Source organism: Clinocottus analis, unplaced genomic scaffold, assembly GCF_023055335.1.
Source record: "Clinocottus analis isolate CAN_PGR_092001 unplaced genomic scaffold, fCliAna1.0.p SCAF_11, whole genome shotgun sequence".
In the NCBI taxonomy this organism is placed as follows: Eukaryota; Metazoa; Chordata; class Actinopteri; order Perciformes; family Cottidae; genus Clinocottus; species Clinocottus analis.
In genome coordinates, this window is record NW_027175832.1 from 20,962,972 (window position 1) to 21,032,056 (window position 69,085).

Consider the following 69,085-nt stretch of genomic DNA (forward strand, 5'->3'; position numbering starts at 1 on the left):
GGTACGACAACTCACAGGTACATGTAGTACTTCATACTGTACTGCATCTCACAGGTACATGTAGTACTTGATACTGTACTACATCCATGAGGTACATGTAGTACTTCATACTGTACTACATCTCACAGGTACATGTAGTACTTCATACTGTACTGCATCTCACAGGTACATGTAGTACTTCATACTGTACTACAACTCACAGGTACATGTAGTACTTCATACTGTACTACATCTCACAGGTACATGTAGTACTTCATACTGTACTACAACTCACAGGTACATGTAGTACTTCATACTGTACTACAACTCACAGGTACATGTAGTACTTCATACTGTACTACAACTCACAGGTACATGTAGTACTTCATACTGTACTACAACTCACAGGTACATGTAGTACTTCATACTGTACTACATCTCACAGGTACATGTAGTACTTCATACTGTACTACATCTCACAGGTACATGTAGTACTTCATACTGTACTACATCCATGAGGTACATGTAGTACTTTATACTGCATCTCACAGGTACATGTAGTACTTCATACTGTACTACATCCATGAGGTACATGTAGTACTTTATACTGCATCTCAGAGGTACATGTAGTACTTCATACTGTACTGCATCTCACAGGTATATGTAGTACTTCATACTGTACTGCATCTCACAGGTATATGTAGTACTTCATACTGTACTGCATCTCACAGGTATATGTAGTACTTCATACCGTACTACATCTCACAGGTACATGTAGTACTTTATACTGTACTACATCTCACAGGTACATGTTGTACTTGATACTGTACTACATCCATGAGGTACATGTAGTACTTTATACTGCATCTCAGAGGTACATGTAGTACTGAAGTCATGTGTCCTCACTGGTCCTCGTGGTTCCTTACTGGTCCTCGTGGTTCCTTACTGGTCCTCATGTGTCCTCACTGGTCCTCGTGGTTCCTTACTGGTCCTCGTGGTTCCTTACTGGTCCTCGTGGTTCCTTACTGGTCCTCGTGGTTCCTTACTGGTCCTCATGTGTCCTCACTGGTCCTCGTGGTTCCTTACTGGTCCTCATGTGTCCTCACTGGTCCTCGTGGTTCCTTACTGGTCCTCGTGGTTCCTTACTGGTCCTCATGAAACCTTAGAAAGGGAATAAAATGTGACTGATGTTGAAAGATGAGGAGGAAAAGCAATAAGTCAAAGTGTTTGTTATTATTGCAGCTGCCATGTGTTTCATCCATGAAGACGTGCCGGTGAGGCTCCGCCTCCTGGAGACGCATCATGAACTTCTTCATCGTCTCTCTCTGAGGTTGATTCAGTCCATCAAGTCAGGTTATGAATGTGAAGTAAAAGATGAGGTCGTGGAGGGTTGACCTGAGGGAAGGTCATGGAGAGGTCATGTGAAGGTCGTGGAAAGTCATGAAAAAGCACATGTGAGAATGTGTGTGAACCCTGCGTTAACGCAGGGTTCACACACATTCTCACATGTGCTTTTTCATGACTTCTCACAATTTAAAAGTCCTGGAAATTTGATAAAATAAGCGGTGGAGGAACGAGGGAAGAAGTGAGGATTAGAGAGAAGGAGAGAAGGAGATAGTAACAAATAACAGAAGGTGGATTTCTTTGGCTCTACTTAGGACTTTAAGCTATTTTAAGCTATTTATTTTCACTGCCCCCCCGACAGGAGATCCATCCAGACTCAGACAAAGTCTTCTCCTGCTTTCATTATTGGATTTGGGTTTTATTCCTTTTGTTCGTGCAGGAACGTGAGTATTAATGAAGTTTAATGATCCGTTAATTCAAGCAGGAAGATCCAGGAAAGACGGTTCTGTTGCATTTGTAGGTTATGACAAATCAGAGATTAAAGACACAAGTTGTGACATTTTACGCAAAACAAGACTGAAAAAAGTCATTTTAACACAAAAAAGATCTGCGTTATATTAATGCAGTTATATTAATATATATATATATATATATATATATATATATATATATATATATATATATATATATATATTGTTGCATGAGTATTAATGATGGAGGAATATAATCTAATGATAGCTGCAGCGTTTCTTTCTTTGTTTAGTTTGTAGTAAGGTGTCGCCACCTGGTGGACATTCAAAGTAATGCTCCACTTAATACCACTGTTGCAAGTACACCCTCAGGATATACATATACTGTGTGTATGAATATATATATATATATATATATATATATATATATATATATATATATATATATATATATATATATATATATATCAAGTCATTTTAAAATCATTTCAGCAGTTTTTTATATTTAAACTTCTTCTCCACGACGCCTCAGAGCAAACGTTGTACTTTTTACACTGTTAAAGTTCTGTTCTGTGTACAAATACATAAAAAACACATGACAATCCTTTAAATTGTTCACTGCAGCATCTCATTAACTACTTTATATATATATATATATATATATATATATATATATATATATATATATATATATATATATATATATATATATATATATATATATATAAACACACACACACACACACACACACACACACACACACACACACACACACACACACACACACACACACACACACACAGTGTGGGAAGTTGGAGTGGAGCTGCCTGGCGTTCTGCACACTAACACAAAGTTGTGTTGTTGCTCTTGTGGGTCACAGCAGCTCATGTGATGGAGGGGGCGCGTCTCCGGCCGCTCGTTGACACAGAGGTGCTGCAGCAGCAGCTGGAGGGCGTTTCCTCTGAGAGGAAGAAACAACAGCGCAGGTTGGGTTCAGTTGTTCAGGATTTAGATGTTCTACTTAAAGTTGTGTATTTGTGTGTTTAAGGGCTCATTCTCATGACGTGGACTTCACTGTGAAAACACTAAAAACACGCAACGTGGATTCATCCGCCACTGAAAATAGTCCCCAATGAATTAGTTGATTAAGAACAAGTTAGTAGAGATTATATTGTATATAATGATGATACTATACTTATATATCACCATATAGAGATATATCTGTATATACATAGATATATCTCTATATTGTCACTGTAACATTATAACATATAAACACACAACACGTAAAGATTCCCGTAGCTTCTGTTAGATAAAGAAAACAAACAGGAGCTTCACTCTGTTGGTTTAGCAGGAGATTAAATGACTGAAGAGCCGCTGCTGGAGGAACCGTGTTCACACAGGAAACAGACATATAACACAGCTCCATATGTGAAGAGTATCTGAGTGAAGTTTGGCTTTGATTGAAGTCTTTAAAGTATTTTTAACAATTAATAAAAGTACGTTAGTTAAATCTGGAAAGATGTGATGAAAGATCTGGTGGTGCAGTCAAAGTACACCGAGACGCAGTAGAAGTACAACGTCATGTGAAGGGGGAAGTACACGTACTTCTAAACTAATGTTGGGAGTTTCCACATTTTTGCTCACTAATCCTCTTCACCCTCATCTTCCTCGCGGTCACACGGTCACATGACCCAGAGCATCACATGTCCTGGTCCTGCTTCACAGGGCTCCTGCCGCGATGCCTTCAGGTTCTCCTGGAAAAGTACGTTCAAGAGGTCTGTAGAGGACCAGGACTACACTGAGACTAGAGAGGACCAGGACTACACTGAGACTAGAGAGGACCAGGACTACACTTAGACTATAGAGGACCAGGACTACACTGAGACTATAGAGGACCAGGACTACACTGAAACTATAGAGGACCAGGACTACACTGAGACTATAGAGGACCAGGACTACACTGAAACTATAGAGGACCAGGACTACACTGAGACTATAGAGGACCAGGACTACACTGAGACTAGAGAGGACCAGGACTACACTGAGACTAGAGAGGACCAGGACTACACTGAGACTAGAGAGGACCAGGACTACACTGAGACTATGAAGGACCAGGACTACACTGAGACTATGAAGGACCAGGACTACACTGAGACTATGAAGGACCAGGTAAAGGTTCCCGGTCTCCCTCTTTGAGAGCCTGGTGCAGGTTAACATATGTACATGTAGAAAATCCTCCTAAATACAGGACAGGATGCGTGTTCATAAACACCACACAACTCTGAACGTTACAGCAGGAAACACAAGGCACAACATACACAACGAACACATTAGAATAATATTAACTGAACTAACAAAGTAAAAAAAATGAATGCATCCTCCGCCTCTTTGAAGATCGTTCCAGGTGACACCTCTGAGTTATGCAAATCCCCCTACCCCTCCGCCCCCTGCCTTTTCTCTGTCTCGCACTCTGGGTACAACTCAGATATCCGACAGCCCCTGAAGGAGGCACACGCTCCTTGTCCTCCATTTATCATTAACCGGACCGGAGAGCGTTCACACGTCAACCGAAGAAGAGTAAAACACACATAAACACCGTAAGTCACTTCCACGCCTTTAGAAAAGCGTTTTTAATTGTTTAGTTATTTATTAAACCCGGTCGCAGCATGGCGGCTCCTCTGTTTCCGGGTTGTGCCGTCCCTTTTTTATGTTGTGCACACGGCACTCGGCTGGTGCGGGGCGCAAAACCCCAACGTGTTACTGTTTACCTCCAGTGAGCGCGCGAGCGAGCCAGCGAGTGGCTGGTTGAATTTTTTAAACGTTGTATATTATATACATATATATATATATATATATTGTCATGACGCGATAATAGTTGGATCTAAACGTCAGGCGGAAGCGTAGGCCGCAGCACGAGGCCCGAGGCCTACGCGCCACATGGCAGACGCGTTCGTCAGCATCCTCCGAGACGTTTAACGAACTACCCGCCGGTGTTGTGGCAGAACGGGCGACCGTGTTCACTGGAGACTCTCAGCCGACCGCGTCCGTCGATGTTTAGCTGTCTTCGTGAGTGGCGGATCTTTTTTTAATGCTCTAAACACGGCTTTGATCCGTGTGTCTTGAGGTCAAAACCGGAAGAGTTTTTGGAGGAAAGTTGGCAAATGGCCCCTCTTTTCGAAATAAACTTGGTTAATAAAAAATACGTACGCTATACTATATCATTTTTAAATTATTTTTATGTTTGACTGTGTTACATAATAGGCTCCAGAGTGGAGTATGTGTTTAGTTATTTCTGACGCCGTTGACGCGGTAAAACAATCCGGCATTCACGAGGACAGCTACAAAGGCGTTCGCGTGCGACTAAAAGTCGCCAGTGAACGCGGTCGCTGGTCGCGCCGTAACACCGGCTAGCAGAGAGAAGCTAACCGAGCCGGACACAAGGAGGTGAGGAGAAGCGCCTGCGCCACCTGTGCTGCTGGTTCCACCTGGACGCCAGAACACCGAACGTGCACGTTGATTGACGTGACTCATTATGAGCTTTGTTTGATTGTTGCGTCAAGTTAAACAAATAAAAAAAAGAACATCCATGAGCCTGACGCGGTCTGCGACCAGACCCCGTTCATAGAAGCTATAAGTTTAACATCTGTTCCCATCAGGAGGACGGATGTCCTCTCTTCTCGGCTGGACTCTGTGAACATGAATGATTTAGGAGCTTCTCTTCAGTTCGGCTTCACGTCCAACACACCTGGCGACATCGTTCACTGAGCTTTCCCCCTCCAACCTCTGAACAGCACTGATGGTAGTGTTGGGGAAACTTACTTTGGAGATGTTATAGATCTTATGTAATGTGGCTATTTTAATTACTTCATCACAAATCACAATTGATTATTCATTGATCACATTTCTATAAACAATACTGTTTCTAAACGCTTTCATGTAGTTTTTAACCACACAACATATGTCATATGCACATTAGAGCTTTAATCTGCAGAATAACAACTGACAGCTGTCACACACGTGTAGTAGTGTAAACAAAGACATCATGTATGTGCATGATACTAACGTGTATGTACATGTTGGTATCTTCAATACTCAATGTACTACATTTACTTTTAATGGAGTATTGTTGCATCGCATAACTTCTATTTAACTTGTGTTTCCCGGCAGACGCCATGTTGACGTTGATGTTGTTCGTCGTCGTGAGTTTGTCCGGCGCCGGGACGTCCGGGCCGGACTGCGTCCCGTCCACCGCGGAGCCGGTCGGCGCGGTGCGTTCACTGTCGGCCGTGATCGACCCGCAGAGGGCGGAGCAGAGCCGGAGGCAACACCTGGAGGCTCTGTTCAACAGGTGAGCTCACGCTCTGCACAGAGACTGACGCCATCTCAGGTTAAGACCTTAAAAACAACCATTGTAAAGGAAGCTCAGAAGCTTTTCTTGGGATTTAGATGTTGTTGTAGATTACAGTGTACAGGTTTTACAGTATCAGTAAATGATCCAACGGCAGAACAAAATGCACGTTTATTGACATTTATGAGCAAAATATTCTCATTTCACTCAAGACAATGAAACCCAACAGGTATGGAGAGAACGGCACCATCTCTCTGGCCGGGTTGAAGCGCCTCTTGCAGAACGTGGGGTTGGATCGCATCAGGACCGTTACGGTGAAGCACCACGAGCAACCGGGCCACCACCACCACCAGGGAGGCCACGGTCATGGCCACGGTCATGGCCACGGTCATGGCCACAGCCACGCCCACCATATCCAGAAACGCGCTGAACCTGCTCCACAGGGGAAGACCTCTGAAGTCTCCAAAGATCAGACCGGCCCGCAGCACCAGAAGGCCGCGGCGGCGCAGGAAGCCGGCACCACGGCGCTCTATAGCGCGCAGCTAGTGGCGAGCCTGGGAGACGCTACTGAGGGACGAGAGCAGCCCAAACCTGCAGGGGACGAGACCGCCGGACGGGACGCTGAGAGCCCGACACGAGCAGCTGCAGTCAGCCGGGGCGGCTACGGCCACGGGCACGGGCACGGCCACGGGCACGGCCACGGGCACGGCCACGGGCACGGCCACGGGCACGACCACGGGCACGACCACGGGCACGGGCACGGGCACGACCACGGGCACGGGCACGGCCACGGGCACGACCACGGGCACGACCACGGGCACGACCACGGGCACGGCCACGGGCACGACCACGGGCACGGCCACGGGGACGACCACGAGCACGACCACGAGCACGACCACGATCATGACCACGTGAACCAAAACTTTCCTCAAAACCGAAGTGTGGACAGTGTGGAGGTACGACATTATATTTTACACACACACACACACGCACACACACACACACATCCCTCTATTAACCTGTCAACATGCTGCTGCTGTGTTTTCCTGCAGTGCCTGAACGCCTCTAGCATCCTGTTGTCGCACGGCATGTCACACGAGGCCACGGTGACGATCGCCGACTTCAGCTTCCTGTGCCCCGCCCTGCTCAGCCAGATCGACGACGGAGCCTGCATCCAGCACCGCAACCACCAGGAGACGGGTACACGCGCACGCGCACACGCGCACGCGCACACGCACACACGCACACACAGATGCTTTACATGAATATGAAATAGACGTTAGAGATGAATCCTGATGTTTAACTTTATCAACCTGAGATATAAAATAATATCTGATATTTACACATCACTTTAATGTTCTGTCTTGATGATGATGATGATGATGATGATGATGTATTTGCCTCTGGTCTCTTCCAGACCACGAACACCACCACAACCACTCGGACCACGAGGATCGCATCGGTGGGCAAAGTTCCAGGAACGTGGCGATCGGTGAGAGCGTGCAGAGTTCATACGCTCATGGAAAACCTGGAATGTTAAAATGGTTCATTCCAGGCCTGAAAAAGTCCTGGAAATGTGGTTAAAAGTCCTGTAAACTGATGTGTGACGTGCTGCGTGTCCCTGCTGCAGCGTGGGTCGGCGGCTTCGTCTCCATCACCGTCATCAGCCTCATGTCGCTGCTCGGCGTGGTGCTCATCCCGCTCATGAACAAAGTCTTCTTCAAGTTCCTGCTCAGCTTCCTGGTGGCGCTGGCGGTCGGCACGCTGAGCGGCGACGCCTTCCTGCACCTCATCCCCCACGTAAGTCTGAACAAACGCCTCAACCGCCAGGTTGCCGTCTCTCCCACTGTCCCTGAACACACCGCGAGGGACGACCGCTTCAGTCAGGAGAAGAAGCAAAACTGAGGGTCAGATTGTGAGGAGGAATCTGAGCTTTGTGTGTCAGAGAGGTGACGATGCATTCAGGGTCTCCCGTGTGTTGCAGTCTCTGGGCGGCCACCACCACCACCACCACCACGGGGACGCGGAGCACGAGGAAGAGGAGGAGAGCCTGGACGGCGTGTGGAAGGGCCTGGCGGCGCTGAGCGGCGTCTACGTCATGTTCCTGATCGAGCACTTCCTCACGCTGGGCAAGATGTACAAGGACAAGCAGAAGGTCGCGCATTTACTCCCTCAAGGTCGAACGCGTGAAGCGCTGAAACTAAACGAGCGGCAGGTTCACGCGTCACGGCATTGAAACGTTCTTTAGGCCTGAAAGTTAATGAGGTTTAAAGTCCTCTGGTCACAATGTGAACTCAACAGGTCCAGAAGAAGTGGGACCAGAAGGATAAAGCCGACCCGGAGAAGCAGCCGGCGCTGGAGGAGAACGACCTGAAGCCGGCTGACGGTGAGGCACAAACTCCACCACAACAACAATAACAACAACAGCAACATAAAGATCCAATCTACCATTAAGTTGAATCACGTTGAAATATCAAAGTTGGAATTCTTTTAATTTTCAAAGTTTTATAAAAAAATTAAGTTTTGTATTTTTTTCAATATTACTTCAGTACGTCTGAGGTTACACTTTTTTTTAATAAAATGTTGTAAAAAATAAAATATCTTTTTGTAAAAAATAAAATAAAAATTTGTAAAAAATAAAATTTTAAATTAAAAAACATAAATAAAAATTGGTAAAACAAATAACATTTTGTAAAAAATAAATAAATTGGAAAATACAATTTAGTAAAAAAAAGTAGTTAAAAAAAGTAACATTTTGTAAAATCAATTCTTAAGAAATTCAAAAAAACTTAGAAACTTGATTTTTTTTAAATACCGGGCCGCGACCCGGCGGTCGGAGACGGCTGTTTTGACTTAAATCACCGTGTCATTCGGCACTAGAGACGCTCGCGCTCGCGTCACCATCAAAACCCCTGAAGCTGCTGTCGGGGTCGTTGGTGCCGGCGGTCGCGGTAACGTTCCCTCCTCCTGCAGATGCCGAGCCCAACGGCTCCGGCATGTTCGGCGTGTCGGAGGAGGAGCAGGTGATGCTGCAGGCGGGGGCCGCCGCCGCCTACACCGCCGAGGACTGCGAGAACAAGTGCCACTCCCACTTCCACGACACGGTGGGCCCGGCCGACAGCACGCACCACCACCACCACGACTACCACCACATCCTGCACCACCACCACTCCCAGAACCACCACCCGCACAGCCACGCCCACTCCTACTCAGAGGAGCACTTCCAGCAGGCCGGCGTGGCCACGCTGGCCTGGATGGTCATCATGGGCGACGGGCTGCACAACTTCAGCGACGGCCTCGCCATCGGTGAGTGAAGCTCTGAGCCCGGTGGCCCGAGACCCGTTTCAAATGGATGCCTTTTTGTTCTCGTGGTCACCATCATTTCCCTCAAAACACTCATTTTAGGCCTCTGTTACGATAGCATCATAGCTTTGTAGCATCATAGAGCTGTAGCATCATAGAGCTGTAGCATCATAGAGCTGTAGCATCATAGAGCTGTATCATTGTAGCATCATAGAGCTGTAGCTTTGTAGCATCATAGAGCTGTAGCATCATAGAGCTGTAGCTTTGTAGCATCATAGAGCTGTAGCATCATAGAGCTGTAGCATCATAGAGCTGTAGCATCATAGAGCTGTAGCATCATAGAGCTGTATCATTGTAGCATCATAGAGCTGTAGCTTTGTAGCATCATAGAGCTGTAGCATCATAGAGCTGTAGCATCATAGAGCTGTAGCTTTGTAGCATCATAGAGCTGTAGCATCATAGAGCTGTAGCTTTGTAGCATCATAGAGCTGTAGCATCATAGAGCTGTAGCTTTGTAGCATCGTAGCTACTCGTGCTGAGCTGGTCCTCTCCCTGCAGGCGCGGCCTTCACTGAGGGTCTGTCCAGCGGCCTCAGCACGGCGGTGGCCGTCTTCTGTCACGAGCTTCCTCACGAGCTGGGTGAGGATCCTCTGAGCGCTTTGTGGTCTCTTTTGTCCAAGACGTGCTGCTGGACGCAGTCCGGTTGGTTGGTTGGTTGACTGATTGATTGGTTGGTGACATTTCCCAGGAGACTTTGCGGTGCTGCTGAAGGCCGGCATGACGGTGCGACAGGCCATGCTGTACAACATGCTGTCGGCCATGACGGCCTATCTGGGCGTGGTCATCGGCATCCTGATCGGTCACTACGCCGAGAACATCTGCATCTGGATCTTCGCCCTCACGGCCGGGCTCTTCATGTACGTGGCCCTGGTGGACATGGTGAGTGTACTGGGTCTACTGGGTCTACTGGGACTGCTCTGTGTTGAACCGGTCTAGCTCTGGGAGTGGAGTTTAACGAGGGGAGCCTGAAGGCATCACTGCCGGTAATAACGGGACGTGTGGAAAAATCCACAGATTGCACAAGAAGAAACAAACCAGTTGCATCAGTGTTTGTAAAGATAAAGACAACACGTCCATGGAAACATGTCGATAGTTCACACACTGAGAGCAGAGAGAACGTCAACAAACTAAAAGCAAATATTACAATAATTTAATCTGTCTGCGCTGCCGAGCCCTCACCCAGTCACCAGCGTCTGTTCTGTGGACGGAGAGCAGCCTTCAGCAGCAGATGGCCTCTTCTCACACACACACACACACACACACACACACACACACACACACACACACACACACTCACACTCACACTCTCTTCTCTGTTTGGGAAACATGGTGTGAAGGCTGACCTCTAGTGGCCACCGCCCTGCATCGCGCTTGTTACCGGTCCAGCCAGCAGTCAACTGGTTTTATCCGGTTTGTGGGCGCAGGAAGTGCCCGCAAAGCATGGGGGCGGTACTACCATGTGATCGACAGGTCCCTGCCGCTCACTTCCTGTTCACTGGTTGCAAGAGAAACAAGATGGCGGCGGCCAAAATCGCCGAATTCCGAGGCTTCAGACTCTGCCGCACACGTTTACGTCCACTTCTCACGAACCGTCCGCCTGCAAGAAGACTAATAAAGTTATTTAATCACCGTTTTGTCCTCGCAGGTTCCCGAGATGTTGCACAACGACGCCGGGGACCACGGCTTTAGCCACTGCGGCTTCTTCCTGCTGCAGAACACCGGCATCCTGCTGGGCTTCGGCATCATGCTGCTGATCGCCATCTTTGAGCACAAAATCCAGCTGGACCTGGAATTCTGAAGGAGAGGCTCCTCCCCCTCCAGAGGAGAGGCTCCGCCCCTCCTGAGCAGCGTGCGTTCACTTTGTTTGGTTTCTCCGTGTTTGTAGTTCTTTAGTTTGTATGTTCACACGAGTGTAAGTTAGGAAGTCGTCACGGTGGCGATCGGTTAGCTGACTAACAGAAGTTATGTTCTTTATTTTCTTTCTTTAACGAGTTTTGAGTGTTAGTGTTTAGGCCCATCTGACCACAGATGTTCATGTTTACGGTAAATCCAGAAGGACCTGAAGGCAGCATGAGAAAGAGCTGGTTTTCCATCATATTTGAGAACTGGTATTTTTTTCTTTAGAATAATGAATATTAGTTTTCTTTTGATGGATCAACAGGTTCAGTTTGTTGCGTTGGCGGCGCCCCCTTGTGTCGATAGTGGCTTACTGCGACGATGACGATGGTTATTTAAAAAACGCAAATGTTACAAATAAATACATTTTTTAAATATCACATGAAATACTAAAAGGGTAGTCGGGGCCCGTGAGTTGTAAAATGTTCCTCCTGCAGCGTTTTGGCAAAGAGCTGCTGGAACAAAAGTCCCTGAACGCACCGCTCGGGTCGTTGATTGTTGTTTCTGGAGCGTGACTCCGGAGGAAGCAGGAAGGTGCACGCGGAACGTCGCAAAATCAGTTTCAATCGATATTTTCCCGCCAAAAGAGAAAGAGCTTGATGCCGTTAAACATTCCCGTTTCCTCATTTTCAGACTTTTTGCTTTTTCTGAATTGAAAACAAACACAAAAAACGCATCAAAGGGTATTTCCCCGCTGACCTTTGACATCTCGGTGACCTTTAACCTCTCGGTGACCTTTGCACCGGTCTGGACGAGAGGAAATCCAAAGACGATGCTGCCAAATTTAAAGATGAAAATTGACGGTGACAAAAGGGGAACTCTGCTGTCTTTGCGTTGGCATGTTTTTTATTTTCTAACATTTATATTTTGTCGTTATGTTACGTTGGAGGTGGAGTGGCAGCTCGGTGACGGCGGCCTAAGAAACGTTGTGTTCCTCGTTCAAAACGCTTTTCTTCCTCACGACGTTTCTTCGATCGGAGGTTTAGGTCAAAAACAAACAAGTTTCCCTCGCCAGTCATTTTTTTCAGTTCTTTTAAAAAGAAAAGTTATTTACGAGTGAAGTCGCTGTGTATTACGTGTACAATATACTGTCTGTACATATTAATGTACATGACTGAGAGGTTCAGGCGCTCGAACCAAGAGAATCTTACCGTAAAAGTTGTTATAAGCCGCTACGACCTTCAGTGGCTGTCCCCGCTACCTCCCCGCTGTAGCCAGCTAGCACTGCTGCTAGCGCACCTCTGTAGCCAGCTAGCACTGCTGCTAGCGCACCGCTGTAGCCAGCTAGCACTGCTGCTAGCGCACCGCTGTAGCCAGCTGGCACTGCTGCTAGCGCACCGCTGTAGCCAGCTAGCACTGCTGCTAGCTCCCGACAACCACCGACGGTAGCGGGACCAGTTCGGCAGCGCTAGCTGGCACAGCGAGGACAACCACCGGCGGTCGTTGCGACTTCTAACACAACTTTTACGGTGTTCAAGTTACACTTTGTATTTACACGAGAAAGAAAGGACTTTTTTTTGTTTGTCCAAAAAAAAACAACTTCTGGAGCAAACGCGTCAAGAGTTCAAAGCCGTTTTTTTACTTTTATTTGTTACAATGTTTGCAGATTTATTTTTGTCGTATTCACCGCAAAAAACGTTATTTACTGAATATTTTCTTGAGATGGCACTTTTGTCTTTTACGGCCAAACATGTTAAACTGACGTGAAAAAATATTATTAATTATTATTATTATTTTTATTTTGACAGCTTACAAGAAGCTGAAATCATCATTTTTTTCCATTAGAAACTTATTTTCTACCTGAATGATTTTCTAGATGCTAAATGTAAAAAATAAAAAGTACTTTTTGTCAAATTATGGAAAATATATGAAATATGTAGAAGTCCAACATTCAGCGACTTCCCGTTAACGGATGATGATCGCTGCGACTTTCTGTGGCCTCAAAACTCAAAGTCCAAATTTGGCGAAATGTTGATTTGCTGCTGGTGTTTCTGTTATTTTGTCCACCCCTGTACTGCGTCACAGCGCCCCCATCAGGCCGGCCGACGCACTGCACGCTCACATTCCTGCACTCGAATAAACCTGGAGACCTTCTGTGTGTTTCATCGTTATTGTTGAAGTACACCAGTATTACCAGCTTTATGGGGTAAAAGTACACCAGTATTACCAGCTTTATGGGGTAAAAGTACACCAGTGTTACCAGCTTTATGGGGTAAAAGTACACCAGTATTACCAGCTTTATGGGGTAAAAGTACACCAGTATTACCAGCTTTATGGGGTAAAAGTACACCAGTGTTACCAGCTTTATGGGGTAAAAGTACACCAGTATTACCAGCTTTATGGGGTAAAAGTACACCAGTGTTACTAGCTTTATGGGGTAAAAGTACACCAGTGTTACCAGCTTTATGGAGTAAAAGTACACCAGTGTTACCAGCTTTATGGAGTAAAAGTACACCAGTGTTACCAGCTTTATGGAGTAAAAGTACACCAGTGTTACCAGCTTTATGGAGTAAAAGTACACCAGTGTTACCAGCTTTATGGAGTAAAAGTACACCAGTATTACCAGCTTTATGGGGTAAAAGTACACCAGTGTTACCAGCTTTATGGGGTAAAAGTACACCAGTGTTACCAGCTTTATGGAGTAAAAGTACACCAGTGTTACCAGCTTTATGGAGTAAAAGTACACCAGTGTTACCAGCTTTATGGAGTAAAAGTACACCAGTGTTACCAGCTTTATGGAGTAAAAGTACACCAGTGTTACCAGCTTTATGGAGTAAAAGTACACCAGTGTTACCAGCTTTATGGGGTAAAAGTACACCAGTGTTACCAGCTTTATGGAGTAAAAGTACACCAGTGTTACCAGCTTTATGGGGTAAAAGTACACCAGTGTTACCAGCTTTATGGGGTAAAAGTACACCAGTGTTACCAGCTTTATGGAGTAAAAGTACACCAGTGTTACCAGCTTTATGGAGTAAAAGTACACCAGTGTTACCAGCTTTATGGAGTAAAAGTACACCAGTGTTACCAGCTTTATGGGGTAAAAGTACACCAGTGTTACCAGCTTTATGGAGTAAAAGTACACCAGTGTTACCAGCTTTATGGAGTAAAAGTACACCAGTGTTACCAGCTTTATGGAGTAAAAGTACACCAGTGTTACCAGCTTTATGGAGTAAAAGTACACTAGTATTAAATACATATACATTATTATTAGATAATTGATAGTATTCATAGACCAGTAAAGTGTCTCCTGAGATATAGGATATCTATGTTTGTGTGTGTACATATATATATATATATATATGTGTGTGCGTGTATATATATGTATATATACATATGTATATATGTATATATACATATATATGTATATATATGTATATATGTATATATACATATATATGTATATATACATATGTATATATACATATATATGTATATATACATATATATGTATATATACGCAATAGTTAATGAGATGCTGCAGTGAACAATTTAAAGGATTGTCACGTGTTTTTTATGTATTTGTACACCAACAGAACTTTAACAGTGTAAAAAGTACAACGTTTGCCTCTGAGGCGTCGTGGAGAAGAAGTTTAAATATAAAAAACTGCTGAAATGATTTTAATATGACTTTTAGAATAAAAAAGGATTCTAAAGTTAAACTGAACGTTGACAAATAAGCACATAAAGAAAAGTAAAATTCACATTGTTTACTGATGAAGTTTGAAGTTTAACTGATCAGTAACATTTACTTGAGCTGGAACTATAAATATTAATATTAACATTACCTGAGCTATAAATATAAAACATGAGCGAAAAAGAAAGACATAATCAACTAAATCAGTTTATTATCATATCTTAATCACATTAAAATAAGACCAGCATATTTACTCCCACATCTGGTGTTGTCGTGTTCACACATTAACATATGATTATTTATGTCTTTTCTAGTATTTCACGTACAATTGAGCCACAAAAAGCATGAAAGAAAACAAAAAACCCAAAATATATCGCGGGTTAAAACACAGGGAAAGTGTATTAATGCTATATTCATAAGTCTGGTGCGTTCACCATGAAGCTCACCTTCAACCAACTAACGCTAAAAAACAGAATTTAATTATGTTAAAAAACAAATTGTGGTTTCTGTCTTTGACATTTTCACACAAGTACGAACAAAAGGTTTCAGTAAACACTTAAACTATGACTTCAATCTTGAATATTGAGCGTGAAAATAAAGCTTAAGAGTTTGTTACCGAGCAGATCATGACCACAAAGTTCTTCGCCAACTAAAAAAAATAACATTTCGCCATGAAATGTGGAGCGTTCAATGATTTTGTTGTTTTCATTTAACCGAATGGCCTCTAGCGCCATCAGCTGGTGAAGCGTTAAGTGATAACATGTCATGCTAACTGTCTGCATGCTAACTTGCAAAAAAAGCTACACAAAAATACACATTTCAGCTGTGATCACGTCGACACACAAGCGGCAAAACGGTGGCTCCTCTGGACAGTTTGAGTTTACATCAACACAACAGCATCACGGTGGTGCTACATTCCCACCCAATTCATGAATTTCTTGATATAACCCTTCTTTGCTTTCCGCTCCTGTTTCTCTTGTAGCAACTCCTCCTCCGTTCTCGTAAGTTTATCTCGTCTGGCTACTTTGGAGATGATTTTTGCTTTCTCCTTCATTGCCGTCAGCGACTGAATCCGAGCCGTGTAGCCCGGTTTGGCCTCCGACCGCTCTCCTTCGATCATCATGTCGATGTACTCCGGGGTGGTCAGCGGGTTGGGCCTCAGGGCGATCTCCTGCAGGCGAGTTATGGAGTGAGCCGACTGATCCATGAGGGCGACGACCATCTCCTGAAGCTGAACGATCTCTTCCTCCTGCCTCTCGATCAGTTCCTGAACCGTTATCTTTCCCTCTGTGGCCTTTTTGTACTTGTCTTTGAGCTCCTGCAGCGTTTGCTTCTCTTTGACCGGGACGTACTCCCACTTGTACGTCTGGTTGGAATGCAGATTCCACATGCATTTGCCGGGGCAGACGGTGCACATCCCGAACCGATCCATTGACGCGCAGCCCTTTTTGTCGCAGTCGTCTGGAATCCCGCATGGGTAGTGGCATGTTATTGAACATTTCTGACAGTTGGTGATGTACTCTCCTTTCTTCGTGAGCAGTTGTTGGATTGGCTTAATCACCTCCACCTCGATCTCAAAGTTCTCGTTTGAAGTCATGACCGTTTCGTGCTCTTTAATCTTTTCTTTCGTTGACTTGATTTCTTCAAGTTTCGCCAATCCGGCTTTAACCTGCGGTTGCAAACCCTCAATGGCAGTTTCGAGGTGCTTCCGTTCTTTGAGAACCTCCCTGGTCATCAGCAGGCTTTTGGTTGCCATTTTATCCAAAGCAGTGAAGAACCTCCCCATGCTCTTGGCACCCATATTCCAAAACATTTCGTCAAAGTCGTCGTCATCATCATCGTCGTCATCATCGTCGCAGACCCCGTCGCTGCTGCTCCTCTTCTTTGCAAACAATGCCGAGTTGTTGAACTTGAAGTGAACCGGAAGCCCGATGTCGTTTTTGGGACATGGAACTGCAGAGGCGTTAATTGCCTCAAGAACCGGTGGCTGCTTGCCGTCTGCAAAAGTCACCAGCATCTCAATGTTCTCTGTCACATCTTTGCCAAAGATGGAGAGCACCGAATCAAACACATACCGTTGTGTTGCGGTGAGTCGTGCAAGAGAAGCCTGAGTCACAAAACACAATGCATCAATCTCACTGACTCCAGAAACGGAGGTGAAAAGCCTCCGGATTTGCTCTGTGATCTCCCGGTCTCTCCCTATTCCCCTTGTGTCCCCGAAGCCTGGTGTGTCCACAACAGTCAGAGTGAAAGGGATCTGAAATCCCTCCTGGTGGTTGATCTTGTACACAGTGACTTCAGAGGTCTGGCTTTCAGTCTGCGATCTCGACTGATCCTCATGAACTAACTGGAATCTGAAAGGGTCCTTCCACTCCACACCAACAATGTAGTTGATCATTCCATTGATCAGAGTAGACTTTCCTGATCCGGTCGCTCCAAGAAGCATTATTGTGCGATTTTGTCTCATAGTTTCTTTGCCAAAGTCGTATTTCCGGCATCCATCGATCTCCATATCTTCTTCTGTCAGAGGCAGTTTGTAAACTGTGGGAGATTCAGAATTTATCCTCTTGCTAATATGTTTCAGGTACTCTGCAAGACGTGCAAATTCACGTTTAGTTGTGCAGACATGAACAGTGATGCTTTCTTTGCTTCTGCCGGCTAAACCACAATCACACCTGACCCTGACCACATATTCTGTCTCTGGGTGAAGTCCTGAGATGATCGCCTTCTCAGCCGTTGACATGGTTTGTTTCCATTGGAGATCTTCCTCTTTGCCCCCGTGGTCCGTCTTGGCGTACTCCACGATGGAGCTCATAATGAGGACATCTTGTCCGAGCTCAGCAGGTTTCTCCCAGCTGACTGAGATCTCTCCTGAGTGTGGTTCAACTTGAGGCTGTCCAGGAGGGCTGCAAGGTAAGGTTTTAGTGGAACCACTGACGTCGTTGGCTGGCCCGACACCTGCTGAGGTCACTGCTCTGCATTTGAACTCGTACTCTGTGTTAGGACTCAGGTCGCTCACTGTGACCTCTTCACCTTTTGATGCTGTCTTCTGTTTCCATCCTTCCTCTCCACTGACACAGTACTCAACAGAGTAGGAGGTGGTGTTCTCTGCTCCATATTTGGGTGGAGAAATCTTCAGCGTCACACTGTTGTGGTTGATGTCCCTTACGGTTCCTGTTTCAGGCTTTGAAGGTGGCTCAAAGTTCTCGCTGACAGAAAAGCCGTCTTTATAAAGGTAGATGGTTGAACCTTTCTGTGCCTCATTTGTTGATCCCAAAGTCAAGAACTTAATGTTCTGGTTCTCCTTGTTGGCCTCTGCAAAGTCACTGAAGAGCTTTGCTTTCTGTCTCAATGTATCTGTGACTTTGTGGGAAAGGAACCATTGTTCCTTCTCTAAATCTTGACTGTGTGCATCTTGAGGGTTGTCTGCTGTTTGTCTTAAGTAGTCTGATAAGGTTGAGAGGTACGATTCATCACTTCCCAGTGAGGTGAAGACAAAACACACCACATGTTCTGCACTGAGAATTTCATCATGGAGATCATGTAGCGATGGAATGATCTTGGTGTTTTTCATCATCTTGGTGAAAGACTTTAAAATAGAGACTTCCTTGTCTTTACAGTCCATCCACTCGTTCAGGTTGTTGCTGTTGAAAGGAGAAGAACGTCTTTTCTTCAGGATCTCAGCGAGCACAGCTTCCTCTTCTCCTCCTCCTCGGATTGATGGAAGTTTCTTTGCCAAAGTTCGTTGGAGTTCCAGTCTGAACTCAGAGCACATCTCTTTAAAGGTTTTAATCTTTTTGCCAATCTGTGGGAACTGCTGTGCAGTGGTGGTTCTCAGTGCATCATTGCACCTCATTTCCAGCTCGCTGAAGTCCTCCAGGACACTCTGGGATTCTTGAACTAATCTTATACTTATCTGACGTACGAGTTTAGCAGCAGAAGAATCTAAACTGGTCAATGGCAGCAGCCAGACCTTCATTGGTACAGCGTTCTCTCCGTTGGTTCCCAGCAGTCTTGGCAGACTTTGGTAGACTTCTACTGCGTCCTGAAAGGACACAGGATTCTTTTCAAGAGAAAAGTCTCCATGGAATTTGCAGGAGAATTTCTCAACGTTCTCTCTGTCCTTGTCTTCCATCTTCAGGGAACCTTCACCCTCAATCGAAAGGCAGGGAATCTTCTTGATCATCACCTTCAGGTTCCCCTGAATGTCTTGATGAGTTTCTGTTCCAGACACCTCACGGTCAAAGACAAAGAAGGCTTGTGCCCCATAAAGAATACCTGTGACTACATGTGTTGCTAATCCTTGATCAAAGACATACGGATACTTCACGTTGCTTCTTCCAAGCTGATTCATGGACAGTTCCTGGAACTTTGTGGTAGCTTTGTAGCTTAGTGTAACTCTGGCCTGATGTTTGGATGTCTTACGATCATTCAGGTATTTGGCCGATCCTTCAACCTCCACCAGTCCACCCAAGAAACTTGCTTTCAGAGAGGCTTCAACCTTTAGCGCTGAAGATTTATCATTAATTGAATCAGAAGCAACTATCTCAAAGTCACTGCTTGGTTTTGGTCTTTCTCTTGTATCTTTGTCCAGGTCATTGCAGTCCCACAGTGTAATGCCTGCCAAAAAAGAAGTGAGAAAATAACTCAAACATATATACATATACATTCTTTCACATACATCAATTTCATTTAGACTATTCAAAACTGATCAGTAATTCCTTTTTTTTCAAATAAGAATGATGATCACAGTAATCTAGCAATGACCATTGCTATCGTGGATTTGATAGAAAATTCCATGAAATAGAAAGATTTAATCAAGGAATGTATTGCGAATGAGAGTGTCATTCACTGTGTTAGAAGACACATGTAAGAACCAACAATGAACCATTACAGTGCCATTGTATGAATAGCAAGCCACTCCAAAGCTCGGTAATCACCCCTTCAGGGTCTGAGGCCCCTTTTCTGAATTTGACATAATTTCTTAAATTCACCTTTTAAATATCAGTGGCGCGCCATCAGTTATATAGTTATCTATTTTATCATTTAAAAAAAGACACATTAAATTATATATATATATATATATATATATATATATATATATATATATATATATATATATATATATATAGGGCTGGACAGATTAATGCGTTAACGCAAGATTAATCTGGCAATCCTTTAACGACGTTAACTATTTGACAGGGACCCTTACTATTAAACATGGACAAAAGGAGTGGCTTGACACTCACAGGGACCCTTACTACTGAACATTATCTGTTCAGAAAAAAAAGAAAAATTATAAACTATTATGAGCTATAATAGTTTATAATTATAAACTATATATGTAGGTATGTTAACTTGTTGTTGTTCCAGAGTGCTGTTATATTGTTCTGATAACATTACTTTAAAATAAAAGCGTGCAATACACTAATTTTTACTTCATTATGGAATTTGGAGCATAATGCAGTTAATCGCAGAAAATGTGATTAATCAGTTATTTCTTTTCAACTTTTTTCAAAATTTATATATACACACAACATGAGGTCCTTACCATGGACACACACACACACACACACACACACACACACACACACACACACATATATGTATATATTCATACAACACGGGGTCCTTACCATGGACACACACATACACATGTATATATTCATTCATATATATATATATATGGGATATGGGTGTCATTGCCAGGGACACACACACACACATATATATACATATATATATATATATATATATATATATATATATATATATATATATGTATATATATATATATATATGTATATATATATATATATGTATATATATATATATATATATGTATATATATATATATATATATATATATATATATATATATGGGGATATGGGTGTCCTTGCCAGGGACACACACACACACACACACACACACATATATATATATATATATATATATATATATATATATATATATATATATATATATATATATATATATATATATATATATATATATATGTATATATATATATATATATATATATATATATATATATATATATATATATATATATATATATGTATATATATATATATATATATGTATATATATATATATGGGGATATGGGTGTCCTTGCCAGGGACACACACACACACACACACACATATATATATATATATATATATATATATATATATATATATATATATATATATATATATATATATATATTATACAATATTACAATATGGGGTCCTTGCTAGGGACACACACACACACATATATATTCCTACAACATGGGGTCCTCACCAGGGACACACACACACACATGTATATATAAATATATAAATATATATATATATATATATATATATATATGTATATATATATGTATATATATATATATATATATATGTATATATATATATATATATATATGTATATATATATATATATATATATATATATATATATATATATATGTATATATATATATATATATATATATATATATATATATATATATATATATATGGGGATATGGGTGTCCTTGCCAGGGACACACACACACACACACACACATATATATATATATATATATATATATATATATATATATATATATATATATATATATATATATATATATTATACAATATTACAATATGGGGTCCTTGCTAGGGACACACACACACACATATATATTCCTACAACATGGGGTCCTCACCAGGGACACACACACACACATGTATATATAAATATATAAATATATATATATATATATATATATATATATATATATATATATATATATATATATATATATATATGTATATATATATATATATATATATATATATATATGTATATATATATATATATATACAACATGGGGTCCTCACCGGGCACCAGGGAGTCTTGGCGGCAGTCATACAACATCCCGAGGCTGAACGGCCGGCCGAGCGCCGCCACCTCTATCGTTCTGCTGGCTTCAGCGTCCATCTCCCAGCATGCACCTGTGGAAACAGAAGGTACATCAGTTCAGTGATGTGAGGATCCTGCTGTGCAAAGGCTTAGTGCTACGTCACCTTGTGGAGTTATTGTAGCAGAGACACAACATGTTGCTTCTGGGGTAAACTTAACAGGATGAATGAAGTATGCACAGCTGTCCATCAGGACATCAGGGTCATGGAGCGCTCACCACGTCAGCGTCACGTGTTTACAATTTACCACTTATATCATAAGTTGGAGCAAATAATACGTATTACTCATATCAAGTCATGTCAGTGTGCACCCGGAGCTGGACTGAGTAACAGCATGTTGTCGTTCTTTATCCAAAGCAAAAAGCAAATGTGGACTTCTAAACTTCTACAATTCCTTTTTAGTTTCATACATAATTCTCCTAAATACTGCTAGTACTTATTCTTACAGCTGCTCACAGGATTTACACACAACATTTAGAGCCATTGCAACAGTTAAACATCTCTGAAGACTCACACAGACACACAAACAGCAGGAGCGTACTCACAGTGGCGATGATGTGATCCTCTGAGGCGCTGCGCTGCCTTCAGCCTTTATGTTGCTGAGGAAGAGACACGCCCCCTCATGTTTATTCACCAGCAGGAGGCGGCACAGAGGAGAACCGGCATGATTTCCCGGAAAAGGCTTTGGTCGGCTGCAAGTACACTGAGGAAATATAAGTACAAGGTCCAAAACCTTTATGATCAGGATAAAGCTCACAGGACACGATACATAACACATTATTTATTGTTTAACTTGGTGTTTCATTGAAAGTACTTCCAATTTCTCACATTTGAAGGATTAAACATCTAATGTATATTTGAAAAGAGCTGCACACTAAACGTTTGATGTATTTAACGTTTTAATCACACGGCTGCTTGTGTTTGTGTGCGTGCTAACTGTAAATGTAAAGTCACCACAAAGGGAACTGAAGCAGGACTTCACTTCCTGTTGTCAAAGGTGCTTCTGTTTGTTTTGTGTGTTTGAAAAGTACCGTGAACGGGTTCCTTCCTGTCTGCTGAACAACCTGTGTGAGGTCACAGGAGCTGAAACCACAAACATCTTCCCAAAGTGATTGGTACAGACTTCATTCTCTTTGAATGCTGTGATGGTAAAGTAAAGCATTGCTTATGTTAGGAGGGTGAAGCAGAATCTGCAGAGATAGTCGTCTGTGTCTAACGACAAGGTGCCAAGCAGGAGGCCCCTGAGGGCCACGGCTCTGAGTCACTGTGCTGGTGAGAAATATGCTGACTCTGCATACGCAGGATCTGTCTTGGACTAGTTTATCACACTGTCTACTTTTATTAGACAACCCTCAGACTCCTTCTGAGGAGTTGTGTAACTTCTGGTGTGTCTAAAGGTGAAAGCTGTGAGGAGCTGTTGCAGACTTTTCCTTCTTGCAAGAAATAAACAGACAAAGACAACTTTAAGAGACTTTATTCCTCCTTTCCTGATCACAGTACAATCATGCATCACTGCACTGTAACCTGACAGCATCACTGCACTGTAACCTGACATAATAGTTGCACTGTCACCTTACAGCATCACATATTGCTCTGATGGATACAACTGTTTTTTTTGTTGTTTTTTTTAAAAAGATTCACTTTTACTTTCATTTTCAGCTGGCTGAGATTTCTCAGAAATGGTCTCCTTTATTGTAAAAGGGTGTGGGTCTGTGTGTGGGGGGGAGGGGTGTGTGTGTGCGCGTGTCTGTGTGCGTGTCTGTGTGTTCTCTATAAAAGCAGCTACACAGTGAGCTGCAGCAGAGCTCTCCTCTCCTGCCGGCAGACACAAGCTGAAGCTGAGCGGTAAGTTGCTGAACAAACGTTCTGTCTGACTTCATTTCATAATGATTTGCTTGAGTTTATGGTTTTTGGAGTCCATCTTACAGCTGGTCTCTTCCGGTGTTTTTAAAAACGGATTGAGAGAGTTGGAGGAAGGGTCGCCTGTCTGTCGATGTGTCTGACTGATGAATGTGCATCTGTGTGAACGGTGACATGATGACTGGAGCTTTCGTTTGGTTTCACTCGCTGTGATCTGAACACGTTCTGTACTGTTTTATCTTGTATGTTTGAGACTTTGTGAAACTGTGTGCTCCTGCTGTCTTGGCCAGGACACTCTTTACATGTTAATCTCAGTCAGGCTTTCCTGGTTAAATCAACTTTAAAAATTAAAATAAATTAAATTAAATTAAATTAAAAAAGAATATAGCAAATACACTTTGTTCAATTTGCCTTCAAGTTTGAGTTTTGTCCAAATCAGTTGTTTACAAGCCGTCCCACATGTTTGATTATCAATTATGAAAAGGAACCATTAGTTTATTGTTGCTTCACAACTCAACTTCCATATATTACCATTAACCTGCAATGTGAAACCTACATACATACATACATGCATACATACATACATACATACATACATACATGCATACATACATACATACATACATACATACATACATGCATACATACATACATACATAAATACATACATACATACATACACACATACATACATACATGCATACATACATCCATGCATGTATGCATGCATGTATATATATATATATATATATATATATATATATATATATATATATATATATATATACATCCATGCATGTATGCATGCATATATATATATATATATATATATATATATATATATATATATATATATATATATACATGTATATATATATATGTATATATATATATATATATATATATATATATATACATGTATATATATATATGTATATATATATATATATATATATATATACATGTATATATATATATGTATATATATATATATATATATATACATATATATATGCACGGTGGTGTAGTGGCTAGCACTGACGCCTCACAGCAAGAGGGTCTGTGGTTCGGATCCCGGGCGGGGTGGGGTTCGGATACTGGTCTGGCAGGTCCTTCTGTGTGGAGTTTGCATGTTCTCCCCGTGGCAGCGTGGGTTCTCTCCGGGTTCTCCGGCTTCCTCCCACAGTCCAAAGACATGCTGCATAGGTTAATTGGACTCTAAATTGCCCGTAGGTGTGAATGTGAGTGTGAATGGTTGTTTGTCTATATGTCTGCCCTGTGATGGACTGGCGACCTGTCCAGGGTGAACCCTGCCTTCGCCCCTTGACAGCTGGGATCGGCTCCAGCGCCCCGCGACCCTAATGAGGATAAGCGGTTAAGATAATGGATGGATGTATATATACATACATATATATACATACATATGTATATATATATATATATATATATATATATATATATATATATATATGCACAAATAACATGGATGTGTGTGTATCAGTGGTGGTCCGTGGTGTTGTCCGCCACGACGCTGTGATCACAGCACGCCCCCTCCCCCGCGAACGCTAGTTAGCTTGCGTGCGCTAGTAAGCTTGCAAGGACGAGTTAGTGTGCAAGTGCTAGTTAGCTCTCAAGTGCTAGTTAGCTCATGAGTGCTAGTTAGCTCGCAAGCTAACAGCAAGCTATGCAGACCTGCTTTCCAGGTTCCATGGCTCATGAGATGTGCTTGCCAGTCGGTCTAAGTGTTACACAGAATCCACAGGGAATCGTCTCCAGCTTCTTCTTGTCTACAAATTAAAGTGTTCTTCTTCTCGTGCAACCAACTTGACAAGGTGCCTACAGCACCACCTAAAGTACCGGAGTGTGTGGTGCAGGGTATTTACAAAACTCACACTGCCCCACTGACCAATCACAGCGCATGTTAATGGTCACACGTCCACGCCATTACGCAGGCGCTGCACGTCAAAGAGCACACCCAGCTGGTCAAACTAAAGATGTGATTTGTTTAAGTCCATGACGATCAACCACAACGTCCATTCCCCGTGTCCTTTTACCTGCAAAGGGTTAAACTGCTTTGCTCTATGTGGCCGACTCAGTTTCAGTATTAGTCATGGTGATCTGAGCCTGTATTCATCTTAATGCTGCTTGAGTAAAAACTTAGGGTTGAATTCTGTGCATTTATACTTTTGTTCTGCTCATCTTTTGCAGATCTGGACCCGAGAAGAGCAGAAGTCCGTACAGACCACAAGTGCAAAAGTTTTCTGATTAGAACAAGCTAACTTTTCAGAGGGCTGGTCCTGGTATCTTCAAAATGCAGGCTATCAAACATTTCATCAGCCCCTCCCCCAAACGGCTTGCTGAAGCTGTGAAAGCAAATAGCACACTGCTAAGAACCCACACGGGGCCTCTCCCGGTTTATAAAGTGCCCCTGAAGGAAGAACACCTCCAAATAGAGGGCTGCAGATGTTTCACCTTTGGGAAAGAGCCCCCACACGGGTCTAATCGCACCATAATGGTCCTCGGAGCCACTGGTGCTGGGAAGTCAACTCTCATCAACGGGATGATCAATTACATTCTGGGTGTGAAATGGGACGATAAGTTTCGGTTTAAGTTAGTTGATGAGGATCAAACTAAATCACAAGCTCACAGTCAGACTACTGAAGTCACTGTGTACAAAATCAACCATCTGGAAGGCTCGACAATAGATTGCTCACTGACCATCATTGACACTCCGGGCTTTGGAGATACAGGAGGCATAAAAAGAGACAAAGAGATCACAGAACAGCTCCGTAACCTCTTCTCTGCTAAGCATGGCGTCAGTGACATCCACTCTGTGTGTTTCGTGGTTCAGGCGGCTTTAGCACGACTCACACCATCACAGAAGTATGTGTTTGATTCTGTGCTCTCAATCTTTGGCAAAGATGTGGCAGAAAACATCAGAGTTCTGGTGACATTTGCTGACGGCCAACAACCACCGGTTCTAGGGGGGATCAATGAAGCAGGTGTCCCGTGTCCCAAAACAAAGAACGGGCTGCCGATTCACTTCAAGTTCAACAACTCAGCGTTGTTTGCAGTCAACAAATCACCTGAAGCAGGCGGGGATGATGAGGATGAAGACGAAGAAGGAGGCTTTGATCAGATGTTTTGGAACATGGGGACAAAAAGCATGAAGAGGTTCTTTGTTGCTTTGAATGTCATCGAAACCAAAAGCTTGACCATGACGAAGGAGGTCCTCAGAGAGAGAAAGAGGCTCGAGAACTCAATTGAAAATTTGCAGACGCAGGTTAAACTTGGGTTAGCTCAGCTTGAGGAGATTAAAGAGACATCTGAAAAACTGAAAGTGTTTGAGGCAGATATCAACAGAAACAAGGACTTTGAGTATGAAGTCACCATCAAAAAGCCTGTTCAAGAAGACATTTCTGGAACTGGAATTTTCATCACCAATTGTCAGCAGTGTCATTTCACCTGCCATTATAATTGTGCCTTCTCAAACGATCAGGACAAAAAAGATTGTTGTGCAATGGGACCAAATGGATACTGCACTGAGTGCTCAGGTAAATGCTACTGGACTCAACATTTTAACCAGAAGTACAGATGGGAGTATAAGGAAGTTAAAGAAACACGAACGTCAGATGACCTGAAAAAGAATTTCCTGAAAGCCTCACAGGCTAAGACACCTTTTGAGGCCATTATGGAAAACCTGACAGCTAAATATGAGCTTGTGCAGTCTGAGGTGGTAAAACTGATGCAGAGCTCTGCTGAGTGTCTGAACAGACTTAAGGAGATAGCCCTGAAGCCAAATCCTCTCTCCACCCCCGAGTACATTGACATGCTCATTGAAGGAGAGAAATCTGAGGCCAAGGTGGGCTGGAACCAACGGGTTCAGTACCTGATAGACATGAAAGGCAAAGCAGAGCTCACGACTAGAGTGGACAAAGGAGAGAAGATCCTCCCTCGCCAAGAATCTGTAGACCAGAGACCAAGACAAGATCCAAACTAACACCACCAAGAACCAGACGAGACCAAGACAAGGTCCAAACTAACACCACCAAGAACCAGACGAGACCAAGACAAGGTCTAAACTAACACCACCAAGAACCAGACGAGACCAAGACAAGGTCTAAACTAACACCACCAAGAACCAGACGAGACCCCCTCTGTATATAGAAATTGGGAATGCACCGATCTGCCTTTTTTAGGCCCGATACGATAAAACTTTACTATTTAAAACGTATTCTTGGGCTTTGGGTTTCGGCCCATGTTGAGTGCTGATCCGATGCCAGTATTAAAGGAATATCGGCCATAGCCAAGACAACCAAATTAGGACGAGTAACAGCGCTGATGGGGCCTGTAGTTCTGGGCCTGTACTCTGGGGATGCTGAATATCAAATTAGATTAGATTATTCCTGAATTACAGAAGCCAGGGGAGCAGAAGCAAGACAGGAAGAGTCACGACTTCAACTCGCTCTTCTGCTTCGACCGCTGCTGATGGACTCATGTTGCTGTATTTCTGTAGTGTTGTTGTGTTTTTAAATGTTTTGTGAATGAAAAGTCACTCTGCAGGTGTGAGGAATGGCCGAGTTGATAAAACGGCCGAGTGTTCGCACAGACTTAAAGAATTTCAGGCAGATGCTGCGTCTGGTGCAGAGCACTGACAAACTGACGGAGAGAGAGAAATCTGAAGCGACGCTTGAACAAACAAGTCTGATAAAGAGTGAAACTTATTACAGTGATCTTTTTTTACAAATGTCTGTACTTTTTTTGCTATTTTTGTGGAATGTGAAATAGGGTTAGGGTTAGGGTTAGGGTTAGGGGTTAGGGTTAGGGGTTAGGGTTACCAATGTGAAAGTTGAACTATGCAGCTGGATTCACTCAGAAGCTTTTTTAATGTTCTCATATGTTTAGAAAGATTGTTTTGGACTGTTTCATTCCATTGGACCAACACGTTTACTTTACATGTTTTAAACTTAATCTGCTTTGTGCTAGAAAATGTTATCGACTTGAAAGTATAAATACTTCAACAATTATGCTGTGTGCTGAATTGCATTTTATTGTCTTGTAGTAATGAAGTGGAAGATGGAAAAATGATTAAATGATTATAATAATAAATCTGTCTGAAGTCCTTTCTGATGTCATTGAACACTTTATTGTGTACTTTGTGTGACTGTGTGCAGATAACTTTAAACTGATGGCATCAACTTTAAAATCATTAAATTATACTTATATTTTCTGAAATAATTCAAAAGATTTTGAGCTAGACGTTGAGAACAAGCAGTCAAATAAGTTATAACAACTTCAAACAATTCACAATTCAAAAGCTGCATTCTCTATACTGACCACCAGGGGGCGACTCCTCTGGTTGTATAGAAGTCTATGCTTCATGTGTTAAAGCTGCATTGAGGCAGGAAATCAATCTCCCGGGTTGAGTTTTGTAAACTCAGGTCGTTTCTTTTGTTCCTGGCGGACAAGAGTCATAATCCCTGCGGCCTCTGGGGGGCGCTGCCACTGGAACATAAATTGTTGTGTTTCTGCAGGAAACCACTGATACTGTCGGTTGTGTTCTGGGAAAAGTTTCCTGTTGCTGGTTTACAAAGCAGCTCAGCTGATGCTGTTCACTTGTGTTTCCTCCGCTTGGTCTAGTTTTTTCCCACGAGATTTGAATGCACCACAAACTCCCAGGAGAGCTGAGCTCAGGAGAGTCTTCAAGAAATCATGTCCACCAGATCCACGGTCAATTTAAGCTCCGACTCGTCGGCTTTCTGCATCCTCAGCTCATCGGCGTTGGGGGCGGGGCTAACGTGGATCGGTTCATAAAGCTCCGCCTCCTCTGGGCTCACCTGGACCTCAATGTCCCAATCAGTATCCTGCAACAGTAAGAGTGCACTGTTAAAAATGGAATGTTTGATCATATATATACACACACACACACACACACACACACACACACACACACATCCCTGAACAACAACGTGATTTATTCTTGTCCAATATTTTAACAGTGGGTGAATGTGTTCCGATGACATGAACATGGATCAGTGTACTGATCGGTGCATTGATCGGTGCATTGATCGGTGCATTGATGGTGGGCGGGACCGACCAGCGAGCGCGGCGGTGGCTCCTTGTGGAAGAAGTCCTGGCAGGCGCCGGGCCGGCAGTTCAACACGGACCAGAACACGGCCAACAGGAGCATCGCCATGACGACGACGGTCAAGGTCACGGCAGTCGGCTGCTTCCAGGCGGCGTCCGGACCTGAAGAGGAGAAACCTGAGTCACCACAGAACAACCGGAGCGCTTGGAGGTCACAGTGACAGCGGAACTGACTTTGTCATGGAAATAAAGGACAATTATGATATTCAAGTATCAACATTATTGTCAAATAAGAAGTTCCTTAAAATTGTCTTTGTGCAGGAACCAATGGACCCAATGGAGCCACTGGTTCCATTGGGTCCATTTAAATACTATCTAAATTTTCTCATGTACTAAACCATATATTTCACTTGTATATGACTTATGGTGTTCAATACATCCACATACAGCAGTTCGGGGCTTTTCTTTCATAAAACAAGCTTTGATTTACAGTTTTATACAACGATCTCTCAGCCTCCTGTGGGAGGATTTGTTGAGCAAGATGACATGTTTGTGAAGATATGTCAGGAACATGAGATGAGAGTCAGCGTGAAGAGGAGGACCTGTGATGGAGACGCACTCGGCGTCGGTGCTCCGGCTGTAGAGCCGAGCGTTCAGGACGGTCTGAGCTCGGACGCAGTACTCGGCTCCCTCCTGAAGGGCGGCGACGTGCAGCACCGCCTGCTCCGCCGGCATAGAGTATGGGACGGCCTGAAAGAGACGCGTGAGGAAGCTTCAATTTAACCAAATTAAAAAAGGAGAAAGCCTGAAAAGGAATCCGTTGCTCTCACGAGCAAAACAATTTCAATATGGATGAAATAAATCGAGGGGAGAAACAAAGGGATGAGACAGGAATGAAAGAAAAACAAAGAACAGGTGAGGTGAATTTATGACCTGCAGCTCGGCGCCTCTCTTCCACACCGTCACACTGACGATGGAGGTGCGAGGAAGCTCGGCGAAGGTCACATGGAGGGCGTCGCCCACCACCGTCACCGACATCTTGGGCACCGTGAGGACCGCTGCCAGAGTTCACTTTCAGTCATGACTCGAGTTTACTTTCATTTGTTTAAGCTATACATGCAGACATGAAGCATAGACTTCTATACAACCAGAGGAGTCGCCCACTGGTGGTCAGGAGAGAGAATGCAGCTTTAACACATGAAGCATAGACTTCTATACAACCAGAGGAGTCGCCCACTGGTGGTCAGGAGAGAGAATGCAGCTTTAACACATGAAGCATAGACTTCTATACAACCAGAGGAGTCGCCCCCTGGTGGTCAGGAGAGAGAATGCAGCTTTAACACATGAAGCATAGACTTCTATACAACCAGAGGAGTCGCCCCCTGGTGGTCAGGAGAGAGAATGCAGCTTTAACACATGAAGCATAGACTTCTATACAACCAGAGGAGTCGCCCCCTGGTGGTCAGGAGAGAGAATGCAGCTTTAACACATGAAGCATAGACTTCTATACAACCAGAGGAGTCGCCCCCTGGTGGTCAGCAGAGAGAATGCAGCTTTAACACATGAAGCATAGACTTCTATACAACCAGAGGAGTCGCCCCCTGGTGGTCAGGAGAGAGAATGCAGCTTTAACACATGAAGCATAGACTTCTATACAACCAGAGGAGTCGCCCCCTGGTGGTCAGCAGAGAGAATGCAGCTTTAACACATGAAGCATAGACTTCTATACAACCAGAGGAGTCGCCCACTGGTGGTCAGCAGAGAGAATGCAGCTTCCTGTCTCACTGTCTCTGCGGTTGAAGGCCGGGCTCAGCTCGGTCCAGGCTGACAGCAGCGAGCCGCACTGCGCTCTGACTCGCAGGTTGTAGTCGGAGTCAGAGTTGACGTCCTCGGTCACGTTGCAGTGAGCGTCAGGAACCAGCTGGCACTCCAGAGCGTCCAGCCAGGTGTTGGAGTCCTGCTCGAACTCCCTGCAGGGCGAAAGAGACACAAGTCAGGATCCTCTGCCTTCATGGTTCTTCATGGTTCTTCATGGTTCTTCATGGTTCTTCAGCTGTGGTTCCCTCCGTGAGCAACCTGCCCTCATTCCTCCTCACTGAGCTGCTGCTCCCTCCACTCTTTCTTCTCTCCCTGTTCTTCTTGTTTTGCATCATGTTTGATTGAAAACCACATTGCAGTATTGAATATATATATAAAATATGAAATCACCTGCAGACAGGTGGAGCCGACCCGTCACTGCAGGTGAGCTGCTCCAATGAAGAGTTACAACCAGAGGACAGAACAACGTGCAGCGCAAAGCAGCCGGGAATGTTCCAGAGTTCATGAATGTTCATTAATGTTCATTAATGTTCATTAATGTTCATTAATGTTCCAGAGTTCATTAATGTTCATTAATGTTCCAGAATTCATGAATGTTCATTAATGTTCCAGAGTTCATGAATGTTCATGAATGTTCATGAATGTTCATTGCAGCCACGTCGTGGAGCAGGAACGTCTGGCTGTGTGAGCGCTGACGCAGTGAGACACACCTGCTCATTAAGTCATTAGTGCAGGTGTGTCCTGGTCGAGCGGCTCGTTGACGCAGCTGACAGGTAGAAGCAGGAATCTCCGGCATCGTTCACATGTTCGTGTGTGCGCTGCTTTGTTTGCGCTCACTGCAGATATTAATATCATACATTACAACTGGTTGAAAACAATTAGTGGGCTGAAAACTAAACAGCGATCATTAAAATGTTTCAATAGTCAAAACTCTGTGATTCATGATGTTCAAAGTCTTCTTGATACTGATTCATACAATATGGAAACCAGACACAATGTTTACTTCTTAAAAACATTTTATATGTTTATGATATTTATATTTTTAAGATTGAAATGTGATTCAGTTTAATATCAGGTGAGGTTTCTTCTCAGTGGTGCGTTCAATGTCACTGAAAGTTTAAGTTTGATGTCATTCTGGGCCAGTCCCAAAAGTCCATCCTAAACCCTCACATCCTAAACCCTTACACCCTAAACCCTTACACCCTGAACCCTCACATCCTAAACCCTCACATCCTAAACCCTTACACCCTAAACCCTCACATCCTAAACCCTCACATCCTAAACCCTCACATCCTAAACCCTCACACCCTAAACCCTCACACCCTAAACCCTCACATCCTAAACCCTTACACCCTGAACCCTCACACCCTAAACCCTCACATCCTAAACCCTTACACCCTGAACCCTCACACCCTGAACCCTCACACCCTAAACCCTCAGACTCTTTCCCTGGAGGAAATGGTGCGTTCGTGGGGAGTAGGATTAATCCCCTCCTCGGTGTCAGTGTGTGAAGGCTCACCCCTGGAACTGAGCGGAGTAGAGCAGCGCAGTGTCGCAGGCCGCCTGCAGGGGGCGCCACCTCAGGACGTGCGTCATGTCCACAGACCGCATGGAGACGCCGATGGGAGCCGGCAGCGCGACAGCTGATGAAGAGGAGGAGGAAGGTCAGAAGAACCAGAGGAAGAGCGACCACTAAACGTCACAGCTGTGCAACGTTTTATGTGTTTATGTATGTTGGAATATATTTATTCATTCATGTGTCTATGTATTCATGTATTTATTCATTCATCTGTCTATGTATTCATGTATTTATTCATTCATGTGTCTATGTATTCATGTATTCATGTATTCATGTATTCATGTATGTATTCTTCTAGAATCCTCGGCTCATTTTAAGATGTGATTTTGTTTTATTCTATTACTTCCATTATTATTGTATTCTTTACTTTACCAGCCTTACAAATAGGGACATATACAACAATTGACAATATAAATAATCACAATAATAATATTTTCTTTGACATTTATTATTATACTTAAGATAAAAGTTAAGGATTCATCCTCGGTGGTGCGTTCAATGTCACCGACAACTCAAGGATACATTTGATGTTGTTTGATCTTTTTCTCTCTTCAAGTGAACTCACAGTTTGCAAAGTCCAGCAGGATCATCATCATCATCATCACCCTCCTCTTCATCGCCAGCAGACTCCCATCCTGTCTCAGTCTCATGGCTGCAGGCGGCTGGAGGGAGCCGCTCAGGTCCGGTCCGTCATGTTCCACCCAGCAGAGACTCTGGATCCTTTAGCTCGCCCACGAGCTGGAAAGAGAGAGAGAGAGAGAGAGAGAGAGAGAGCGAGAGAGCGAGAGAGAGAGAGAGAGAGAGAGAGAGAATCGATGTGAAGAAGACGACTCGACCCAGTTCAAGCTCCACAAAGTCTGGAGCCGTGAGTTTAGTCCACAAACAGTTTCAAGCTGCGACCCGACCGGCTCTGTGGAGGAAAGCGTGCGAGTCTGGATGCCGAGTTCTGGAGCCGCCCAGCCGGTCCGACCTGTCGGAGCCGCCTCGAGGCAACAGCTTCACCTGCCAGGTGATTTACAGGTGAAGCTGCTGCAGAGCAGCTCAGAGCCTCTGGAGGCTGGAATGTGGAGCCCAGTCACGATGGAGGCAGTTTATTGTTTTAACAAGGAGACCAAAGAGCTGCAAGACCACCCTCTGGTTGTATAGAAGTCTATGCTTCATGTGTTAAAGCTGCATTCTCTCTCCTGACCACCAGGGGGCGACTCCTCTGGTTGTATAGAAGTCTATGCTTCATGTGTTAAAGCTGCATTCTCTCTCCTGACCACCAGGGGGCGACTCCTCTGGTTGTATAGAAGTCTATGCTTCATGTGTTAAAGCTGCATTCTCTCTCCTGACCACCAGGGGGCGACTCCTCTGGTTGTATAGAAGTCTATGCTTCATGTGTTGAAGCTGCATTCTCTCTCCTGACCACCAGGGGGCGACTCCTCTGGTTGTATAGAAGTCTATGCTTCATGTGTTGAAGCTGCATTCTCTCTCCTGACCACCAGGGGGCGACTCCTCTGGTTGTATAGAAGTCTATGCTTCATGTGTTAAAGCTGCATTCTCTCTCCTGACCACCAGGGGGCGACTCCTCTGGTTGTATAGAAGTCTATATAAATGACTCTACTTCTCTCTTGATGTATTCCCTCAGTAAACATTGTAAACATGAGTTTATGTCTCAATCTCTAGTTTCTAGTCTTCTTCTATACAGCATGATGTTCATTTAGTACATTATGGTCTGTTAGAGTCAAACAGACCATAATAAGGGCGCTTTAGGGGCGGGGCTACAGGGTGATTGACAGGTCGACAGCAGAGTCGTGTACTGCGTCTCCACTTCGCTCCTCTTCAGTCCGTATTCGGTCGCTTCCTGGAATCCAAGATGGCGACAAACAAAAACGACAAACTCAAAGCTTCTTAACTTCCACAAACTAACGAGGTCTCGTTCACTGCGTCCACTTCTTCTCTGCAGTGCAAGCATCAAAATAAATACTTTAAGTTGTGTGTTTGTGTACGTGTGTGTGTCTGTCGGGGTGTTGTATTTAATGTGTGTGATTGAACAACACTGCTCAGTGTCCGTCGGTTCAGCCGCTGATATTAATGTTCACTTCATCCCTGAGAGACGACTTTGGACTCTCGTTGTGATCAAACATTAACACGCAGCCGCCATAAAGCTGTAAACCTCCTGCCTCCTGCCTCCTGCCTCCTGCCTCCTGCCTCCTGCCTCCTGCTTCCTACCTCCTACCTCCTACCTCCCTGAAACCATCAGACACCTCGGTCCCTTCACGTCCTTCACTTATTCAAAATAACACTTGTGTTCCCTCGTGTATCATCCTCCAGCAGAGTTGTGTTGAATGAAGGTGAAATGACGTCATCACAGTCTTCCTCTGTAATTAACACATGAAGAAGTGATGTCATCAGAGCTCCTTATTTGGGCGTAAACACGCTCACTTCCTTCTACTTCCTGTCGTGGAGACTTCTGCTTTCCTCCGTGTTCATGAACCGGCCGAGGGAGGGAAGACAAGGACGGTTATTAAAGGTTATTAACGGTTATTAACGGTTATAAAGGTTATTGAGGGTAATATTAGGTAGCATGCTGGTGTAAACATGTATGAATATACAATTTAAGTCATGCTTATTAATCAAGAATGATCATTTATTTGCATGAATGAGGAAGGTTTTTTGTATGAATTCTGGGGGAGTGAAGTGTGTGTTTGTCTTCATGTTGTGGGTTCAGTTCCCTTTCCATAAATACTGAATACAAATAAAAGCAGAAACTGATGTTGAGCAGCTGCATAACCGTTATAACTGAGTCATAACTGAGTCATAACTGTTTCAGAGTAATAACTGCTGCTTATGAACACATTAACATTTTAATTCTATTGACTTTCATTTCTAACAAATATAAGATGTTCTATTTAAATAGACATGTGTATTTAATATGAATTGTCAACATGAATGAGTTATTCTCTGAATATTCACATCGTTCTGTCTCTAAAGTCTGAAACGTCTTTTACTTCTTTTGCTCAGCGAACAGGATGAAACGCAGTTTGTTGAAGGAAAACGCTCAAAATCTGTCATGTTGAGGTTTGAGGTGCGTTCAAGGTCCAGGAGAGAAGTTAGTTTGAGTGTCTGAATGCTGTCCAGCGGCTCCAAGAGGCTCGTTAGTTTTTTACTAAATTCAGACCTTTTATGACCAGATGAGGGTCAGTTTGTGAGTTTTTATTTTTATGATTCATAACAAAAAAAAATATTTAAAAGTATGAAACCACCTGCGTGTGAGCTCAGGAGGGTTACTGCCCCACATCAGTTTGCTTCATTCAATCCGTCCTCGTGGTTGAAGAGTCTGACTCGTCTTCACGTCTTCAAGTGTCTTAAAGGTTTAAAAGAGAAACAGACGACAGGACGTCTGACACGAAACTCAACACCCGGGACGGTTTGCAAATACTCAACTGTCATCATCATCTTCATCATCTTCGTCATCATCATGCTCAACGCAGAGTGGGAGGAGGAGCAGGAGGGGGGGGGCTACAGGGAGCGGCTCTTTATGGCCCCGGCTGAGGGTAAAGTTCTCCGGTCGCAGCCTCAGTCATCAGATCGACGCCCGACCGAGTCTGACTTCTGACTTCAACCCTCTCCGGCTGCACCGAGGCGCTCAACGGGCCCCTCACACCCCTCCCACCAGAACCACCACCAGCACCACCACCACCAGAACCACCACCACCAGAACCACCACCAGCACCACCAGCACCACCACCACCACCACCACCAGAACCAGCACCACCAGCGAGGCTTCCTCTCGGCTCCTCCAGCGTCCTCCCTGCAGACACCATGTCCACGGCGGTGGAGGCGACGGGCTTCGTCATGGTTCTGGTCGGCTGGCTGATCACCGGCGCCGCGCTGGCCAACGACTACTGGAAGATCTCCTCGGTGTCCGGCAGCGTCATCATCTCGCAGCGGCAGTTTGAGAACCTGTGGCACTCCTGCGCCGAGAACAGCGCCGGCATCGCCGAGTGCCGGGACTTCGAGTCGCTGCTCGGCCTGCCGGGTAAGACCGGGAATCGGACCCCCGACCCTCGACCCCTCTCGGGTCCGGGAGCCTCATGTTGAGAGCAGAGGGTTCTGTTAGAGGACAAAGAGGAAGCTAAGAGGAGGCTAAGAGGAGGCTAAGAGGAGGCTAAGAGGAGGCTAAGAGGAGGCTAAGAGGAGGCTAAGAGGAAGCTAGGACAGAAAACTCTTTGACACAGAAGAGATAAATATTACGTTTGTTTTAAAAGTTTTTCTGAGAAACACGACAGAAATTGTTAAATAAAATTTCCTCTTCCTCAAGTTTTTTAATCATCTGTCGCGTCGATTAATACTGGAATATTAAATTATGAATGAAATGATGAGAAGCGTTTGCAGGTTTTGTGACGTCATGGAGCTGCTGAAGGAATCAGAGATCCAGGTTTCATGTTGACGACATCAATAAACTCTAATTATATTTGATTATTGCAGCTTTAAAACTGGTGGAAAAGTGAAGTAGTCGTAGTATTCAGTCGTAGGATTCAGTCGTAGTATACAGTAGTAGTATTCAGTAGCAGTATTTCCTGTCAGAGAGCGCTTCATAAACTCGTCTGAAGGTCGCTGCGTTTTATTTTCCCTCAGAAAGTTTCCCGCCTGAAACGGAACGAAGACGAGTTCAAAGAAGAAAACTGAACTTCACATAAAACTAGAGGATTTATTTCTATGAAAACAGAATTCAGACTGAAAGAACAAGACAAGAAGGAATAAATGAGTAAATAAAAGGTGTATGACTAGAAGGAGAAATACTTAAAATAATGAAGATGTCAAGACAAATAACAAAACAAGTAGTTTTCATGTATTTCATGTCACAACATATAAATGATATGTTTTCACAATATTTAAAATGATTTCAAACGTAGAAGCTTTGAGAAGAGCTCGTGACTGAAGACGTGATGCATACAAGCTTAGATATTACTGATTGATTATTATTGATTATGATTGATTATGATTGGTTGTTTTACGGCCCCGCCCCCTGCTGTTCTGACCAATAGAAACTCAGAAGCAGGTGCAGCAGTTTCTATGACCATCTGGTCAATAAGTGACTCAGGTCGTAAAACCACTTCCTCCTTTTCTCTCCAACGGGGAATTACAAGAAATGAGTTCAGGTGTTCACAGGTTCAGGTGTTCACAGGTTCAGGTGTTCAGGTGTTCACAGGTTCAGGTGTTCAGGTGTTTACAGGTTCAGGTGTTCACAGGTTCAGGTATTCAGGTGTTCACAGGTTCAGGTGTTCAGGTGTTCACAGGTTCAGGTGTTCACAGGTTCAGGTGTTCACAGGTTCAGGTGTTCAGGTGTTCACAGGTTCAGGTGTCTACAGGTTCAGGTGTTCACAGGTTCAGGTGTTCACAGGTTCAGGTGTTCAGGTGTTCACAGGTTCAGGTGTTCACAGGTTCAGGTGTTCAGGTGTTCACAGGTTCAGGTGTTCACAGGTTCAAGTGTTCAAAGGTTCAGGTGTTCAGGTGTTCACAGGTTCAGGTGTTCACAGGTTCAGGTGTCTACAGGTTCAGGTGTTCACAGGTTCAGATGTTCACAGGTTCAGGTGTTCACAGGTTCAGGTGTTCAGGTGTTCACAGATTCAGGTGTTCAGGTGTTCACAGGTTCAGGTGTTCACAGGTTCAGGTGTTTACAGGTTCAGGTGTTCACAGGTTCAGGTGTTCACAGGTTCAGGTGTTCAGGTGTTCACAGGTTCAGGTGTTCAGGTGTTCACAGGTTCAGGTGTCTACAGGTTCAGGTGTTCAGGTGTTCACAGGTTCAGGTGTTCACAGGTTCAGGTGTTCACAGGTTCACAGGTTCAGGTGTTCACAGGTTCAGGTGTTTACAGGTTCACAGGTTCAGGTGTTCAGGTGTTCACAGGTTCAGGTGTTCAGGTGTTCACAGGTTCAGGTGTTTACAGGTTCACAGGTTCAGGTGTTCAGGTGTTCACAGGTTCAGGTGTTCACAGGTTCAGGTGTTTACAGGTTCACAGGTTCAGGTGTTTACAGGTTCACAGGTTCAGGTGTTCACAGGTTCAGGTGTTCAGGTGTTCACAGGTTCAGGTGTTCAGGTGTTCACAGGTTCAGGTGTTCAGGTGTTCAGGTGTTCACAGGTTCAGGTGTCTACAGGTTCAGGTTCAGGTGTTTACAGGTTCACAGGTTCAGGTGTTCACAGGTCGAGCTGCCTCTCATGACGTCTTCGTGTCTCTGCAGCTCACATCCAGGCGAGCCGCGCCCTGATGATCGTCTCTCTGCTGCTCGGCCTCGCCTCCATGATCGTGTCTCTGCTCGGCCTGAAGTGCATCAAGATCGGCTCGGCCAGCGACCAATCCAAGGCCAAGATCGCCGTCAGCGGAGGCTGCCTGAGCATGCTGGCAGGTGAGCCGCCATCTTTACGGCCACGAGGCCAAACGTGAGATATGAGTTCCGTCATGAAGCTCCAACCTTCACAGCCAAGAAACGTGACGACGGTGCTGGTTCTGTCTCGTGGTTCTGGTTCTGTCTCGTGGTTCTGGTTCTGTCTCATGGTTCTGGTTCTTGTCGTGTGCTGCAGGGCTCTGCTGCATGATCTCCGTCTCCTGGTACGCGTACCAGGTCGTTCAGGACTTCCACAACCCGTTCCTTGGTGGCGTGAGGTGAGTCCAGCCAACGTCAACGCCTCAGTTCAGCTGCATGTTGTAAGTTGCATGTTTGTAAGGCGTGTGTTGTGGTTTGCGTGTTTCCAGATTGTGTGTTGACAGTGTGTCTGCGTTGTGTGTTAACAGCGTGTCTGTGTTGTGTTGGCAGTGTGTCTGTGTTGTGTTGACAGCGTGTCTGTGTTGTGTTGACGGCGTGTCTGTGTTGTGTTGACGACGTGTGTTGTGTGTCTGCAGGTTCGAGCTCAGCACCGGGCTCTACCTGGGCTGGTGCGGGTCGTGTCTGGCGATACTGGGAGGAGCTTTTCTCTGCTCGGCCTGTAAGAGAGCTCAGCCTGAAGGAAAGAAAAGGTAGGAACACACCTGAGTAAAGTCTCTGGTTACAGCACTGATGGGTGTGGTCACAAGAGGCCTGTAGCCACACCCCTCCGTGAGGTCATGGTCCACCTGAGCATCACCGCCTCCAGGTGAGAGGAGACTTAAAGGAAGCAGCTCAGATGACTTCAGGGGAAAGAATTATTTTAACAGAAACTTCTGATAGTTTGAGATCCGCCAGCAGCCAATCAGGGGAGAGGATTCCATCATATGACATTTATAGTTTTTGTCAGAGTTTCTGGGATGTTCTGCTGTAGAAATGTAATTCCTGTCCTTGTGGTTCTTGTGGTCCTTGTGGTCCTTGTGGTCCTTGTGGTCATTGTGGTTCTTGTGGTCCTTGTGGTTCTGCAGCGGCTTCTATGGGAGCAAAGCCCCGAGGGTCTACACGGCCACAGCCAAGTCCGACCCAGACTCAGCCAGAGCTTACGTCTGAGCGCACCTGCACACCGAGAGGACGTCGTGCTGTCGCACACTCGCTTCCTGACCTCGTCCTGATTCATGTACACTAAAAATAACAAAGTTTAACCCTCAAAATAAGAAGGAGACCAGCTGTTTGTCCCCCAATGGGATGATCACTGTGAAGGTACTACATGTCTCTTTAAATACAGACTTATAGCACACTGTCTCTTTAAATACAGACTTATAGCACACTGTCTCTTTAAATACAGACTTATAGCACACTGTCTCTTTAAATACAGACTTATAGTACACTGTCTCTTTAAATACAGACTTATAGCACACTGTCTCTTTAAATACAGACTTATAGCACACTGTCTCTTTAAATACAGACTTATAGCACACTGTCTCTTTAAATACAGACTTATAGTACACTGTCTCTTTAAATACAGACTTATAGCACACTGTCTCTTTAAATACAGACTTATAGCACACTGTCTCTTTAAATACAGACTTGTAGTACACTGCCATATATGGACATTAAATGTGGCGTCTCAAAATATGGACAATATATCTCATTAAATATGGATTTTTAGTCAAATGTCTCATATAATCTGGACTTGCGGTTCTTTTTCTGTCCTTTTGAAATATTTGCTTATTTTTTTTAAGAGCTTTTGACGTGAAATCTAAAATGTAAATCTGGAGAATACTGAAAGTGGATGATTGTTAATGATTCTGTAATTCTGTGTGGAGTTTATTATTATTGGAATAAAGGTTTTACTATACATACATGTGTGTTGTTCGTTTTTAAATCAGTGCTTCAGGATTAAACTCAAATATAAATGACAATTTGTGTAGTACTTAATATTTTATTATGTTTAATGAATAAACATGTGGTAATGTCAAGCCTCTAACACAAAAAGACAATAAACACGTTTATTAATAAACAATTTAAAGTCTGGTTACAACAACAAAGTTATGAGTTTTCAATAAATGACCATGAATGATGAATATAAAGGTTTAAAGTGAAGTTCATCCCAAACGTGTGTGTGTGTGTGTGTGTGTGTGTGTGTGTGTGTGTGTGTGTGTGTGTGTGTGTGTGTGTGTGTGTGTGCCGTAATCTCCTGTGTGTAATTAATGCGCTGCAGGCTCATAATCCACCTCTGTCTGTTTACCTGCTGACGGGCAGAAACCTGTGGATTAGATTCATCTCTGGACTCAGAGGAGCTCAACCTTCAGGTCTGAACACTGTTCACACACATGAATGGTGCTGTCTTCTGACCACCAGGGGGCGACTCCTCTGGTTGTATAGAAGTCTATGCTTCATGTGTTAAAGCTGCATTCTCTCTCCTGACCACCAGGGGGCGACTCCTCTGGTTGTATAGAAGTCTATGCTTCATGTGTTAAAGCTGCATTCTCTCTCCTGACCACCAGGGGGCGACTCCTCTGGTTGTATAGAAGTCTATGCTTCATGTGTTAAAGCTGCATTCTCTCTCCTGACCACCAGGGGGCGACTCCTCTGGTTGTATAGAAGTCTATGCTTCATGTGTTAAAGCTGCATTCTCTCTCCTGACCACCAGGGGGCGACTCCTCTGGTTGTATAGAAGTCTATATAAGTGACTCTACTTCTCTCTTGATGTATTCCCTCAGTAAACATTGTAAACATGAGTTTATGTCTCAATCTCTAGTTTCTAGTCTTCTTCTATACAGCATGATGTAATCATTGTTATTGTCATCATTAATATTATTATGAATCGTTTTAACTTTATTATCTCTTTATCCTTTTTATTTGATGTTTTTACATTTCGTTGCAGTAGTTTTGTTGTTTTCGTCACGTCTCTAATCCTCTGGTTGTGCTGACTGAAGGGAACCAGCTGCAATCCTCTCAGTCGGCTCAGGGGAAGTCTGTCTGGAGGAGGAAGAGGAAGAGGAGGAAGAGGAGGAAGAAGAGGAGGAGGAAAAAGAGGAAGGCTCGCCCTGAGGACTGAGGGTTGGTCAAAGTTCACAGCGGAGTCACCTGATTGGCTGACAGAGGACAGGGGGCGGCTGTGACGGACAGCAGGTGTTTACATATAGAGCCTCTCTGACCGGCAACTCACCTTCATCACCACTCCTCTTCATCACCACTCCTCTTCATCACTGCAGCAGCTCAGGTGAGTCTCTTTGGTTCTTTCACTGGTTTGTTTTCAGCAGCGTCTTCAAACAGGAACACGCAGGTTTGTCTTTGAAGACGTAATTTAATATACGATAATTATGTCAAATGGTTTATGCAACCTATACGTGTGTGTGTGTGTGTGTGTGTGTGTGTGTGTGTGTGTGTGTCCTTTAGTGTTTTAAACAACACACTATCTGTAAAAAATGAATAAATAAAATCTACATTTCTCAGATTAATTACATTGAAAGTAAATCCAGATTGTTTGTGTTAAACAGACCGAAGCGGTTTTAAGGGATTAAGAAGCTCAGCAGCGCTTTACATCAATGTATTCAACATGTATTAGTATGTATTAATATGTATTAATATGTATTCAACATGTATTCATATGTATTAATATGTATTCAACATGTATTAATATGTATTAATATGTATTTAATATGTATTGAATATGAATTTAAGCTCCTCCAAAATGTCGAGTTGATTTTTTACATTTCTGCTGAACACAAAGTTTAAATGTAGTTTTTTGTGGGATTCTTTGATGATTAAATCAAACTGATCCATTCAGCTCAGTCAAAGACAACGAGACACAAACTGCTGGTTTACGGGTTCTAGTCCTGGTTCTCTATAGACCTCACTGCAGCCTCGGACCTGCTGGACTACCACAGGGGGCGCCAGAACCAACGCTACCTCTTTAGTCCACAGGGGGCACTAGAACCAACACTACCTCTTTAGTCCACAGGGGGCGCCAGAACCAACGCTACCTCTTTAGTCCACAGGGGGCAGCAGAACCAACACTACCTCTTTAGTCCACATTGGGCACTAGAACCAACGCTACCTCTGTAGTCCACAGGGGGCACTAGAACCAACACTACCTCTTTAGTCCACAGGGGGCACTAGAACCAACACTACCTCTTTAGTCCACAGGGGGCACTAGAACCAACGCTACCTCTGTAGTCCACAGGGGGCACTAGAACCAACGCTACCTCTGTAGTCCACAGGGGGCACTAGAACCAACACTACCTCTTTAGTCCACAGGGGGCACTAGAACCAACACTACCTCTTTAGTCCACAGGGGGCACTAGAACCAACACTACCTCTTTAGTCCACAGGGGGCACTAGAACCAACACTACCTCTTTAGTCCACAGGGGGCACTAGAACCAACACTACCTCTTTAGTCCACAGGGGGCACTAGAACCAACACTACCTCTTTAGTCCACAGGGGGCAGCAGAACCAACACTACCTCTTTAGTCCACAGGGGGCACTTGAACCAACACTACCTCTTTAGTCCACAGGGGGCACTAGAACCAACACTACCTCATTAGTCCACAGGGGGCAGCAGAACCAACACTACCTCTTTAGTCCACAGGGGGCAGCAGAACCAACACTACCTCTTTAGTCCACAGGGGGCAGCAGAACCAACACTACCTCTTTAGTCCACAGGGGGCACTAGAACCAACACTACCTCTTTAGTCCACAGGGGGCACTAGAACCAACACTACCTCTTTAGTCCACAGGGGGCACTAGAACCAACACTACCTCTTTAGTCCACAGGGGGCACTAGAACCAACACTACCTCTTTAGTCCACAGGGGGCACTAGAACCAACACTACCTCTTTAGTCCACAGGGGGCGCCAGAACCAACACTACCTCTTTAGTCCACAGGGGGCACTAGAACCAACACTACCTCTTTAGTCCACAGGGGGCAGCAGAACCAACACTACCTCTTTAGTCCACAGGGGGCAGCAGAACCAACACTACCTCTTGTTGCGTGTCTCTTGACATGTTGTGTGTCTCTTTGTCGTTTCAGGTGCTGACTCGTTCCTCCAGAACCAAAATGAGTCCAAAAAATGTTGTTTTCAAGAAGATCTGCAAGGACAAGTCGGTGAGTGGAACGTCTGACATGAAATGTTCAGAATCAAGAAGGTTTTCACGAAAACACATAAAATGAACAAGAGATAAAACAAGATGTATTTTACTTCATCAAAGTTTGCACAAGCTAAATGAGAGGAACATGACGTTAGATCAGTTTGTGCCGGAGCAGGGATTATGGTCTGTCACTCAAACGTTACGTCTCACTGATCACGTAAAGCTGATCACGTGATCACATGATCACGTGATCACATGACCCTCAGGACGTCGGTTCAAAGTCACAAAGCTTTATGTTCAATATGTTAATATTCAATATTAATTTCACTTTAGACTTTTAATACACAGAAGTCTTCATGTTGAAGTGATGAGATACAACTTGCAAACACATTATTTTATTATTCTGTTTGCGTCTGTAGATTTCTCCTAAAACCACTAAACGCATATTTAAACATAACATTTCATGATGCATGTTCTGGAAATGACACGTAGCTCATATTTAATAAGAAAGTGTCTCGTTTGCATATTTAAGGTTTTAATTTACGTTTTTTAACATAGAAATATCCTTGACGTGTTAGTTCTGCAGTGAAAGTTGATGCGTTTAGTTTCTGCCTCATAATAATCGTTCTGGTCGTTTCTTCAGCAACATTCTGAGTCACATGGAGTTGTGACATCAGCTGGTGATTTGAACCTGTTGACCTTGTGTTTGTGAAGGTCGGGGTCTACATGGGCAGAAGAGACTTTGTGGACCACGTGGACTCTGTGGACCCAGTGGGTGAGTTGTATTATTATATTATTATGTATTATATGTGTGCACTGAAGCTGAAAGGGTTAAACTCAGTTTAAATGACCTGTTTCTACCACTAGATGGCGTCATCGTCATCGATCCTGAGGCTCTGCAGGGGAGGAAAGGTCGGTACCTGAACACACCACTAGCCATAACGTTGAGTTCAAAGTTCACGTCGCTAATCTTATTTTATTTTGAAAAATGACGTACTTCCTGTGAAGCTGCTGACGTTTCCTTTTCCCCTGAAGGTTCTTTCCTGCCAGATTTACAGATATCTTCTGTATTCTCTCTTCTTACTCTAAACATGATAGCATTTAGCATTTAGCATGTAACAATAAACAATAAACATTTAACAATAAACATTAACAATAACCAGAGTGCATTATGGGAGCATGGGTATCACAAGTGCAGCTTTAATGTGCTCACAACGATCCTGAGAACTAAATGTTCAGTGTGATATTGTGAGAATTTTGAACAAAAGAGAAAGAAAACATAACCGACGTGAGCAGCTGTTGCTGCTTCTCTCCGTCATTCTCCTCTGGTCGCAGGCAGACTTGTGATGTTCTCCGGCTCTCCTTGTCCTCCAGTGTTCGTCACCCTGTCCTGCATCTTCCGGTACGGCCGAGACGACATGGACGTGATGGGCATCGCCTTCCGCCGCGAGCTGTACCTGTCCACCCGCCAGGTGTACCCGCCCCTGCAAGACCGCGAGAAGGGCGTCCACACCCGCACGCAGGCCAAGCTGCTGCGCAAGCTGGGGAACGACGCCTACCCGTTCTTCTTCGAGGTGAGACGACGCTCACCTGGTCTTCTTCCAGGTGATGTAGAACTGCTGCAGGAACGCACAACCTCAGAGGAACACTTCAGATCATGACCCACAACAACCTCCACATGACCACACAACACCACCAAGAGACAAAAACACACCAAGATATCACAATGAGTGTGAAGACGGTCAAAACAACCATGAAGAGACACAACACAACCACAAGACAACAAATTACAACACATAGGGACAACATTACAACAAATAGGCATAAAATGGCAACACAATTGGAACAAATAGGCACAAAATGTCCATGAAGAGACACAACAAACCTTACATTAGACACAGAAAGATGACCAAGAGATGCAAAGAGACTCAATTAAATGAGGCAGAAAAACCACAAAGAGACACAAAATGACAACAAAGAGACAAAAGGAAAGAACTAAGAGACACAAAATGTCTAGAAGACACAAAGCTTCCTCCACAGAGGCTCCAGTCCGGATGGTCTGACATCAGTTATTAAATTCATTACTTGTTACGTGTGTTTAACTTTGTATGTTTGTGTGTTTTTTGTGTGTTCCTGTCCTCAGTTTCCTGACAACCTGCCTTGCTCAGTGGCCCTGCAGCCAGCGGCCCATGACGTCGGCAAGGTGAGATCTCGCCCAGGGAATCGAACCGCTAGCGTCAGCGTCAGACTTAGCATTAGCATTAGCATTAGCATTAGCGTTAGCGATGTGGCGGCCGGCTGACGGCTGCTCTCTCTCCTGCAGCAATGTGCCGTCGAGTTCGAGATCAAAGCGTTCAGCGCCGAGAGCCAAGACGCCAAGATACGCAAACGGTGAGCGACCTGCAGGCGCCTACGGAAGAGGACGAGGGACAAACATCAGGAGATTTTATTATACTTTTCATTTAGAGGAGAGAGTCAAAATGTCACAGTCTTGTAGTTTTATTCAATCTCAACAATAAAACGTCAACATTTGGACTTTATTCTCAACATTTAAATATTAAACTCAAGATTTAAATGTTAAGCTTGATATTTAAATGTTAAACTCAACATTTAGACTTTATTCTCAACATTTAGACTTTATTCTCAACATTTCGAGGGTACAAGGTTTAATGATTGTCATTGTATGAAAAGATAACAAACACGAATACATTTGACTTAATGTTACTTTGAGTCAGTAAACGTGTCTCCAGTCTTAGTCGCAGGAGGTGACTGTTTGTGTTGTTTGTGTTGTTTGTGTTGTCGGTGTTGTCGGTCCACCAGGAGCTCGGTGAAGCTCATGCTCAGGAAGGTCCAGTTCGCTCCAGAGAGCGAGGCCGTGGCTCCGTGTGTGGAAACCAGCCGCGACTTTGTGATGTCGGACAAGCCGCTGCACGTGAAGGCCAGCCTGGACAAAGAGGTGCGGTTCTTCAGCTACGACCTCCACTCGTATCCTGGTGTCCTCAGTGTGTGAACATGAGGGTTTTTGTTGTTTTGTACGTTAGATGTTTGTAAAGCGCTTTGTAATTTAAATGAGCTTGTGCGTTGTCATTAGCATGAAAAGATAATGTGTTGCTTTCGCTGTGTGACCTAGCATCTTGTCTCCAGACGTACTACCACGGAGAGACCGTCAAAGTTCACGTCAGCGTCACCAACAACTCCAACAAGAACGTCAAGAACATCATCGTCTCTGGTAAACAGCTCCTCACGTATCCACTGTTAGCTTTCTGTTAGCACCTCTTGTGTTAGCTTTCTGTTAGCACCTCTTGTGTTAGCTGTCTGCTCGCATGACGTGTGTTAGCTTTCTGCTAGCGCCTCTTGTGTTAGCTGTCTGCTAGCATGTTGTGTGTTAGCTTTCTGTTACCAGCTATTGTGTTAGCTTTCTACTAGCATCTCTTGTGTTAGCTTTCTGCTAGCATCTCTTGTGTTAGCGGGTGGGTTTTGACCCGTGTCTTAAATCAGCAGTAAAAAACACAAAAAACGTTCAACCAGAGCATTTCATCATTTCGTGGAAATGTTTGAGTTGTTTTAGTTGAAATTGAGCTTCCTGACAAACTAAAACAGCTTTGATGCAATAAAAACATTTATGTGGTTCTTTTATGCATTAAAACCTAAAACGTGTCGGTGCCGACCCGAACACAAGAGGCAGGTTAAGTTGCATGAATCCTAAATGTCTGAACCTTTGGTTGCATGAACACATGTCAGTGTTTCCTGTCCTCTGCAGTGGACCAGGTCTCCACCGTGGTGTTGTACTCCAACGACAGCTACGTCAGATCTGTGGCCATCGAGGAGCCCGGGTGAGGCTCTGCACACAACACTGCAGATGTGAGGTCTTCTGTCTGGAACGAAGAGAGCTGGGCTTCATGTGTCCAGATCAGTCACTAATAACCAAACTTTGAAGAAAATATAAGTATAACTTCAGCCACAATGATGAAGACACATTTTGAATATGAAGGAATGAAGAAAGATGCACATGAGAGATGGTTTCTGCTTTTTTTAGTCACAATGATTGAAGAGTGTCTTTGATAGACGTCGGCTTTGATGAACATAATAAACTGTGTTAACACAAGTGACACAGAGGACAAGGGTCATTAACCAGTTTGTGTTATCAAGCCGTAGTTCAACGCTGCTCATTGCCCTGGATTGTAGGATGCTGGCCAATGATCAAGTTTTGCATTGTTTAAACTAGAGATTATGTTCAATATGATCATTAACCTGCAAAAGCTGCTTGACACCTGAACCTGGGACCTGGATGTCGACCTCAGTGCTTCAACAGCTGAGAATCTGAGTTAGTGACTCTACTTCCAGCCTCGAGTATTCAGAGAGAAACACATCGTGATTACACTCACAAGACTATTAGACTTTGGTGAACATTAACAGAAGAAAGAAGGTAAGTTATACGACTTAATCACACAAACTAAAACGGACCTCTGGACTGATGACGCTGAAACTAACCTGAGATGAACCGCAACCCGAGACGACAATCCTGCCTCAGCGAGACGAGACACACTGACGGGAAGACGAACGACACATTCACCTCGAAAAACAGGTTTTCTGTTCAGACTGAGAAAGGACAACGGAGGAGGGGGAACGCCTCTTCAACCTGCTGGTGACCACCTCAAAGTCTTCAAGTGTAAGTTCAGGAGGAGGAGGGCGGCTTCAGCTTCCCTCAGATGGCGTCCAGACTGGAGGAAGACCTCTGCTGTCCGGTCTGCCATGACGTCTTCCGAGACCCCGTCATCCTGTCCTGTAGCCACAGCTTCTGTAGAGTCTGTCTGCAGCGCTGGTGGTCAGACAAGGACCTCCAGGACTGTCCTGTTTGCAAGAGAAGACATTCAAAGGGACGTCTACTTCCTAACTTTGCTCTGAAGGACCTGAGTGAGAGCTTCCTACAGCAGAGAGAGCAGACGGCTTCAGAGCCTCTCTGCAGTCTGCACTCTGAGAAGCTCAGACTCTTCTGTCTGGACCATCAGCAGCCGGTGTGTCTCGTCTGCAGAGACTCAGAGAAACACAGCCGGCACAGATTCAGACCCATCGATGAAGCGGCTCCACAGCTCAGGAAGAAGCTTCAGGAAGCTCTGGAGCCCTTGAAGGAGAAGTTAAAGGTCTTCAAAGGAGTTCAAGGGCAGTTTGATCAAGCAGAAGAACACATGAAGGTCCAGGCCCGACGCACAGAGAGGAAGGTTCAGGACGAGTTCAGGAAGCTTCACCAGTTCCTAGAGGAGGAAGAGGAGGCCAGGATGGCTGCACTGAGGGAGGAAGAGGAGCAGAAGAGCCAGATGATGAAGGAGCAGAAGGAGGCTCTGAGCAGAGCCACAGCAGCTCTTTCAGACACAGTCGGAGCCACAGAGGACGAGCTGAGAGCCGAAGACGTCTCCCTCCTCAACAACTACCAGGCTGCAGTGGAGCGAGTCCAGCGGCGCCCCCTGCTGGAGGATCCACAGCTGCTCTCAGGAGCTCTGATAGACGAGGCCAAACACCTGGGCAACCTGACCTTCCACGTCTGGAGCAGGATGAAGGACCTGGTCTCCTACACGCCTGTGGTTCTGGACCCAAACTCTGCTGGTCCAAACCTCATCCTGTCTGAAGATCTGACCAGTGTGAGACTAGGAGAAGAAGAGCAGGAGCGTCCTGATAATCCAGAGAGGATTAATGGTTACCGTTGGTGTGTTCTGGGCTCTGAAGGATTTAACTCTGGGTCTCACAGCTGGGTCGTCCATGTTGGAGACGGTACAGGCTGGTTTCTGGGTGTGTTACCAGAGTCTGTCCAGAGGAAGGGAGACATAGGGTCTGGATTATGGGGAATAGAGTTCTATAAAGGTGAATATGCAGCTTTCTCTCCTTCATCAGATGAACTCACTCCTCTCACAGTCCAGAAGAAGCCTGAGAGGATCCGAGTGGATCTGGACTGGAACAGAGGAACGCTGTCCTTCTCTGATCCTGAAACCACCACACACACACACACCTTCACACACACCTTCACACACACCTTCACTGAGAGGGTGTTTCCTTTAATAAGTACTGTTGATTATGATGAGGAACTGAAGGTTTTACCAGAGAAGATCTCTGTGACTGTAGAACAGACATAGATGATGATGATGAAGATGATGACGATGATGTGTTCACACAGTTTCTTCAGATATTTGTAATAATTATCTTTATATATACTAATATTTATACATACAAATATAATAATAATCATTCTAATGAACATTGAATGAATGGTTTTAGCCTCAGTTTGGTCATTTTATTTTCTTAAGACATTTTTGATACGAACAGTTTGAAAATATTTTCTTTGTATTCATAATTGTCAACAGATTGTGTCTGTTCTCCATTTTTATCATATAACTTGTCTGTTGTTTGAGGTTAAATTTGAGGTTTTATGAATTTGATCAAATGACATCATGGTCTTTGATAAGTTTCCAAAGCTAAATGTGATTCACCTTATTGTTTTATTCAGTCTCAATAAAGTTATTGTAATCAGAGAACTACAGACGTCTGTGTGTTCGTGGATTGTTTTGAGAGAGCGTGACATCAATCGTTCCTCGTGTGATCTTGTTATCACGCTTCCTGGTTTAGTTTCCATAATTCTTCTTTTCCAGCCGAGTTTTGAAACCGTCGTTTGAGTCCTGGATGCTCGATGGTGAAACCGTTGCTCGTTGCTGTGTTTGCTTGGCGCCTCCTTGTTGTTTCTGTGCATGAAGTCCATCCTGCTTTTGCGCCTCAGGGATTCGGTGTCTCCTGGAGCGACGCTGCACAAGGTCTACAAGCTGCTGCCGCTGCTGGCCAACAACCGGGAGCGGAGGGGCATCGCGCTGGACGGCAAGCTGAAGCACGAAGACACCAACCTGGCCTCCACCAGCATGTGAGCAACACAAACAAACAAACAAACAAACAAACAATGGATCCTAAGGAGATACATCTCCTTAGTTTCAGGTTAGACATGTGAGATACCGAGTTAAGTTTAGGAACAAGACTAAAGTTCAGGGAAAGATCGTGAAATACTCGGTTAGGTTTCGGCAACACAAATACTTTGTTCGATTTAGGCAAAACAAAAACTCTATAAAGTTCAGGAAATGATCGTGAAATACTTTTATGTTTAAGCATCAAATCTAATGAGTTATGTGTAGGAAGGTAAAGTGAACTACTTATGTAATTCAAGGAAACACAGACACTTCGTAAAGTTCAGGAATAGATTGTACAATTCTTAGTTAGGTTCAGGTAACACAAGAATTCTTTTTTAGGTTTAGAAAACACAAGAATTCTTAGTTAGGTTTAGAAAACACAACCATTCTTAGTTCAGTTTAGGCAACACCCATCCTTAACTTAGGTTCAGGCAACACAACAGCTCTTAGTTAGGTTTAGGAAACAACATTTCTTAGTTTAAGACACACAACCATTGTTAGTCAGGCTGTTGCTCTATAATAGTTTTGATATTTAAGGTTTCTTACTTCATCACTTAAAGTGCAGCGAAGCTACTTACGTGCCACGGTTCTAAGTTTAGTCATGGTGTAAACGTTCACAGCCGAATTGCATGCTGGGAAAGGCAAGTTGCCGCAAAATGTGCGACGACATTTCCCAATATCCCAGAATGCATTTTGGCACAATAACACGGGGAACAATGGCGGAGGAGACGTCGTAACTGAAAGTTGACGTTCTCTGAATACAACATGTCATTTAAGATGTTTTCTGGTGAGAAGTTAGTTGTTTAAGCTTCGAATCTGAGGTCAGTTTGTCAAGAATCAGCTGACTTAAAGAGTTACCGACGGTTTGAATCCCTGCTGCCGGGACCGATGAGCTCCGTCTGATCTCAGCAGAACTAAATGATTCGCTGGCTCCGAGTTCTCGTAGAGGTTATGAGGCTCTAACGATCTTTATGAGCTTATTATTTATTCACAGCAACGTTACGTCAGTTTGACGGAGGGAAAGGTTAAGATTCATAACTTAAGATTTTAATGTAACTTTTGAGCAACGGTCGTTTACTCAATACCAGCACTGTAATGTGTACCCTTCCTGTTGTTTCTGCGCGAGCTATTAACCAGCATGCAATGCGACTTTGTAATTATTTAAATGTACAATTATTAGTGTTACAAACTGTTTGTGTCACAAAGAGTTGTGGTGTTTAACTCTGATAAAGAGCGTTAGTGGTGGGTTATAAATTGTTGTCATAAAGTTAAAGACACAACTAAAGTTTGAACCATGACTGGAGTTAGAACCCTGACACATAACTATCCCGCTGCGCAGTGGAATCAGTTTGAACTGCATGATGGGTAATGCCCTTGAGCCAGTTTTCCACAACTCTCTGGTGATACTGATGACCAGAACCTTACACAACACCATGCAAAGTCCTTCAAACCGTGGCGACCTGTGTGAAGAACTCTTTATTTAACGACTCACGCAGCTTCACTTCCTCGCTCACATGTAGATCTACAGATTAATGTATTTCTAGTAATATCTAGAATTCACTTCCTGTGGTCACGTGCTGACGCAGGAGGACATCCTGCTCAGTGAGTCCGGTTGTCACACTTTCATCTCGTGTTTTTTCTTCATTTAAAGTGTCAAGGACGGAGTGCTGAAGGAGGTCATGGGGATCATGGTGGCCTACAGAGTCATGGTGAAGCTCATCATTGGAGGGTCAGTCTGTGTGTGTGTGTGTGTCTGTGTGTGTGTGTGTGTGTGTGTGTGTGTGTGTGTGTGTGTGTGTGTGTGTGTGTGTGTGAAAACCTTTCTTCGCTCTGCTTTGTGTACTTCATCATTATTTTGCATTGACTGTGAACGCACCGCCTCCTGTCGCTGCTGTTAAATACGTGCTGTCTGTCTCTTTTGTTAAAAATCTAACATTCAACATCCATCGTTCCTCTTCGTCTCCTCGCAGGCTGATGGGATCCAGGTGAGTTCCTGCTGACTTCTTCTCATCAACAGGTGTAAGATCATAATAATAATAATAATGATAAAGCTGCAGTGAGAAACTCTTTGTTTGTAATGCAGTGAGGTCGGCCTGGAAGTTCCCTTCAAGCTGATGCATCCGAAACCCGATGCAGGTAAAGAAACTATCTAACACACACACACACACATGTACATATGTGTGTGTGTGTGTGTGTGTGTGTGTGTGTGTGTGTGTGTGTGTGTGTGTGTGTGTGTGCGCGCGCGCGCGTGTGTGTGCGTATATATAAAACATTTTGTTTTTTACTTTTTTTCTCTCTTCATGCTGCCGACAGTGAAGGAGAGGTAAGATGGTTCATGTCTCAATCTCTAGTTTCAAGTCTTCTTCTATACAGCCTGATGTTCATTTAGTACATTATGGTCTGTTAGAGTCAAACAGACCATAATAAGGGGGCGCTTTAGGGGCGGGGCTACAGGGTGATTGACAGGTCGACAGCACAGCGTCGTCTGGTCTGGACTTACCACCAGAGGTTGGAGGTCAAAGGGTTGAAGGTCGTCTGAACGTCTCTTCTCCCATGTGTGGCGCCTCTGAGGTGAACCGCTGGCAGCTCGTCTCTGTCACTGCTTCCTCCACAGTGAGCTGGAGGAGGAGATGGAGTTCCAGGAGTTCAAGCGCTGCTACCTGAAGGGGATGATCGACGACGAGGACGAAGATGGGAACGTGTCGGGTGGAGACGACATTGCGCCCAAAGAGAAACAAAGAAGGGGTTCGGCCAAAGGGACGACGGCCTGAACCGGAACCACACGGGGTTTGAGTCGCCTCAGAGTCCGTCCTAGAAGAGAGTAGAGGCTTCATTAAAGGACCATGCCGGTGTTTCTTCATGTTTTAGTACTACTTGGGCGTACTTCAATAAGTACCTGAAGTCAAGGCAAAAATACAGCCCTCAGATATAATTGGCTCGTCTTGTCAGCAACATTTACAACGCTGTAAAAGATCAACGAGATGCGTTATAGAAGATGTGAAGACACGCTTAACCTCCATGACACGCTTAACCTGACACGCTTAACCTGACACGCTTAACCTGACACGCTTAACCTGACACGTTTAACCTGACACGTTTAACCTGACACGTTTAACCTGACACGCTTAACCTGACACGTTTAACCTCCATGACACGCTTAACCTGACACGCTTAACCTGACACGTTTAACCTCCATGACACGCTTAACCTCCATGACACGCTTAACCTGACACGCTTAACCTCCATGACACACTTAACCTGACACGCTTAACCTCCATGACACGCTTAACCTCCATGACACGCTTAACCTCCATGACACGCTTAACCTCCATGACACGCTTAACCTCCATGACACGCTTAACGTCGATATGTATTTATTCTAAATTCAACAAATGTTACCGATAGAAAACGCCTCATTTACATATTTAAACAATGTTTCATAAAACGTGTACACAGTGAATGCTCCTCTTAGTGTGAGTGATGAAGTGGTGAAGGTTCATGAGGTCATGTGTTCACCTCTTCACCTGTAGTCTCATCATCATCATCATGTTTTTTTCTATGTCGACAGTATTTTCTGTTTCATGCATTAATTGTAATTCCCGCAGTAGAAACATTTGACTCCAATATGTTAACAACATGAATAATAGGAATATAAATGTTTAACCTGCCATCATCCAAAGTTCACATTTTGGCTCCATAAATATGCACAAATGAGCAGATTAAGCCGACTTTGTAACACAAATAAAAACGTTGTGACCGTCAGTAATAAACTTGAAGGTTGTATGATCATCGTAGCGTCTCTATTAAAGATTAATATTCAAAGAAGGCTGGTTTCTGACTTCCTGTCTGTTCCTCTCATGAGTCCATCGGTTCCTACTGGACCTTTATTCTTCTATTAAAATACAAAAACAGAACAAAATGAATGAAGGCAACACTTTTGCTTTTAGTCTCGATTTTCATTTGTTTTCCACAAAATGTTTAATTCTCTTGAATTCTGTGCACAAATTTGTTAAAATCTTTTTTTTACTTCTTTACTTAAGGTTTCGTTCCGTTTTTTACCAAACTCAGGTTTTTTTTTAGGTTTTTAGGAGCTTGAAAAGAAGTCGGAAGCAGCTGATCTGATATTATATGAAAGATGCAAAACATTAAACATTAAAGAATAAATCAGTCGGACAAAAATCTTCAAGATAAACTTTTAATTTCAGACAAAAACAACAAAGCAAAGTGTGACAACGACGTGGTGGGAACCCTCAGGAGAGGACTGAAGACGACGCTTCATGCCGGCTGCTCGCCTCTCCGTATCGACCAATCACGTGTCCAGAAACCAGGCCAAGCTTCCTGTTTCTTCTTTTTAATTCACTTGAAGGAGTTTAATATGATGTAAATGGGATAAGTCCCCAGTCTGGGTTGAGGATCTAAACGAGTATCTCACATTGTTGAAACCAGTTCATCTTCTCCTAATCCAGCAGCTCTATTTCTTCACGTTTCTTTCTTTAAACAAATGGATGGAGATCATTTCTCTGACATGTGAAACCTGTTTAAATGACTCCGCCATCTTGTTTCCTCCCTGAGCGGACGGCCTGCTCCGTCTCAACAAACTCTTCCTGGTTTCACTCTGACTCAGAAATGTTGACTCACTTGATGGACAGTGGCTGTCTGGAGCTGGCTCCGCCCCCTGGCCTCCACCCCTTGGCTCCGCCCACCCGTCTGGCCCCGCCCCTGAATAGAGTACCGGGTGTATACTACTCATATGAATAGTTTCTGTCATATTCATGTAATGCGCTGTAACTCTGTTATTGATCATTCGGTTGCTTCTGTCCATCCTGGTAGAGGATCCTGTTGCTCTATGAAGCTTCTTCCTGTTTCCTGTGAAGGTTTTACTGTCTTTATCTGATCCGATGTCCTGGGACAGGATGTCATGAGGACAGACTGTAAAGCCATGAGGGGAGTTTGTGTTTGTGATTTTGGGCTCTACAAAATCAACTGAATTTAATTAAATTCTTGACTTTTTCTTTTTACAATCTGCTGAAGCGAGCGCGCTTTTCTTTGGCTGATTGATTTGATTTCGCCGTTTGACGACATGTTGCGTAACGGGATTTACAACGACGATCGATGTTATTAGAGTAAATAATATGAGATTAAAGTTTAATACATTTTGTCTTCAATCTTTACCACAGACTGACGGCCAGCTTCCACAAGATATTCCAAAACTGTTTTCAAGTATTTCCTGACGTCTGAAGTATGAGAGCAACATTGAGGATTCATTGGCCAGCAGCATACTGACGACCTTCATTCCATCCACAGGAAACACTCGTCACCGGCTGCAGCTTCTCTGGATCGGCCGAGCGGCGCGTCAAACTCTACTCGTTCGCTTTTGTCTGAAATAACTTGTGATCAAAGCGGCGGCTTCGGATGCGATTTAAACAAATAACTGAAGCATCAGACTTCATGCATCGACATTTGAAAAGGCGTAATTAATAAAGGCTCTAAAACTACGCTGCAGCCAGCTGAAAAACATCTTGACTCTGAGGACGCAAAGTGCTTTTAAAGCATCTATAGAGCATCTACAGAGCATCTATAAAGCATCCATAGAGCATCTATACAGCATCGATAGAACATCCACAAAGCATCTACAGAGCATATGTAGAGCATCCATACAGAGCATCTGCATTGAGAGCAGGTCTGAACCTCTACGGCGGCGACCAGCTCAGCGGCCTTCATTATTTAAAGTGAGTGCTCGATCAAGAGCGGCGGTCGAGCTGACGCGTGTAAGCCGACATGGGTTTTAATATTTCAGTGAGTGTTGAATCATTAGAGTGAATTTATCTCCACGTTTTAAAGGCGGGGGGTCTATGTTTCACATTTATTCTTAATTAGTGTTTATTTATTTAAATATCTTGAAGTTTGAGTCGTTGTTTGGTTTCCAGAACCTGCTGGTGGCGCTAGAGGATCACATGACTTGCAACAGACTTGATGAGCTGTGAACAGCTTCCGCCTTTTACTTCCAACCATGTGAGAAGGACCCGGATTCAGTCCTTAAACGGAGACATTAGTTATTAAATATTACAGGAATGAGTGACCTCATGGACCTCGTTGTTTGTGTCATTTTGAACTTCCGTTTTAATTTAAAAGTGTGATTATTTTTGCTGTGCGCCACCAGCTGTATTACTAAACCAAGAAAGCAAACATTTAGATTCCTGTGTGATCAGTTTACCCAAAAACTGGCGGAAGATTTTAAAGCTGTGAAGATCAGTGAGAGAACATCGCGATCGCAAACAAAAAGAAGATGTTATTAATATTACTCTCGCTGCCAGAAGGGCAGACGGCTCCACTGCATGTTGACCCACTGGGTGTTACAAGATTATCATAATGAACTCAAGAGAGAACCAGCAATGTGGTGATATGAAGCTAGCTAGCTAAGCTACGGCAGCATGAGGTGAATACCCTCCTTTGAAACGTGCGCTCATAAAGACACTGCGTGTTTGATTGTATGTGAGGACGCTCCGTCTATATCGCGGCGGACTGGAGTCTACTTAGCGGGGCGGGAGGTGGGGGCGGGGGTGGTGCTGGTAGAACTTTCCCAACTTTTCTTAAAGTCATCCTGACTGTATATGTGTTCCTCTTCAAAGCCTCGTCCTCTGGGTAATTCGCAGGAGTCGGGGTACATCAGATACCCGGAGAACGTGCTGCTGCTCTCGGGGCCGACGAAGATGCCGTTGGTCTCGGCGTCCTTCACCTGCAGCCACAACATCTCCCCCATGGTGAGGTGGAGGACCACGGTCTGGCTGGTGGTGGACCGGTCGGTCCCCTCCGTCACTTTGACCACGGCGAAGAAGTTTCGGAACAGGCCCACCTTGAGGCTCTTGCCCCTGACGGCCAGGTTGAAGGTGAAGACGTAGGTCCCGTTGACGGGGGCGGTGTACATGCCCATCATCGGGTTGAAGTTCCTCTCGTTGAAGTTCCCCGTGTTGAGGAGGACGATGGGGAAAGGAACGGGCCAGTTTGGAGCAGGATGCGACATGTTGGCAGATGCAGAGAACGCTGATTTGATGTTCGGGGAGCAAGGCCCGGGCATCCCCATGAGCCCCATGCCGCCCTGTGGGCCTTGGGGCCCAACGGGGCCCTGAACGCCCTTTGCACCAGGATCACCTCTTTCCCCCGTAGCCCCGGTTTCTCCTTGTTTCCCATCGGCGCCGTCCGACCCGTCCGTGCAGTTACACAACCCCTGCTCGCCCTGATCACCCTTGTTGCCGGTCATCCCGGGGGCGCCGAGCATACCCATGTCGCCCTTTTTGCCCATGACGCCCTGCAGGCCCATGGGTCCCTGGACTCCGGGCAGACCCCGGGCTCCGGCGGGTCCGGGGACTCCTTGTTCGCCAGAGGGACCCGGTAGACTCTCACAGGAGGCGGGGCATGTACCAGACTCGCCCATGGGGCCCTGTGAGCCAGGAGGGCCGGCCATTCCTCCGTCCCCTTTCTCTCCTGGAGGCACACAGCAGGAACATTTAGCATTTAATATATAATATTATGTTGACGTGCAGGTGACGAAGCTCTCTGACTCAAGACGGATGTGATGTGAGGAGTTATTGAGCCTGAAAGTCTGAAGACGCCGGAGGCCTGAAGGGACGAGTGGGTCAACAAGATGCTGTCTGCTCGCAACGTTTCCTTAAACAACGATGAGTTCCTTTGAACTCTCACAGATAAAAACATAATTCACTAGTTTACAGGATATTCAACCCTTGTTTCTTCATAATGCTTTTAATGCTTGGCTTGTGGAAATGTCTTTTAGTTTATTGGTTTTAACCGTTACACCTACAATCTATTGATCTCTTCAGGTTCAACGTATTGTCTGTCGAGGTGAACATTTCATCTGAGTGTGACAGACGTCAAGTAGCTTGATGTATAATGTATGTCTGGATCTGGCTGCATAGCCTATTGTAGCTAGCTAGATAGTCAAGCTAGCGATTAACGCTAACATGCCAATGACGCTAGCATGCTGGCTAGGCTAGGCTAGTGCTTAGCCAGTGTTTAGCTAGTTAACTTATCAGTGGAGTAACTAGTTGTAGGAAGAGGGAGAATGGGAGCTTGTATGTCCATGATGACGTCATCAAGACACGTCTGTATACACATGTAGTATTATTTACATTTTCTAGCACCAGTGATTTATTTTATTTTATTCTATTTATTTGAGGGGTATTTTGTATCAAAAATACATTTTGATGTTTTTGTGTCCATCTCTGCTACCGAATGTGACCCTCCTTCTTAAACAGGAAGTGATTATTATTATTATTATAGCTATGATGATGAAGTCGAAACGCAAACTTAACACGTGTTAGAGGACACAGAGCAGTGCTTCACGCTAGAGGACACAGAGCAGTGCTTCACGCTAGAGGACACAGAGCAGTGCTTCATGCTAGAGGACACAGAGCAGTGCTTCATGTTAGAGGACACAGAGCGGTGCTTCATGCTAGAGGACACAGAGCGGTGCTTCACGCTAGAGGACACAGAGCAGTGCTTCATGCTAGAGGACACAGAGCAGTGCTTCACGCTAGAGGACACAGAGCAGTGCTTCATGCTAGAGGACACAGAGCAGTGCTTCATGTTAGAGGACACAGAGCAGTGCTTCATGTTAGAGGACACAGAGCAGTGCTTCACGCTAGAGGACACAGAGCAGTGCTTCATGCTAGAGGACACAGAGCAGTGCTTCACGCTAGAGGACACAGAGCAGTGCTTCATGTTAGACTCAGCAGACCTTTGTATCCCAGCTCGCCCTTCTTCCCGGTGAAGCCGACAGCGCCGGCTGGTCCTTTCTCTCCCAGGTCTCCCTTCTGACCTGTAACCACAGAAGAAGACAGAAAAACACAACATTTCTTGCATTAAGATAAACATAATCAATGTTTTATTGAGGATTAGTTGTGGAACAAGCTTCCGGGTTCATGTTTTTCTATTGTAGAACAGTTACAGAACAAAGCTCAACTCAACAAGTGAATTAAATTAATTTAAATTTATACATGTATATATATATATATATTTTATTTAAAATTAATTATATTTTTTAATTAATAGAAATAAATTAACTTGTTTGCTTCCACCTATACCTTTCCAGTCTTTCTGTGTTGTATATTACATTGAGGCTTTGTGTATTGTGTTGTGGTGACTAAATAAAACACACACACACACACACACACACACACACACACACGTGACTCACCCTTCATCCCTGGACGTCCTGTGAATCCTGGCCGGCCGGCGTTCCCCGTCATTCCTCTTCTCCCAGGACTCCCAGGTGCACCTGAGGACAAAAGGCAGGCGCTGCGTCACTGACTGCGTCCTGTAGAGGGCGCTGCTTCACTGACTGCGTCCTGTAGAGGGCGCTGCTTCACTGACTGCGTCCTGCAGAGGGCGCTGCTTCACTGACTGCGTCCTGCAGAGGGCGCTGCTTCACTGACTGCGTCCTGTAGAGGGCGCTGCTTCACTGACTGCGTCCTGTAGAGGGCGCTGCTTCACTGACTGCGTCCTGTAGAGGGCGCTGCTTCACTGACTGCGTCCTGCAGAGGGCGCTGCTTCTAACACTGAAGAACCTTCTTCCAAAGACAAAAGCTTCTCAGCTGAAACGTGATCTCTTTCCTGCATGTTTCTCAGTAGATTCCTTCGTGTCTTCGCGAGGCTCGAGGACGTTTCTTTCTCTTTGCATTTCATATTTCTGAATATTTTGTCTGTCGCCGTCTGAATGAATCTGTGCTCACGGGAATCTGCGTCTATAATTATCAGAATGGATGAACTTCATAACCTCTGAGCTCCCAGAGAACCGCTGAGACCTTGAAATCTACCAAGTGAAGATAAAATAAACGGTTTGATAGTTAAACAGCCGTGTGAGAGAAGAGCTCACGAACACTTTAATGAAATCAGGGAAACAATTTCACACCAATAAACCTCTTTCTTTAAGCAATAAGCAGTTATGTTGGGAACTTAATGTATTAGGATTAATCAAACCTAATGTATGAATTCAATAATTTGAGTTGGTTCAACTTAATTGATTGATGTTTGTTTTTGTAGAATTAGTTCAGCCAACACTATTAAATTAAGTTGATAATACTAATCAATGTGTTTAACCGACACTATTAAGTTAAGTTGCTAATACTCATACTCATAAATGTGTTTAACCAACACTAGTACATTTAGTTGGCGCTGCTGAAGTACTTTAAGTCTGGTTAAAATAACACTAAATACATGTTCCAGTGATGTAACAGTGTCATTGATCGAGTGTTGATTCTGGATTCTCTCAGTTTGTCTCAACATGGATCTAATAAATGTTTAGTTTTTGATCGTCATGCTAATGCTACGTGCCTGAACGGCGTTCACATGAAACATGAATGAACATGGTGAGCGCAGTGAAGGTAACGGCCTCTCCTTTGGTCTACGTACCTGGAAGGCCGCGGTCTCCTCGGTCCCCTTTGGGCCCCACGGTGCCTTTACAGTGTGAACACAGGCAGAAAAGTGGAATCTGGTCGATGGCCGGCGGGACGGGTGCGTTCATGAGCATGTCGCAGTAGGAGGTCGGGTCCGGGGCGCCGAGCATCGGGGGCAAGGCGTTGCTCATGTTGACGGGCGGCCACGGCTCCTCGGGGCGCATCCCGGATGACCAAGCCCCCTCATAGCTCATGTTGCCGTCGGGGGTCCAGGGACCCTCCATGGGGCGATCGTGGCTCCAGTTGGCACCGGGGGGCCCGGGGCCCATGCGGGCGGTTCCTTTCCACGGACCCTCATCACTCGTGTTGCCAGCGGGGTGCATGATGCGCATGCGGGCGGCGGGCAACATGTGAGCCTCGGGCCTCCGAGTCAACTTGTGGGACTCGTACGATTCGGACGAATTAGACATCTCGTGCGATTTGTGCAACTTCAACATCTCGTGCGACTTCGGCATCTCATGCGACTCAGACGACTTCGACATCTCGGACATCTCGTGCGACTCGTGCGACTCAGACGACTTCGACATCTCGGACATCTCGTGCGACTCGTGCGACTTTAGCATCTCGTGCGACTTCAGCATCTCGCGCGACTCAGACGACTTCGACATCTCGGACATCTCGGACGTCTCGGACGTCTCGGGGGACTCGGGGTCGGCCATGTTGTCGCCGCTGCCGCTGCTCTCCTCGCCGCCGTTGAAAGGGAGCGGGTTGAACATGGCGGAGCAGAGGGAGGAGAGGAAGAGGAGTCCCAGCAGCCCGGACAGCAACATCTGGAGGAAGAGGAAGATGGTGGGAGTCAAGGGGCAGAAGGTGAGGTCACCGTTCTGGAGACGACCTGCGTCTTCACGAGTTCTGTTTCAGAAAAGTGATGTTTGTTCTCAACACAGAGACGTTCTCCGCTGCGTCCAGACGAGGTTGAATTACCTTTTGAGAACCTGAAGACGCTCGATTAAAAAAAACTCCAGAAGAACGTCTGTGATTTAGCAGTTAAGGTACAACTAAAAGCCAGTTCAACCAGTTTGAACGGCAGTAAAAACCAACGGCATCATCAGGGAACACGTATTGAAACATAGAGATTAGCTTCCCTAGTTGCAGCTCATCTGGTGGTGGATTAAGACTAAGAATGAACACGTTCATCTAAATACAACATTTGGAAGAAAAAAAATCCTTAGATTTAAGTTTTTATCCAAAAAAAAGTGCTGAAAACAATCAGTGGAACTTTGTTTCCCGGACTTGAAAAACTGAAAAGACTCACCGCTCCGTCCGAGTGGCGCAGCATCATCTGGAGGAAGAAGAGGACGAGGAAGAGGACGAGGAGGACGAGGGTTTGAGGAGGAGACGAAGAGGCTTTGATTTATAAACCTCGCCCAAAACAAAACTTCTTTCAGGCTCCGTCTCACCTGCCGGGACGCAGACAAAGACCGAGGAAGAGGAGGAGGAAGAGGTGCGTCTTCATTGTCCCGATGAAGAGGAACTGGGCCCTCTGCCTGCGCCGTGACCTCCTTCACCATGACACAGCACAAAAATATGAACAGAAGACCGAAAGAAGAGACGCCTCCACCCTCCGTCCTCTCATCCCCCTTTCACAGGCTCTTTAATCTGGATCCCTCATCGCGCTGAAAACCCGGCAACCCGCTGCGACACCGGCAACGCGCTGCGACACCGGCAACCCGCTGCGACACCGGCAACCCGCTGCAACACCGGCAACCCGCTGCAACACCGGCAACCCGCTGCAACACCGGCAACCCGCTGCTGAGGCCCGCGGGTCGAGTCCAGAGAGGAAACCGCTTCATGGGTTCAGTTCTTGAGTCGCGTTGTAAAACCTCCTCCGGTCGGTTGGATCGTCCGGTTCATGACACGAGCATAAGCAAACATACGCAACGGGATTGAACAGGTGACAACGTCCTTAATACAACTCAAAGTAAACAATAAACTATAAATAAAGATACAGAAATAAGAAAGTTAAAACGTAACCGCTTGAGAAACTGTGTCTGAAGTTTGGATCGGAATCAAAACAGCAACAAAAAGGTGTGAATCCCTTCGTGGGAAGAGAGGGATCGAGGCCACGCCGGGACGGCCGCGCCCGCTCGCTTTCTAGTCGACCCCCAAACGCCGCGTCGCCCGCGGAACCAGAGACGGATCCTTTGTGCCCGCGGGCCGAGCTCTTATTGTGAAAAAATGAATCGGAACATAAGAGGACACAAAGGTAAACCGAGCCGAGCCAACGAGGCCGAGGCACAAAAGCACGAGGGCAGGATGAATAGTTAACCTGGATCGGCGTCCTGGTTTCCACCGCCGGAGGCGCCCGGCGACGCCCCCGAGGCCGGCCGGGTTTCACACCGGCACCTGTTGACGGTAAACAACCAACACAAGCTGAGGTCAGCGCCGAACCTCGTCTCCGTCACCTGAGGACACTTTGAGAGTCATGTGACCACAGAGACGCTCCAACCAACTGCTGTTGTCTGAACCGAAGTGTTGTTGTCTGAACCGAAGTGTTGTTGTCTGAACTAAACTGTTGTTGTCTAAACTAACTGTTGTTGTCTAAACTAAACTGTTGTTGTTGTCTAAACTAAACTGTTGTTGTTGTCTAAACTAAACTGTTGTTGTTGTCTAACCTAAACTGTTGTTGTCTAAACCTAAATATTGTTGTCTACACTAAACTGTTGTTGTTGTTGCTTTAAACCAACTTTCTTTTTGTTTAGGGGTAAGAATCACAAGGCGTTCGTCTACGAAACCAATCGATTGCATCGTGACTGTTTCTCAACCCGCGGTGCTGTCGGGGCTGCAGAGCGAGTGGGTGGAGGTTTGTGTGTGTTGACAGTGTTGACAGTGTTGACAGTGTTGACAGCGGCAGACTGTGGACTCTCAGTAAACACGTCCGTCAGTCATTAACGCGCCAGAAACCCAACAAATCCTGCGTCTCCGTCCACGGCTTCCATTGCTCTGCAGTGAGTAAGTACAAAGACTGTGAAGTCCGCTCCTTCTCTTTGTGTCGTGGGTTCGAGGCTCGAGGTCGTCGGCTCGGCTCCCTTCAGGTTGCTGGGGGTCAAAAGGTCGTAGAGGTTCAAACCCGACTCGGTGCGCTCGGCGGCTTCGGCTGAAAATGATCAATATTGTCGAAGTAATGTTGAGATTTGTATTTTGTGTCCACAGTTCATCTCTTTCCCTGCTTCAACCGGTGAGTCCCTTTAAAGAAGTGCATTATGATCTTTAATGTTGGCCTCAGACAGAGCGACAGGGTGAACGTAAACACTGAGGGGGAGCTGATTGGCTCTGTGTCCGTCTGGTCTCTGATTGGCTGCAGGTCTGACTCCAGGTCATGTCCCGCCTCGTCCTCTTCGTGTCCGTCCTCGTCGCTCTGTGGTCGGCGGCGGCGCTCGCTCTGTCAGGTGGGTGGTTCTGATGGGAAAGGTCCGTCCGTTGGTTAAAAGTAAAGACGTCGGTGTGACGTGTTCACTGAACCAACAGCCTTCAGGGTCTCGCTGCTTTTACTGGAAGGTAGCGGAGTGCACTAGTGGAGAAGGACGAATGAAGTTAGACTAAAGCAACTAAACCAAAACCAACGAAGCAGGAGAAGCAGAGAGCTGCAGAAGCAAAGGAGCCTTCAGAGACTGGGAACACTGGTCCTCCTGCAGCGGTCCATAAGACACCTTCTGGAAAGATTAGGACCTAACGAATCTGAATCTGCAACATGAATCACAATAAAACAAAGTCTTGGTCTGGTAGGAAGCAGGTTCAGTCAAAAAACTGTGTCGTTTGCTTAAAAAATGGAAAAATTACATATTTTATGCCAGAAGATTGTCTAAATAGGGCATGCTGGGACTTACAATTGGCGTAGAAGGATTTTCACAAGGTTTCCAAAAGGTTGAATCGAAAAAAACGCACTATAAGCAACTTTCATGTAGCGTTGATTCTGTTGATTCTGCCTCTGCAGTCTGAACTGAACCGGTTTCTATGGACAGACCCTCACAGGTCTAATGTGTTCCCTTTGTTCCCCTTGTGTCCTCTTGTGTCCCCTTGTGTCCTCTTGTGTCTCCTTGTGTTCCCTTGTGTCCTCTTGTGTCCTCTTGTGTCCTCTTGTGTCTCCTTGTGTCCTCTTGTGTCCTCTTGTGTCTCCTTGTGTCTCCTTGTGTTCCCTTGTGTCCTCTTGTGTCCTCTTGTGTCTCCTTGTGTCCTCTTGTGTCCTCTTGTGTCCCCTTGGTTCCTCTGGTTTCTTTGGTTCCTCTTGTCCCCTTGGTTCCTCTGGTTCCCTTGGTTCCTTTGGTTCCTCTGGTTCCCTCGGTTCTCCTCTGGTTCCTTCAGTGTTCTCGGACCCTCCGGAGGCTCACATGCTGCTCCGCTCCCGCCGGGCCAACTCCTTCCTGGAGGAGCTGAAACCCGCCTCGCTGGAGCGTGAATGCGTGGAGGAAAGATGTAACTTTGAAGAAGCCCGAGAGATTTTCCAGACCAGGGAGGCGACAGTAAGATGTTCCCTGTTCGAGAGTTTCAAACGTTTTGGGGTCTTTGGTCTTCACACAGAACTGTAAATGGTCGATGTTGGTGCCTTGGTGCCTCCATCAGAACGTTCTGGCTCCTCCCACTCGCTCGCTCGCCTCTTACGCTTTTGCTTTGTGTGTTCACAGCTGGAGTTCTGGACGGTGTACATAGGTAAGAAACGCTGAGTCGGCTTATAAGAGGCGGGAGGGATTACAACTTCTTCACTTCCCTGTAGGCCGAGCCCTACAGAGGAACCTCATCTCCTTACTCTATCTCTAAGGCCGAGCCCTACAGAGGAACCTCATCTCCTTACTCTATCTCTAAGGCCGAGCCCTACAGAGGAACCTCATCTCCTTACTCTATATCTAAGGCCGAGCCCTACAGAGGAACCTCATCTCCTTACTCTATCTCTAAGGCTGAGCCCTACAGAGGAACCTCATCTCCTTACTCTATCTCTAAGGCCGAGCCCTACAGAGGAACCTCATCTCCTTACTCTATCTCTAAGGCCGAGCCCTACAGAGGAACCTCATCTCCTTACTCTATATCTAAGGCCGAGCCCTACAGAGGAACCTCATCTCCTTACTCTATCTCTAAGGCTGAGCCCTACAGAGGAACCTCATCTCCTTACTCTATCTCTAAGGCCGAGCCCTACAGAGGAACCTCATCTCCTTACTCTATCTCTAAGGCCGAGCCCTACAGAGGAACCTCATCTCCTTACTCTATCTCTGAGTTTCTTGTTGTTGTGGATGAGGATCTTCAGGTTTTCATCTCCTCGGTGGAACGGATCAAACTGGTTCCTCCTCCTGAGCGGCCGCCCTCCTGCAGGGCATTGTGGGAAAAGGTGTATTCACATGGACCGTCTGTGTTTCAGATGGGAACCAGTGTCGCTCTGACGCATGCGTTCACGGGTTCTGCGTGGATCTGTACCAAGACTTCGCCTGCCGCTGTAAACATGGGTACGAGGGCAAATACTGCGACCAGCGTGAGTCTGACGACCCAAACAGTCAAATCTGCCATGTTGCATAATCTGAGCCGTGTTGCATAATCTCTGCTGTATAATTCGTGTCATGTTCAGCTCTGACGGCCACAAACTGCTCGCTGGACAACGGCGGCTGCGACCACGATTGCCTGGAGAGCGAGGACGGGCCGACGAGGAGCTGCAGCTGCCTGAGCGGCTACAAGCTGCACGCCGACTCCAGGAGGTGTGAACCCAAAGGTGAGGAGGAGGTGTGAACCCAAAGGTGAGGAGGAGGCGTGAACCCAAAGGTGAGGAGGAGGCGTGAAGCCAAAGGTGAGGAGGAGGCGTGAACCCAAAGGTGAGGAGGAGGTGTGAAGCCAAAGGTGAGGAGGAGGTGTGAACCCAAAGGTGAGGAGGAGGCGTGAACCCAAAGGTGAGGAGGAGGTGTGAAGCCAAAGGTGAGGAGGAGGTGTGAACCCAAAGGTGAGGAGGAGGTGTGAAGCCAAAGGTGAGGAGGAGGTGTGAAGCCAAAGGTGAGGAGGAGGCGTGAACCCAAAGGTGAGGAGGAGGCGTGAAGCCAAAGGTGAGGAGGAGGCGTGAAGCCAAAGGTGAGGAGGAGGCGTGAACCCAAAGGTGAGGAGGAGGCGTGAACCCAAAGGTGAGGAGGAGGTGTGAAGCCAAAGGTGAGGAGGGTTCTCTTCGTGCCTCCAGGTGCACTAACTCACGCCAGCACTCTGCTTGTGTGCAGGGCCGTCGTCCTGCGGTCAGCTGCTGATCGGCCGGTCGTCTTACAGCCAACTGAAGGACGAGCAGCTGCCCTGGACCATGGGGGGGGAGGTGGGGAAGAAGGGGGAGAGTCCCTGGCAGGTGAGTGGCCTTTATTCTGCATCTATTCTGCATCTATTTTGAGCCACACAGGAAACTCATCTCTATTTTTGTTCATGTTTAGTCCACATTAATGCAACATTCATACATTTACATGATACTCATGATACATTTCTGGTATATTCATTCTGATGTGTGCAGGCGCTGCTGCTGAACGCCAGGGGGCGTTTCCACTGCGGAGGCGTCCTGATCGACGAGAACTGGGTGCTGACCGCCGCCCACTGCCTCGAGAACAACCTCCGCTTCAGAGTGCGACTGGGTGAGCATCAGGAACCTTCAGGAACCTTCATGGACCTTCAGGAATCTTCATTTTTAACCTTCTTCTTATCTTAGCTTTCTGATATTATTAACTATACTATGGTGTTACATGTATATTTACTTCAAGAAAAGGGCTAAAAAGTATTTTTTTTTCCAGCAATATAACTTTAACACAAACACAACATGAAAAGGCCGCTGTCTCCTCAGGTGACTACGAGCGCCAAAGAGATGAGGGCACCGAGGCGACCCTGAAGGTCGTCAAGGTCTTCAAGCACCCGGGCTACAACAGC

General features: G+C 45.1%; 9 protein-coding genes across 11 annotated transcripts in view; 6 read left to right on the top strand and 3 right to left on the bottom strand.

The window, feature by feature from the left end:
• Positions 1-4,277: 4,277 nt before the first annotated feature.
• On the top strand, positions 4,278-13,498 carry slc39a6 (solute carrier family 39 member 6). 3 transcript variants are annotated; one of them, XM_068567823.1, is made up of 13 exons: positions 4,621-5,241; positions 5,454-5,596; positions 5,965-6,145; positions 6,375-7,101; positions 7,198-7,345; positions 7,563-7,637; positions 7,776-7,945; positions 8,130-8,300; positions 8,447-8,531; positions 9,119-9,451; positions 10,007-10,087; positions 10,197-10,387; positions 11,154-13,498. In XM_068567823.1, the coding sequence occupies exons 3-13, from the start codon at positions 5,970-5,972 to the stop codon at positions 11,304-11,306; spliced, it is 2,310 nt and encodes a 769-aa protein (XP_068423924.1). In that variant the 5' UTR covers positions 4,621-5,241; positions 5,454-5,596; positions 5,965-5,969; the 3' UTR covers positions 11,307-13,498. The 3 variants fall into 3 exon arrangements, with proteins under 3 accessions (XP_068423915.1, XP_068423924.1, XP_068423933.1); XM_068567814.1 differs by lacking the exons at positions 4,621-5,241; positions 5,454-5,596 and adding an exon at positions 4,278-4,394; XM_068567832.1 differs by lacking the exon at positions 5,454-5,596.
• A 1,731-nt stretch (positions 13,499-15,229) lies between these two features.
• On the bottom strand, positions 15,230-22,574 carry LOC137779634 (uncharacterized). The gene is made up of 3 exons (XM_068567714.1): positions 22,569-22,574; positions 21,943-22,056; positions 15,230-19,658 (listed from the first exon to the last, which is right to left on the bottom strand). The coding sequence occupies exons 2-3, from the start codon at positions 22,040-22,042 to the stop codon at positions 15,949-15,951; spliced, it is 3,810 nt and encodes a 1,269-aa protein (XP_068423815.1). The 5' UTR covers positions 22,043-22,056; positions 22,569-22,574; the 3' UTR covers positions 15,230-15,948.
• A 1,269-nt stretch (positions 22,575-23,843) lies between these two features.
• Positions 23,844-28,667, top strand: LOC137779705 (uncharacterized). Its single transcript, XM_068567858.1, has 2 exons — positions 23,844-23,868; positions 26,092-28,667. Exon 2 carries the CDS (start codon positions 26,195-26,197, stop codon positions 27,881-27,883), a length of 1,689 nt encoding a protein of 562 aa, XP_068423959.1. The 5' UTR covers positions 23,844-23,868; positions 26,092-26,194; the 3' UTR covers positions 27,884-28,667.
• A 475-nt stretch (positions 28,668-29,142) lies between these two features.
• crfb16 (cytokine receptor family member B16) lies at positions 29,143-34,017 on the bottom strand. Its single transcript, XM_068601263.1, has 7 exons — positions 33,933-34,017; positions 33,308-33,431; positions 31,756-31,940; positions 30,904-31,028; positions 30,573-30,720; positions 29,981-30,132; positions 29,143-29,747 (listed from the first exon to the last, which is right to left on the bottom strand). The coding sequence occupies exons 1-7, from the start codon at positions 34,015-34,017 to the stop codon at positions 29,586-29,588; spliced, it is 981 nt and encodes a 326-aa protein (XP_068457364.1). The 3' UTR covers positions 29,143-29,585.
• Positions 34,018-37,174: 3,157 nt separating this feature from the next.
• Positions 37,175-40,822, top strand: cldn15la (claudin 15-like a). The gene is made up of 5 exons (XM_068568049.1): positions 37,175-37,391; positions 39,593-39,757; positions 39,933-40,014; positions 40,252-40,365; positions 40,741-40,822. The coding sequence occupies exons 1-5, from the start codon at positions 37,175-37,177 to the stop codon at positions 40,820-40,822; spliced, it is 660 nt and encodes a 219-aa protein (XP_068424150.1).
• Positions 40,823-44,776: 3,954 nt separating this feature from the next.
• Positions 44,777-55,574, top strand: saga (S-antigen; retina and pineal gland (arrestin) a). The gene is made up of 15 exons (XM_068567989.1): positions 44,777-44,824; positions 45,523-45,583; positions 45,676-45,720; positions 46,183-46,382; positions 46,952-47,011; positions 47,132-47,199; positions 47,629-47,764; positions 47,953-48,037; positions 48,569-48,641; positions 51,572-51,709; positions 53,401-53,478; positions 53,720-53,734; positions 53,833-53,885; positions 54,063-54,072; positions 54,364-55,574. The coding sequence occupies exons 1-15, from the start codon at positions 44,777-44,779 to the stop codon at positions 54,518-54,520; spliced, it is 1,227 nt and encodes a 408-aa protein (XP_068424090.1). The 3' UTR covers positions 54,521-55,574.
• Positions 49,382-50,933, top strand: LOC137779826 (E3 ubiquitin-protein ligase TRIM39-like). The gene is made up of 2 exons (XM_068568029.1): positions 49,382-49,393; positions 49,518-50,933. The coding sequence occupies exon 2, from the start codon at positions 49,518-49,520 to the stop codon at positions 50,931-50,933; it is 1,416 nt and encodes a 471-aa protein (XP_068424130.1). The 5' UTR covers positions 49,382-49,393.
• Positions 55,575-58,278: 2,704 nt separating the features above from the next.
• LOC137803022 (complement C1q and tumor necrosis factor-related protein 9B) lies at positions 58,279-62,934 on the bottom strand. The gene is made up of 4 exons (XM_068601275.1): positions 62,175-62,934; positions 60,961-61,041; positions 60,502-60,582; positions 58,279-59,231 (listed from the first exon to the last, which is right to left on the bottom strand). Exons 1-4 carry the CDS (start codon positions 62,932-62,934, stop codon positions 58,279-58,281), a joined length of 1,875 nt encoding a protein of 624 aa, XP_068457376.1.
• A 2,603-nt stretch (positions 62,935-65,537) lies between these two features.
• proca (protein C (inactivator of coagulation factors Va and VIIIa), a) overlaps positions 65,538-69,085 on the top strand; it is a 4,065-nt gene continuing 517 nt past the window's right edge. The window contains exons 1-8 of the mRNA XM_068567953.1: positions 65,538-65,607; positions 66,521-66,678; positions 66,841-66,865; positions 67,566-67,676; positions 67,770-67,910; positions 68,401-68,519; positions 68,679-68,796; positions 69,003-69,085. The exon at positions 69,003-69,085 is cut by the window's right edge and continues 517 nt beyond it. Of these exons, the coding sequence (XP_068424054.1) occupies positions 65,538-65,607; positions 66,521-66,678; positions 66,841-66,865; positions 67,566-67,676; positions 67,770-67,910; positions 68,401-68,519; positions 68,679-68,796; positions 69,003-69,085 (825 nt within the window). The remainder of the gene's footprint in view (positions 65,608-66,520; positions 66,679-66,840; positions 66,866-67,565; positions 67,677-67,769; positions 67,911-68,400; positions 68,520-68,678; positions 68,797-69,002) is intronic.

Coding starts and splice junctions, on each gene's coding strand:
- LOC137779634 (XM_068567714.1), bottom strand. CDS start 22,042: ATGGACGCTGAAGCCAGCAGAACGATAGAGGTGGCGGCGCTCGGCCGG. Junction 19,659..21,942: donor CCAAGACTCCCTGGTGCCCG/GTGAGGACCCCA, acceptor CTTTTTTGGCAG/GCATTACACTGTGGGACTGC.
- LOC137803022 (XM_068601275.1), bottom strand. CDS start 62,934: ATGTTCAACCCGCTCCCTTTCAACGGCGGCGAGGAGAGCAGCGGCAGC. Junction 61,042..62,174: donor AGGAGACCGCGGCCTTCCAG/GTACGTAGACCA, acceptor TTTTGTCCTCAG/GTGCACCTGGGAGTCCTGGG. Junction 59,232..60,501: donor GGGCGAGCTGGGATACAAAG/GTCTGCTGAGTC, acceptor GTGTGCCTCCAG/GAGAGAAAGGGGACGGAGGA.
- LOC137779826 (XM_068568029.1), top strand. CDS start 49,518: ATGGCGTCCAGACTGGAGGAAGACCTCTGCTGTCCGGTCTGCCATGAC.
- LOC137779705 (XM_068567858.1), top strand. CDS start 26,195: ATGCAGGCTATCAAACATTTCATCAGCCCCTCCCCCAAACGGCTTGCT.
- crfb16 (XM_068601263.1), bottom strand. CDS start 34,017: ATGAGACTGAGACAGGATGGGAGTCTGCTGGCGATGAAGAGGAGGGTG. Junction 33,432..33,932: donor CCTGCTGGACTTTGCAAACT/GTGAGTTCACTT, acceptor CCTCTTCATCAG/CTGTCGCGCTGCCGGCTCCC. Junction 30,133..30,572: donor CGAGTGCGTCTCCATCACAG/GTCCTCCTCTTC, acceptor TCTCCTCTTCAG/GTCCGGACGCCGCCTGGAAG.
- cldn15la (XM_068568049.1), top strand. CDS start 37,175: ATGTCCACGGCGGTGGAGGCGACGGGCTTCGTCATGGTTCTGGTCGGC. Junction 39,758..39,932: donor CTGCCTGAGCATGCTGGCAG/GTGAGCCGCCAT, acceptor CGTGTGCTGCAG/GGCTCTGCTGCATGATCTCC. Junction 40,015..40,251: donor CCGTTCCTTGGTGGCGTGAG/GTGAGTCCAGCC, acceptor GTGTGTCTGCAG/GTTCGAGCTCAGCACCGGGC.
- saga (XM_068567989.1), top strand. CDS start 44,777: ATGAGTCCAAAAAATGTTGTTTTCAAGAAGATCTGCAAGGACAAGTCG. Junction 45,584..45,675: donor GGACTCTGTGGACCCAGTGG/GTGAGTTGTATT, acceptor TTCTACCACTAG/ATGGCGTCATCGTCATCGAT. Junction 51,710..53,400: donor AACCTGGCCTCCACCAGCAT/GTGAGCAACACA, acceptor CTTCATTTAAAG/TGTCAAGGACGGAGTGCTGA.
- slc39a6 (XM_068567814.1), top strand. CDS start 5,970: ATGTTGACGTTGATGTTGTTCGTCGTCGTGAGTTTGTCCGGCGCCGGG. Junction 6,146..6,374: donor CTGGAGGCTCTGTTCAACAG/GTGAGCTCACGC, acceptor GAAACCCAACAG/GTATGGAGAGAACGGCACCA. Junction 8,532..9,118: donor CGACCTGAAGCCGGCTGACG/GTGAGGCACAAA, acceptor CTCCTCCTGCAG/ATGCCGAGCCCAACGGCTCC.